At 38.0% G+C, this 72,089-nt stretch overlaps 2 protein-coding genes, 2 long non-coding RNA genes and 1 pseudogene across 5 annotated transcripts; 3 read left to right on the top strand and 2 right to left on the bottom strand.

Moving 5' to 3' along the window:
* Positions 1–11,010: 11,010 nt before the first annotated feature.
* Positions 11,011–11,550, top strand: LOC126602500 (secreted RxLR effector protein 161-like). The gene has a single exon (XM_050269400.1). The coding sequence runs from the start codon at positions 11,011–11,013 to the stop codon at positions 11,548–11,550; it is 540 nt and encodes a 179-aa protein (XP_050125357.1).
* Positions 11,551–20,217: 8,667 nt separating this feature from the next.
* LOC126603956 (uncharacterized) lies at positions 20,218–23,268 on the top strand. Its single transcript, XR_007616440.1, has 3 exons — positions 20,218–20,380; positions 20,957–21,049; positions 23,199–23,268. It is a non-coding gene; the product is annotated as an uncharacterized LOC126603956 (long non-coding RNA).
* Positions 23,269–58,393: 35,125 nt separating this feature from the next.
* Positions 58,394–60,654, bottom strand: LOC126602491 (probable LRR receptor-like serine/threonine-protein kinase At3g47570; annotated as a pseudogene).
* A 704-nt stretch (positions 60,655–61,358) lies between these two features.
* LOC126603917 (probable LRR receptor-like serine/threonine-protein kinase At3g47570) lies at positions 61,359–64,795 on the bottom strand. Of its 2 annotated transcripts, XM_050270961.1 has the most exons (3): positions 63,928–64,795; positions 62,017–63,813; positions 61,359–61,880 (listed from the first exon to the last, which is right to left on the bottom strand). In XM_050270961.1, exons 1-3 carry the CDS (start codon positions 64,718–64,720, stop codon positions 61,492–61,494), a joined length of 2,979 nt encoding a protein of 992 aa, XP_050126918.1. In that variant the 5' UTR covers positions 64,721–64,795; the 3' UTR covers positions 61,359–61,491. The 2 variants fall into 2 exon arrangements, with proteins under 2 accessions (XP_050126918.1, XP_050126912.1); XM_050270955.1 differs by having other exon boundaries at positions 62,017–64,795.
* A 4,345-nt stretch (positions 64,796–69,140) lies between these two features.
* LOC126603949 (uncharacterized) lies at positions 69,141–70,477 on the top strand. The gene is made up of 3 exons (XR_007616439.1): positions 69,141–69,271; positions 69,591–69,855; positions 70,168–70,477. It is a non-coding gene; the product is annotated as an uncharacterized LOC126603949 (long non-coding RNA).
* Positions 70,478–72,089: the final 1,612 nt, after the last annotated feature.

The following is a 72,089-nucleotide window of genomic DNA, read 5'->3' as shown; positions in this document are numbered from 1 at the left end:
CCAACAACGCCACTACTGGCGAGGTTCCCATGCAAGAACTACACACAACAGTCCCTGGTCTCTCTAATGCACAATTTCAGCAAATTCTATCCATCATGAACGACAACGGCGCTACACAGACCACTTCTCAAACCAATGCTCCTCAAGCCAATGTCGCTGGCACTTCATCAGGTTTGCCAAGTGTCCCATAACGCTTCTGTCAATGGATAATCAATAGTGTGCTACAGACCATATTACCTCTTCTCCAAATTCACTTACTCATTGCACTAAAAATATTACCCTACCACCTGTTCAACTACCTAGTGGCGAACAAGCTCCCATTACTTCCATTGGGAGTTTGTCTTTAACTCCCTCCATTCATTTACAAAATGTTTTGTGTGTGCCCACTTTCAAAGTTGATTTAATGTCTGTAAGTCGAGTAACCAGTGAAATGGCTTGTTCCATAACCTTTTACCCTACTTGGTGTATTTTGCAGAACTCGGCTACGAAGAAAACGATTGGTTTGGGTAAACGACGTGGAGGACTCTATTATTTGGTGGCCTTAGCAACACCGCAACCCTCTGTCCAACCTTCCTGCTACCTTGTCACCTCCTCCACCGAGCTATGGCACCGTCGTTTGGGTCACCTATCCCCTTCTAGATTGAAGTTTATGGCTAAACATTTGTTACATTTCCCTTTTCATTTGAATAAAGTTTGTGAGGTATGCCCTTTGGCCAAGCAACATCGTCTTTCCTTTGGCATCGGTTCGATTAATACTAAGCACCCTTTTGAGCTTATTCACTGTGACATTTGGGGTCCTTACAAAATCAAATCTTTTTCCAGAGCTAAATATTTTTTAACTGTGGTGGATGATTAGTCTAGGTTTACTTGGGTTTTCCTTATGCACCAGAAAAGTGAAACCCAATTCCACACACAAGTAAAGACCATTCGAACTGATAATGGTGGGGAGCTTCTTTCTTTCCGACTTATTTTCAGAGATCTTGGCATTGTTTTCCAACATTTATGTGTCTATACGCCTCAACAAAATGGTATTGTCGAACGCAAGCACCGCCACATAATTGAAATGGTGTGCGTCTTGCTTTTTCAAGCTCACCTTCCATTACATTTCTGGGGCGATTGTGTTCTCACCGCTATCCACCTTATCAATAGATTTCCAACCCCTCTTCTCCACTACAAAACACCTTACGAACTCCTTCATGGTCAACGTCCTTTTTTTTTCTCATATAAAGGTTTTTGGTTGTCTTGCATATGCAACAAACACACATGTTTCTCATAAATTTGATTCCTGAGCAAAGCGTTGTGTTTTTTTGGGTTACCCTGTTGGTCAAAAAGCCTACAAACTCTATGACTTGGACTTCAAACAAATCTTCACCAGTCGAGATGTTATTTTTCATGAAAATACCTATCCTTTTCAAACCTTGCCTCCTTCAAACACGGCACCTCTTCCCATTTCTAGTCAATCTCCTTCCGACTCGGGTCCTCTACCTCTCACCTTTACTCCTTCCTTACCACCTCACGACGCATCCCACTCTTCCTCACCTTCTTCGCCATCTTCTTCACCTCCTACTACATCACATAACCCTGATCTAATTCTTCTCCCCTTTCCCATGCCACCGAGCCTACTCCCAGTACTCCTAATCCTTCTCCTACCCTGTCATTGAACTAACCCCCGACCCCATTGGGCATCCTCTATGCCAACGCACCACCTCTACTTACCTCAATGATTATGTTTGCTCGCAGGTGCTGTTGCCTGCACCCAAACCGTTGCTCTCTTCATCGTCAAGTTCCACTGAAGGCACCAGGTATCCCTTGGACCATTTTCTTTCATATCATCGCTACTCACCCACACATTTTGCTTATATTAACCATGTTAGCCATGATGTGGAACCTCAAACCTATGCCAAGGCTGTTTCTCACCCTCACTGGCAGATTGCTATGCAATCTAAGTTGCAAACATTGGCCAAGAATCGCACTTGGACTCTCACTTCTCTTCCTCCTGGCAAGTCTCCCATTGGTTGCAAATGGGTTTACAAAGTCAAACGCCATTCTGATGGGACAATTGAGCGTTAAAAAGCTCGTTTAGTCGCCAAGGGTTACACTCAGCTGGAAGGTGTCGATTACCATGACATTTTCTCGCCCACCGCTAAAATGACCATTGTCCGTTGTTTATTGTCCATTGCCTCTGCCCTTAGTTGGTCCCTTCATCATCTTGATGTTAATAATGCCTTCTTACATGGCAATCTTCATAAGGAAATATATATGTCACCCCATCCTAGTCTCCTACGATAAGGGGAGCATTTGGTATGTCGCCTCCACAAGTCGTTGTATGGTTTGAAACAAGCTTATCACCAATGGTTTGCTAAGTTCTTTGCTGCCATTAAAGCTGCTGGTTTTGTACAATCAAAGGCATATTATTCCCTCTTCACTCATCATAGAGGAAGCTCTTTCACGGCTCTTTTAATTTACGTGGATGACATCGTTATCATTGGCAATAATAAGGCTGCTATTTCTTCCCTTAAAGCTTTTTTGCACAGTCGTTTTCGAATCAAGGATCTCGGAGACCTGAAGTATTTTTTGGGAATCGAAGTGTCATGTTCCCATAAAGGTATTTCCATTTCACAACGGAAATATACCTTGGAGATCTTGAAAGATGTTGGCCTCTTGGGAGCAAGGCCAGTTGACTTTCCCATGGAACAAAACTTGAAGCTTTCAGATAAAGGGGAACTACTCAAAGACCCATCACAATATAGACGGATTGTGGGGCGCTTGATTTACTTGACGATAACTCGTCCTAACATCATTTATTCAGTGCACATCTTGAGTCGCTTCATGCATGAGCCACATAAACCACATATGGAAGTAGCACTCCGTGTTCTAAGGTACCTCAAAGGCACACCAAGTCAAGGTCTTTTATTTTCCTCACAAAACAAATTAGTTTTAAGAGCTTAATGTGATTCAGACTGGGCAAGTTGCCCAATTACTCGAAGGTCCACTACAGGTTATTGCATATTCTTGGGATCCTTCTTAATTTCTTGGAGATCAAAGAGACAGAAGATAATGTCATTGTCTTCAGCTGAAGCCGAATATAGAGTTATGACAGATGCTTGTTGTGATCTGTCATGGCTTCGATATCTTCTTAGAGACCTGAATTTACCACATCTAGGGGCTGCAACCCTATATTGCGACAACCAAGCAGCATTACACATAGCTGCCAATCCAGTCTTCCATGAACGAACTCAACACATAGAGATTGATTGCCATTTTATCAGAGACAAAGTCCAAGATGGTTCAGTTGTAACAAAACATGTCTCTTCATCACAACAACTTGCAGATGTGTTCACAAAGGCGTTGGGAAAGGATGCTTTCTCAGCTATGTTATGCAAGTTGGGAGTTCTGGATATACACTCTCTAACTTGAGGGGGAGTGTTGGAACGTCAACTCTATCCCACAAAGTTAGGGATAAATTGGTTGCCAAGTATTCTCTGATTGTAATTAAACATAGTTGACATTGTATAGAATAATTTACTTGATTGTATTCCTTGATTATAGGATCACATTTGTATATATATTTCAACTTAATGAATGAAATAATCATTCTGGCAAATATCTTTTTGTCATTCTTTACAGATCATTTATCAAACTCCAATGAGTTTGCCTAATGCTTCCAGTGAAGCCTCAATTTTGCCTTATGCAGATAATCTAGTTATTCAGTGAATAACCATGACACGCAATTTTATGTAACACCTTTGGGCAAGAGACATAAAATATCAGTTATGCAATTTTAATTATGCATCATTACTTGTATAGCTATTTCACAAAAATTTCAAGTTACAACTCAAATCATGTCTTTGGACAAGGGCACAAAGTCGGCTTAAAACTTTTATAAAATACTATACACTATATCACAGTTCAAGCCATTCACTATTTCTCTCTTTTGAAAGATTGGTCTCATGTAATGAATTGTCACTCACAAAATTCAAATAAGAATCCCTTGAACAAAATTTCCTAATAATTACCACTTTGGTGAAGATTTATTTAAACATTTGTTCAAGTATAGAGATTATTAGTGTTGATATCCTGCATAAAACTTTAGCATTTCAATTTGATTGTAGAAATCATCCAAGTGTCGAAAGAAAAATCAATATTTTACACAAGTAAAATCTAATTATAGATTATTTTCACATGTATTAGGTTCAACCTTGCAACCTACCAGCCATATTCAAGTTCAACATAAATCCCAATCTCCACTCCCCTTTGCTTTAACATACATACACAACATCGAGTTCAAACTGAAATGAAAAGGTTTTGATGTGTTTACGCACTTGCTTACCAATTAAATCATGCTCACATTTCATATGCACAATAAAATATATTGCTTTACCACATCAATGCTAGAGTGAGACTCAAAATATATGTATAAAATCACTTTTAGACATATTAGAATAAGACAACAAAAACTTACTAAGCTACAATCTACACCAATGGCTATTGCCAATGCATATTTAGATATCAATATGCATTATAGTGCAGTCAAGAAGACATTACTTGTATGCAAAGAGTGCAGCTTCAAACAACACACATTTATGTTACACCTTTGGGCAAAAAACATAAACTGTCAAATATGCATTATGCATGATACAAATACCAAAACAAATTTAAAGCTCTGTTTCCAAGCTCCCACTGATTAGAGTGCTCCACCATTGTCAAGCTTTTGTTTAGCTTCAATGGAATGCTTAAAATACCAAGCTCATTCGGTCTGAATCTTTCATCAGTCCACAATATTTCAATATACTGCATGCATATATTTGTACATATACACAATAACTGAAATATAACTTCAACCATTAACATGGTAAAATTCACACATAAGTCCATTCTTTATTTAGAGCATAAGGCAAAATAAAATGAAAGACCAACCCTTAATTTTATACAGTAGCTGAGGCAAATGATTCAACCACACCCATGTTTGCAACGTGATTCTTGAATACCCCTACTACCAAACTCGTCAACCAAGCTCATCAACTTTTGGCTTCATCAACTCAGTACACTTTTTACTCCCACACAACAACACCAATTCCAAGACAGAGTTCATGGAAACAGCCCACGGGTACAAGGCAGCTGAAGAATTCACATGTTGGTAATAGCAAGCCAGCTTTGATCACCCAAAGCTCCATCCATCCATCTTGTAGCTGTATATGATTGCATACGCAAATGGAGGTGTGAAATAGTCGAGAAATACCTGGCCAGTTCAAGACAGCAACACCCTTCAACCAATGGCCTGTGCTCAATTAACCACTTTGCAAACGCAAATGTCCCAAAAAAACCGAGAACTTACAAACATTAATCGAAGAATTATAGTGCCCAAGATCAAAATATAATCAACGACAATAGTAATTAAAAGAATCGAACTTGTTTAACATTCCACCAGATACAATGTTCAAATTCATAAATCAAACCACTCAATATATTCCCTCCTAAGCTTAATAATAAATGGATTCCAAAATCCAGAGTGATCAGATCAACTTTGTAGCGTTTATCAAAAGCAGTTAAAGCCAAATGATCTCTCTAAGTAACGATTATAATCAATGCTATACTTTATATGTGTTCTCCTAGCAAAGACCATAATCAAAATCTCAAATAAACATTGATATAAGATCAACCCCCCTGAAGGAACCCTCCAGTTCAAAATTTAATGAAGATTCAAAGACAATTATTCCATATTAACGTCACACGACAAATGTAAAACTCAAAAAACATGAAATTCACTTTCGACTCGAAAAAGGTTTATCAATTATGAGAACCACAACTCCAAGATCAAAATAAAATCAACACTTGCCACCATAAACCCAGAAATCATCATAAACCCTTAAAAGGGTTTATAGAAAAGAATTGGGCAGATAGCATACATGTAGGTATGTTCTCAGCCATATATTTCGTAAATTAGCAGTGATAAATCTCAAGGTTGAGGATACGTTTGATATCACTGTATGTTGTTCAAAGAAGAGTTCTTTTCAGAGAAAAATTGAGGTCCTGTTACAAGTTTATGCATATTGGTTGCAACACGAATATCAAATAGATATCAAGAAACTGATTTCAATCAAATACCAATCATCGTTTGTGAAATTGAAGCAACCATGACTACCAATTCTAGAATGACAAAAGCGCAATGCTTACAGTGGTTTAATCTCCAAACCATATATTCCTTTTCCTGCAGTGAATAAAACTTTGGCAGCAACATATGGCATTAGAATAATTAATCATGCCATAGAAAAACTGCAGCAATCATCATACGAATTTTATAGGTGCATAAAGCATTAGGATTTCTTGTAAGAATATTTTAATATTCTAAGGTGGTCCATATGACACGGTCCATATGATATGTAGGGTTTAACTGATATTATCATTTATAAATAATCCTATTGGTCAAATTATGAGAAATGTTTTCTATCGAATTACTGTGATGAGTGGTAATTAATTATGGGCTTTAAATGGAAACGGGTCCTCTCTCTGCCTCACTTATATATATTGCATATACCCATCTAATATGCACTTGATAGAAAAAACACGATTAGGGTTTTCACGTGCAAATAGAGGCAAGAGAGAGAACACCCTTTTTTTTTTTCCTCCGCCGCTGACAGAATCAGTTTGGGATTTCTTCGCGTTCGTTGTCATGGATCAAGGTACGCTTGATTGTTTAATGTATTTTCCATAAATTATTTGTATGTGAAAATCATGAAGTTCGATGATCTTGGCTTAATTGTTTTATGATTTACATGTGGTATCAGAGCCTAGTTGAGAGCCCTCATGATTTTCCATTTACGATTATGAACTTTAACTGAATCGACTTGATTAGGGTTTTATTTCGAAATAAATTATGATCCGCTGTGTTTTTTTTTTTTTTTTTTGGAAATAACCTAATCGTTGTTTTTAATTTGTATGCCGCTGCTTTCTATAAGCATAATTTGTATGTTGCTGCTTACTGTTAGCATTTTATTTGTATGCTTGCTGGTTAATAAGGGTTCAATGTTTGATCAAGGCAGACATGATTATATTTTTTGCCGAATTGCATATTTGGGTATGGATGCAATCTGGGCGATCCTTTTAAGTTGGAATTAGTTAAAGTAATTTGAATACCTATGACCGATCATTAGGATTATAAACGTCATTCATTTAATTTGTAATTCGTCTTATGGAAATTATTTGTTAGTCACCAAAGTGGCCAAACTAGAAAGATCACATGGATTCAAATTAAATGATGATTAATCAATTACTCATGGTAGGATGATGCATATGAACGAACAAAATCTTATTATGTTTTAAAGGTTTGTACGTGAGTAATATGTTTTTCATTTGTCATAAGTTCTTAAGGGTCACCCAAAGGTAGACTAATTGCTCATATGATTGATGATATGAATGTGTTGAGAATTGTATATTTCATTTTTATTTGTTCGGATATCCAAAGATAACGAAACATGTCTTATTAGAGATGTACAATTATCAATAAGGTATTATGCATCGATTATTGTTTGTATTGTTGTAGTATCTACCCAAAGGAGAATATGATAATACACTTATTGTTATTACACGTGTTTTTTATTACTCAAAGCATTAATGTTGTGAGCACTTTTGAATTGCAGTGTCAGTGCCTGTTTCTCTTCATTCGCTTGCTCCATCTATTCCCTCACTTAATGGAACAAATTTCTCAGATTGGAGTGAGCAAGTTCAGTTTCACCTTGGTGTTCTGGATCTTGATTTAGCACTCCGAACTGATAAACCTGCTGCTCTTACGAATACAAGCAGCACTAGGAAAAATCTCTCTATAATGCCTGGGAGAGATCGAACAGATTGAGCATAATGTTTATGCGAATGACTATAGCGAGCAACATAAAGACTGGCCTTCCTCAAGCTGAAACTGCTAAGGAATACTTGAAAAATATTGAGACTCGTTTCAAGACTGCTGACAAGTCTCTTGCTGGGACATTAATGGCTGAGCTTACCACCAAGAAATTTGATGGTATGCGAAGCATGCATGAGCATGTCCTTGAAATGACTAATATAGCAGCAAAGCTAAAGACTCTTGGAATGAATGTGGATGACTCCTTTCTTGTTCAATTTATTTTGAACTCCTTGCCTCCTCAGTATGGGCCATTTCAAATCAACTATAATGCTATTAAGGACAAGTGGAATGTTGATGAATTGGCCACTAAACTTGTTCAAGATGAGGGAAGGCTTAAGCAGCAAGGAGAGCATTCCGTTCATTTAGTAAGTCAAAGAGCTGAAAGAAAATTTGGAAGAAAGCCTGGAAAGGGAAAGAAAAGAGGACCACCCAAGGTGAATGGACCTGCTAATGCTACTCAGGCTCATGATAAGGAACAGAAAAGTGATTTATGTCGCTTCTGTAGGAAGCCTGGGCATTATCAAAGGAATTGTCAGAAATTCAAAGAATGGTTCGAAAAGAAAGGTGAGCCCTTGGCTTATGTAAGTTTTGAATCATATTTAACTGAGGTTCCTTATAATACTTGGTGGGTTGACTCTGGTGCTACGGCTTATATTTCTAATTCGATGCAAGGATTCCTTACGACCCAAACTTTAAATCCAAATGAAAATTTCATTTTCATGGGGAATCGAGTCAAAGCTCCAGTTGAAGCTGTTGGAACCTTTCGTTTAATTTTGGATACTGGATATTGTTTGGATTTATTTCAGACACTTTATGTTCCTAGTTGTTCCAGAAATTTGGTTTCAGTTTCGAAGCTTGACCGTAATGGATTTTTTATAAAGTTTGGTAATGAATGTTTCAGTTTATATAAGAATACCTCTTTTGTTGATTCTGGTATTCTAATAGGTGAGCTGTATAATTTAAAGCTCAATAATCGTTTTGCTGAAACACTTTTGACCTTGCATCATAATGTTGGAACTAAGCGTAGCCTAAACAATGAAAATTCTTCATTCTTGTGGCATAAACGACTGGGTCATATATCCAGAGAAAGGTTAGAAAGATTAGTAAAGAATGAGATTCTTCCGAACCTAGATTTTACTGATCTCGGTGTATGTGTGGATTGTATTAAGGGCAAACAAACCAAATACACCAAGAAAGGAGCCACAAGAAGTTCAGAGCTTCTTGAAATAATTCATACAGACATATGTGGACCTTTTGATGCTCCATCTTTTGGTGGAGAAAAATATTTTATCACCTTTATAGACGATTTTTCACGTTACGGCTATATTTATCTATTGAAAGAAAAATCTGAAGCAGTGAATGCTCTTCAGGTATTCATTACTGAAGTTGAGAGACAATTAGATAAAAAGGTGAAGATTGTCAGGTCGGATAGAGGTGGTGAATTTTATGGAAAATATGATGAATCAGGACAATGTCCTGGTTTATTTGCAAAACTCCTTGAAATGCATGGCATATGTGCCCAATACACTATGCCAGGTACGCCACAGCAGAATGGTGTTGCTGAAAGGCGTAATCGTACTTTTATGGACATGGTTAGGAGTATGTTAAGTAATGCATCTTTGCCTATATCATTGTGGATGTATGCTCTTAGGACTGCTGTATATTTGTTAAACCGGGTTCCTAGTAAGGCAGTTCCCAAAACACCATTTGAACTGTGGACAGGAAGGAAACCTAGTTTAAGGCACCTGCATGTTTGGGGTTGCCCAGCAGAAATAAGAATTTATAATCTGCATGAAAAGAAGTTGGATTTTAAAACGATTAGTGGTTACTTTATTGGTTACCCAGAAAAATCCAAAGGATATAGGTTTTACTGTCCTAATCATAGTACGAGAATTGTTGAAACCGGCAATGCTAGATTCATTGAAAGTGGTGAAATCAGTGGGAGCGAAAAACCTAAAGAATTGGTCATTAATGAAGTTAGGGTGTAGATTCCTACACATATAATTTCTAAGCAAGTTGTTGTTCCTACACATGTTGAACCGTTAGACAATGTTGAACAACAAATTAATGACCATCCACTCCAGAATGAGATTATCACAAATGAACATGTAGTGGAAGAACCACAAGAAATAGCATTAAGGAGATCTCAAAGAGAACGGAAAAGTGCTATTTCAGATGATTATGTGGTATATCTACAAGAGTCTGACGTTGATATAGGAATAAATAAAGATCCAGTTTCGTTTTCACAAGCCGTTAACTGTATTGATTCTAGTAAATGGATTGATGCCATGAGTGATGAGTTAAAATCAATGGACAAAAATGAAGTCTGGGATCTCGTTGAATTGCCTAAAGGTTGTAAGAGAGTTGGGTGTAAGTGGGTTTTTAAGACCAAACGCGACTCTAATGGCAATATAGAACGATATAAAGCCAGATTGGTGGCCAAAGGTTTTACTCAGAAAGAAGGCGTTGATTACAAAGAGACTTTCTCACCAGTTTCAAAGAAAGACTCTTTTAGAATCATTATGGCATTAGTAGCTCATTATGATTTAGAGTTACATCAAATGGATGTGAAAACAACATTCTTGAATGGGAGTTTGGAAGAAGAAGTCTACATGGATCAACCTAAAGGCTTCGCATTAAAGGGAAAGGAACACATGGTCTGTAAACTAAAGAAGTCAATATACGGACTTAAACAAGCTTCACGACAATGGTATCTTAAGTTTGATAATATCATTGTATCCTTCGGTTTTAAAGCAAACATCGCTGATCGATGTACATATCTGAAGGTCAGTGGGAGCAAGTTTATCTTTCTAATTCTGTATGTTGATGACATTTTGCTTGCTAGTAGTGATCTTGGTCTATTACATGAGACCAAGCAGTTTCTCTCGGAGAACTTTGAAATGAAAGATATGGGTGAGGCGGCCTATGTGATAGGAATTGAAATATTCTGAGATAGATCACGTGGAGTGTTAGGCTTGTCTCATAAAGCATATATTGAGAGAGTTCTAGAGAGATTCGGTATGGAAAAATGTTCATCCAGTGTTGCTCCAATTCAGAAAGGGGATAAGTTTAGCCTTATGCAATGCCCACAAAATGAATTGGAGTGTGCACAAATGGAAAGTATTCCTTATGCATCTATTGTAGGAAGTCTAATGTATGCACAAACTTGTACTAGACCAGACATCAGTTTTGCAGTTGGGATGTTAGGCAGATACCAAAGCAACCCAAGAATGGATCATTGGAAAGCTGCAAAGAAAGTGATGCGGTATTTGCAAGGAACGAAAGACTATATGCTCACGTATAGAAAATCTAATAACCTAGAAGTTATTGGTTATTCAGATTCAGATTTTGCTGGATGTTTTGATAGCAGAAGATCAACTCTTGGTTACTTGTTTCTCTTAGCTGGAGGAGCAATTTCTTGGAAGAGTACAAAGCAAGATGCTATTGCTATATCCACCATGGAAGCTGAATTTATAGCATGCTTTGAGGCTACAAATCATGGATTATGGTTACGGAATTTTATCTCAAGGCTTGGCGTTATTGATTCCATTGCTAAGCCGTTGAGAATTTTTTGTGACAATGCTGCCGCTGTCTTCTTCTCCAAGAATGACAAGTATTCTAATGGTGCTAAACACATGGATATAAAATATTGACTCTTAAGGAGGAGGTTCAGAAACAAAGAGTGTCTATTGAGCACATAAGCACAATGCTTATGATCGCAGATCCCTTGACAAAGGGACTGGGGCCGAAGGCATTTAATGATCATGTTGAAAGAATGGGTCTTGGTCGTAGTCCATGATGATTGTCATTTTTTATTTTGTTTATGAGAATTTGTTTAATGACAATATTGTGCTTGACACTCTGAGTTTGATAATTGAACATGTTTCTGGTATTTCCTGTTTTCCATTATATGTATACATTTATGAGATTGGATGAATGATAACAGGAATGTCTCTGACAAAGACATTATCGGACCTATATATGTATTTCTCACTAACAGACTGTTTTAGGTAATTGCTAGTGCTGTGGTGCATGGAAGGGACTATGTCGCTCGTTGATGTACAACCGCCATGACTCACACTAGTGAATTACTTAAGATCAGTAATTATGTTAACCAATTGATAGTAAGGATTATTTCGAACTTTACTGCGCGCTCAATGTTTATTTGTTAAACCTGAAAAGGAACATGTGTCACTATGGACCAAGTGGGAGAATGTAAGAATATTTTAATATTCTAAGGTGGTCCATATGACACGGTCCATATGATATGTAGGGTTTAACTGATATTATCATTTATAAATAATCCTATTGGTCAAATTATGAGAAATGTTTTCTATCGAATTACTGTGATGGGTGGTAATTAATTATGGGCTTTAAATGGAAACGGGTCCTCTCTCTGCCTCACTTATATATATTGCATATACCCATCTAATATGCACTTGATAGAAAAAACACGATTAGGGTTTTCACGTGCAAATAGAGGCAAGAGAGAGAACACCCTTTTTTTTTTTCCTCCGCCGCTGACAGAATCAGTTTGGGATTTCTTCGCATTCGTTGTCATGGATCAAGGTACGCTTGATTGTTTAATGTATTTTCCATAAATTATTTGTATGTGAAAATCATGAAGTTCGATGATCTTGGCTTAATTGTTTTATGATTTACATTTCTTAGCATGCTTTGCTAGGTCACGATCAAATGTAATGAGAAAAGCTTACCTGGTGCAGCCATGGTGGTTGTTAATCATACACGAGCTCTGAAGAAGACATGGTTAGTTGCACAAGGAATCCTTCTACTCAATCAAGACCTTTATATTCTTATGGTGATAGAACCCTATGCCAAAGAATGTTTTTTCTTGGTGAGCAGGGAACTCCTATAAAGAAACAACGGCTGCCAACTCCCATCTATTGTGGGTGAGTTGGTTATTGTCCCGTTGTATCAAGTTCAGTGAAAACAAGGGTTAGTGGAAGGCAGTTGCATCCCAAACATTTCGAATGTGTTTCCTGAATTATAGGACATTAGTTTTCCACGTATCAAACTCTTATTGAAGTTGTATTATCAACATGTAATTCCACTTTTATCACAAGTAGTTAAGTCCACATAGGATTCTTACAGAGGTGATATGGTCTGTGGCACCGCTGTCAATGATCCATTGACCATGACACGAAGCAACGGGTAACAAACCTTGAGTAAAATCATTGCGAGAAAACTGCATGGGCCTGAGCCGGAGCGGCAGAAGAGAAGGTAGAGGCAGGTTCATCCAAGGAAGCAAGTAGACGAGTGCACTGATCATCGGACAAGTTTGGCATGGCAGTGCGTAAGTCTTGGAGGGTAGAGGAGCCCTGCATGTGATGTGCAGAAGGTGAGGGTCGGTTCTGATAATTGAGTCGTGGGTTGGGTGCTGACCGAGAGGAGCCTGCAGAAGAGCTACGAGCAGCTTGAACAGGAGTGTGGCTGCGGGAAGAACCAGCAGACGACAGCGGACGACGGGATACCCATGTAATTTTTGGAGTTTAAGATAAAGTTTTAGGTTTTTTTAAGTTAAGGCTGTAAATGGGCTTACAGTATAGTTAACTTCCTACAATATGGAGATGAAAATTAACAAAGTGATCAAGGAAGACGGCTATGGCGTTCAATTTTAAAAGCTGTATAGTTCATTTAGAGGGATCAAGAATTACAATTTTTTTATTGGTGGAATTGTGATGATTATCTCTAATTGCTATGACTTAGGAAAGTGTTGTAGTTGAGTATATCCACCCTAATACAAAATATCATGTCTATTTGGTATGTATATTTTGTTCTTATTAAGTATATTTTGTTTAGTTGTAGACAAAGAGTTTTCACTTGGTTAGACATATTAATGTTATCTATGCTTGATCTAACTCGACAACTTCTTTAAATTTTGATGGTATTCAAGGAACTATGTGAAGAGAAAGAAAAAAAAGCGAAGAAAGTGGGGATCAAGAATTACAATTTTTTTATTGGTGGAATTGTGATGATTATCTCTAATTGCTATGACTTAGGAAAGTGTTGTAGTTGAGTATAACCACCCTAATACAAAATATCATGTCTATTTGGTATGCATATTTTAAGTATATTTTGTTTAGTTGTAGACAAAGGGTTTTCACTTGGTTAGACATATTAATGTTATCTATGCTTGATCTAACTCGACAACTTCTTTAAATTTTGATGGTATTCAAGGAACTATGTGAAGAGAAAGAAAGAAAAAGCGAAGAAAGTGGACAGTCACATTCAAATCCTTCCAGGTGAAAGGTCATTTCGTTAATATCAAACTGTTTTCCAAAATAGAGGGAGAAATGGACATGAAGCATTTTTTTTATATCATTGAAAACCAAGAGCCTCAAAGAGACTTTTTTGATAGTATCTTTATGTTTTTTTCCCCTTCAAAACATTGATATATTCGAACAATTATATAAAAGAATGTATAAAAGCCTAGTTGCTTGACTAATAATTCTTAAATTGCTTAATTTGGTTTTTCGGCTTCTTTTCGATTTCTGGTATTTGGGTGTCACATCCCGACCCGGGTCCCCATCGCATCCCGGGCTCGACTCCACCGTAGCACGATATTATCAGCTTTGGGCCCCAACCACGCCCTCACGGTTTTGTTTTTGGGAACTCACAAGAGAACTTCCCAGTGGGTCACCCATCCTGGGATTGCTCTCACGCAAACTCGCTTAACTTCAGAGTTCCGATGGAACTTGAAGCTAGTGAGCTCCCAAAATGCCTCGTACTAGGTAGATATGAGAATACATATTAGGCTTAGAGGATCCACTCGCCTAAGTGACGTGGGATATTACAATCCACCCCCCTTAAGGGCCCGACGTCCTCGTCGGCACACATCCGGCCAGAGATTGGCTCTGATACCAAATTGTCACATCCCTGGCCGGATGTGTGCCGACAAGGACGCCGGGCCCCTAAGGGGGGTGGATTTTAACATTCCACATCGCCCAGGGGAGGGGATCCTCTAAGCCTTATATGTAGATTCTCATCTCTACCTAACACGAGGCATTTTGGGAGCTCACTGGGTTCGGGTTCTGTCGGAACTCTGAAGTTAAGCGAGTTCGAGTGAGAGCAATCCCGGGATGGGTGACCCACTAGGAAGTTCTCATGTGAGTTCCCAAAAACAAAACCGTGAAGGAATGGTCGGGGCCCAAAGCGGACAATATCGTGCTACTGTCCTAATTTTCTTACCCAATCAGGATCTAAATAAATTGATAGATTTAATAATATTTTGGGGATAATTACATAATTATATTTTTCTAAGTGGGGGTGGGTGTAACATTGGGGGCTTTGACCTTTGTTTGGGGCTTCTGAGTTGGTTTGTTGGTATAGTTATTACATGAGTTTTTGCAAAGATTGTACCTTTATTATTGTCTATAGGGAAACTGTTATAAGGGTGTTGAATTTTACTATAATGTGTCTTTTGGTGTGTGTTTTAATTTCATAACATCTTTTGGTCAGTTTGTGTATTTGTAGTTCTACATTCCTCACCGTTTAATTATGTTCTTGAATTTGAATAATGTGTAGTTTTTTGTCTGCTGGTGCAGTGTTACTGTACTCATAAAATTCCACTTCTCTGTCCTTCCCCTCTACTTGCATCAATTGTGATTGATTTTCCTTTTTTGTTCAATCTTAGGAGTTTGTCAAGGAGAAAGTTCGTGGACGAAAGAAATCTAATCAAGAGGCATTTTCTTTTTGGAAGATATTGTTACAACCACCCCCATATTTTAAGTATATTTCTATTTTTCCTGGGACATATTTTAAATTTATCAATTTAATCCCTTATTCTCTTTTAGTCCTAAACCTTGATCTAGATTCTCTATTGTTCCTAAACTGCCATGTGGCAACTCTCTGACTCTCTTATCTTCCCTCTCTTCCCGAAACACTTTCCAATCTCAGACATCTTTCTCTCTCTCATGGGATCTCTTTTCTCTCCCTTCGCTCCCTGCACTGTGACCTGCCAAGCATCCTGTATGCAGCTCTAGTGTAGATCATTTTCATCATTTTCCTGGCAACATCTCTCTCTCTCTCTCCCCATCGTAGCAAAGTCGGGGAACCCAGAGAAGGCACCTCCGACGGATTTCTCCATTTCTTCCAACTAGGTAAGTTCAATTATGTTTTTAATTTACCGTTTTGGTTTATGGAAGTTGTGTGATGAAAACCATGTTGTTCTTCCAAGGGTTTGAGGATGGGAACGACACGGGGGAAACTCACCCATATATTTCGGCGAACCCGTGACCTTCAAGGGTTTTTCAGACCACTCACAGCCATTTCATGGCGAAGAAAGGGTATGGAAATACTCTACTCTCTTCCCTCTTCATTTTGGTGTATAGTTTGAACCCTAGTTTGTTAGAAAACCACCAGCCGGAGCTGTAGTAGCTCCGGCTTTTTCCTCCGATCAGCACACAGGCCTTTTAGGCCGCTTAGGACACCCACGGGCTTTAGGTTCGTAGACAAAACCCAACCCATTTTTATTATTTTTTTTAAAGGCCACAAAGTCTTGGGCCTTTATTATTTACTGAGGGTTTGAGGCCCGGCCCTGTGTGTGAGGCCTTTAGGCTGTGCAGTGTGTGAGTGAGTGTGTATGTGTATGTGGGCTACGTGTGTGTGTGTGTGTACCATGTGTGTGCGTGTGTTGTGTACGTGTGGGTGTGTATGTATATGTTGTGCAGGTGTGTGTATGTGGGCTACGTGTGTGTGTGTGTACCGTGTGTGTGTGTGTGTGTGCATGTCGTGCATGCGTATGCATGTTGTGCATGTGTGTATGTTTGTGTAGTGTGGGTGTGTGTGTGTGGGAGTTTGGTCTTAAGCCCAAACCACCCTTCTTCACCCTAAACCCTTTTAACCCATTAGACCCTAACCCATCCAACCCAAATCCTTTATTTTATTTAGTTCAAGCCCAAATCCTTTAGAAAATCCTTTTATTTATTTATTACATTTTTGTTCTTAGGTGATGTTGCTAGTGAGGGAATTCGTAATCCTTATCCGCACAACTCTACTGCTAAGGAGTATCTGTGAGTGGACCTTTTCTAAAATTTGCATAATTTCATAGTTCAACTGCATAAATTACATGCTTGCCTTACAAATTTATGAACTGAGTTTTATGTTAAGCAAGTTTATGAAATATGTTGTTTATCGTCTCATTTTTGGTGAGGAATTAATTGTTGGCCTATATTGAGCTACATTTTAATATATTGTATTTTCTATAAAAACCTTGAACTGGTAGACTATCTGATGGATGACATTAGGATGCTAGAACATGTTTTAGAAACCCCTCTTTATAGTATAGACGATTGATGACTTTATACTATGAAGTGGTTATTTATGAGAGGCGTAACTATTTGTGCGTACCTAGTAGACACTATGCTGCCTGGGGCGAGGATCTAGTGTTGGCAGATAGGCCGAGATAAATAATCCCTAGCTACGGGCTAAGGGACACGGAGCAGGCATTGGGCCGGGAGTTGGTAATCTCTAGCTACGGGCACAAAGACCACGGTGCTGGCATAGGACCAGGAGATATATTTATTCAGTGATCTTACTAGTAGTACATTGCACTACGAGACGATTTATGAGACGTTTGATATTTCGTGTTCCACGATATGTCTCTTGAGATATTTTTTGGCATGCTAGGATTTTTATTAAACCTATCACCTATTATGCTAGTAGTTTTCTTTATATAAACTGTAGGGGTTAGTATCTTGATAACTGTTTTATTATTATTGCATATATAAACTTGGTTTACTCACCTTTGTTTTGCGCCCCCATTCAGGTCTTAGAAACGAGGACTATGACACGGCATACAAGGCATTCCCCTACCAGTAGCAATCTATCACCCACTTGTGTGATATCTGTAATGATCTTTCCTTTTTGTGAATCTTGAATTAGATCGTGTTATGTGCACTCTAGACATTTCCTTAAACTTTTTTTGTTACTCTTAAATTCTAATGACTATTCATGCTTATGTTCTTCCTAATCATTACTCTTGTAATCAATAAATGGCTTTCGTCACCCTCAGGTGTCGGTCAGCACGTGCCTATCCGGGTATTCAGAGAATATCGGGGTTGGGACGTGTCAGATATCATAAATTAAATTTGGGTATTTGAATCATATTTATCTAAAAGTATACTCTGTATTTTAGTGGTAGAACTTTAATATTTCTCTTTCCTATTCAGTATTTTATATGCCAGGAAAGCCCGGAGAAAAGTCATTGAAGAAATGAATGAAAGAGCTAAAGCATCATTTGAAACTAAGGTTTTACAAGTTCTACCATGTACATACACCAGATACTTCTAACATTTCACATAAGGTAACTTCACAAACACTGATATTTTGGTTTTCTATTGGCATATGTGAAACCAGCTTGATTCAGGTTACAAGGTTGATGGTGATTGTTTTCACATGTAAAGTGGGTGTTCAAAATATGTTCAATAGTCCATCGTTTACATCTTGATTATCTTCGTTATTGATTCTGGTTCATTGGAAAATTTAGTTGAATTAGGAGATCATGTTGCTTTACTTAGAAGACGTCTGGTTTTCCAAATGTAATGGTTGTAGCACTATGTGTCTCTAGGATAAAGTTTATGCCTGGTTATACGGGATTGAATTTGTGTCATTAATGTCAAATATTTTGAGTTTAATACGGTTATATTCGTTGGCTTAAGCTTTAGTATTTCTTCCTTCATTTTCTAAAAGAGGTTAATCCTTGCATTTTGTGCACTTTTTGTAGTTGGGTTTAAAGTAGAGGTGGTCTACTGATGTTCTCTGCCGCTGATAAGTGTATTTATTTTTAACTATTCTGAAGTTTTCACCAATGGTCATCTATTGGTCCCATTCAATGTTGCTCGAATTTACAAGGGATGATTCAACACTTATATGATACTTTTCTTATTGGTTGTATGTGAATCATCAATATCTTATGGATTAATATGCTTACCATTTCGAATACATATGTTTTGATTCATGTTAAACTTTTTGTATTATTTTTGTGTTTGTCATTGGCAGTTGAATTTGAAAACATTCATAGTTATCCATAGGACCTTGAGGGAGTATGCAATTAGTATTCATATAGATGGTTATTTGTGTTAATGATGAAAGCATCTGGTTTAGATTTGTCCTCAAAATTTATGCTTAGTTGTAATAATACTTTTGCTTAGTTGTTCATGTAAAAATGGAACATTTTTTTCGTACATATATCATTTTATATTCGTTTAATGTTTGAACTTATGCTTATTAACTTGGTTATTGGTAAGGCTCTTCTAGAGGTAGTGTTGGCGTGTAGATGATGAGGAATTAGGCGATGAGGAGGACCAAAAGGTGTTATAGAAGAAGAAGAAGCTCAGAAGTGTGATACCCCTTTAAACTCTTCGATTATGGTGTTCTTTAGTCGATTGCAAGACTAGAACTTGAAAAACTAACACATGCATATAATTTTTTTGTGAAGGAACTACGGTCCAGTGGCTGTATAGAAGAAAGGGACAACGCATGCTCTCTCTCTCTCTCTCTCTCTCACAATAGCTCTGTGTTCCTCTCCCCCTAAACCTAATGGCATCGGCCCAATTCGAAGCCTGCTTGGATTGGGACCTCTTGGAGATTCAAAGCTCCAGGTGACATAATGTTTCCCCAAATTGTATTCAATCTATGTTGCTTCATTTCATTTTCCATTTTAATTTGGAATTGTTGATATTTTAGGCGAGTATTGCATGTATAACCATAACAATTTTTGTGTTGGATTAGGGTCAAATTGTCCTAGCTATTTGGTCGCCTGTGTATTTGTAATCTGAATAATATGAATTAGGGTTTTTTCTGTTAGTGTCTGATTGGTTAAGAAAGGATGCCTCTTTTTTGTTATCATGCATATTTAAGTTGTAAACATCTGAAAAACTGCTTAATTGAAGTTAGATTTCCAAGAGCTCAATTTCAGGTCTTGAGCTTTGAATTTGTTTACATGTATCCCAGCTGAAGCTATCTACATCGTAGTTTAGGGGGATTTTGCTCAAAATCTGGAGAGCTCTCTCGCTTTGCTCTCTATGTAAACCCGAGAGAAATTTCATGGAAACATCACGCCTGCAAACGAAGTTGCAGGCCCACACACAAGAACTCCTTCCGATAGCATCCAAAGGTAAATCCCTTCGAACTCTTCGATTATGGTGTTCTTAAGTCGATTGCAAAACTAGAACTTTAAAAACTAACACATACATATAATTTTTGTGATGGAACTGCGATCCAGTGGCTGGATAGAAGAAAAGGACAACACATGCTCTTTCTTTCTTTCTCTTTCTTTCTCTCTCTCTCTCTCTCTCTCTCTCTCTCTCTTGCAGTAGCTCTGTGTTCTTTTCCCTCCAAACCTAATGGCTTAGCCTTTGATCTGATCAAACCCACCTCCAAAACCATTCCTTGATCACCATCTTCAACAACCCAATTCGGAGGCTACTCGGATCGGGAACTCTTGGAGATTTGGAGCTCTAGGTGAGATAATTTTCCCCAAATTGTATTCAATTTATGTTGCTTCATTTCATTTTCCATTTCAATTTGGAATTGGTTGATATGTTAGGTGGGTATCGCATGTATAACCAGAACAATATTTGTGTTTGATTGGGGTCAAGTTTTCCAGGTTTCTTAGCTATTTGGTCTCGTGTATTTGTAATCTGAATAAAGGATGCTTCTTTTTGTTATCATGCATATGTAAGCTGTAAACATCTGAAAAGCTGTTTCAATGAGATTTCAAGTTTTTGAGCTCAATCTTATTGACAATTTTTTTCAAGATTTTTGGGTTTCTTTTTGCTTATTCTCTGTTAAATTACTCATCTAGAAATTAATTTTGTTCAAATACTAAGTATTGTTCTTCATTAAAGATTTCTGGGTTCTTTTATTGCTTCTTTTCTGTTAAATTACTCATCTAGAAGTTAATTTTGTTCAAACACTTACTGTTCTTCAATTAATCTTACAAGAAAGCATATGAGAATGTGGCACATTAGGTTTTCGATGAAATGTGTCTTAGAATCTGTCAGTATGATATATTATAATTATGAATCTCCTCTTCAGCTCTACCCACGGGTGCGCGAAGGCGACATGGTCCTAGTCGACGGTTTGGAAGCTCTGGCGATTCTGACTGAGAAAGAGGTCAATAACAACAAGGTAATGGAATTCAATGTTTTGTGTGTTATAGAGGCATATTTGCAATAGTATATCAGATAATAATTCTATATAGTCTGTCCAGATAGCTTAGATTGTGTTTCATGATGCATATGGCTGAAGCGATTTTGGCTACTTTTTGGATTGCTCATTAATTTTTTTGCTGGCCTTGGCTAGTACAAATATATATAAGAAGTACCATCCTTTTATCAACTTTTACTCAGGTCAAATTTAGGATGCATTTGTACTCATGCGGCATTGGGGTAAAGTGCTTGTGCTTTGTTTTCTATTGTATTTTTTCATCTAGGGGATAATGTTTTGTTGTTTGTTGGAAGGAATATTAAAACATATCCACACCCTATTTTGTCAAATTGTTCTGAAGTATCTCATGCTGGTTTTAGAATTCTCCTGACTTTCCAACTCAAATTTGTGCCAAGAGAACCCAACTAAAGTGGTTCGCCACTCCATGTATGAAGTATCAGTGAATTATTTGTAATTTTACGAAACGAAACGAAAATTTTTGCGTTGTAAGCATACAAATTGAAATTTATGTTATAAATTTTTTGATAAGAAACAGATGTAAATTAGAATCATACTAATATAGGTATGCTATATACATAACTTTGATAGTACCATAAGTTCAGAATTAATCTTTAGTGTCATTAAAAATATACGTAAATTTATATACATAAATTTGATAGCACCATAAATTTGGGGTACTGTTATATTTAGTACAACCAATATGATGTCGTTCAGGTGTTTTTAACTAATATATGCAGTTTTTCATTTCATTTGGGGTATTTGTGATTTTTAACGACACTAAAAAAATTAATGGGTTATAGGAACCACGGGTTAAGAAAATGGGTCCAAATTCAGAGCTGCATTCGTCTTCCCTCAAAATAAGAAGAAAACGCTTCCTCAACTCCATATTTTGGAACCTCAGGTATATTTGTGTTCTAAAGCCTTTTACTTCTTCCGGTTTCTTCAGAGCTATTATTTTACCATATGTGATTTGTAAAGTGGAAGATTGGATTTCATATGTCTGAGTATTAAGGGTTTTGCACAATGCAAACTTGAGCTTATAGATCCAAATGGCTAGAACAATGTACTCGACCAATTTCATATCATCTTGGGCTAAGGAGAGTATATTACTTGCCACTGAGGAATATACTTCATATAATAGCAATGTGATGATGTGTGGCATGCTTTAACTAAGAGATATTTTTGTGTAGTAAGAAAGCCATAGAGAGAGAGTCACATTTTTTTTTCTTTTTTGGATTTGGTTAATGCAATGATTATGCAATGAAAGCTGAGGTCACATAAATGACACATGTAGTTCGGAATTTGTGAGTTACATGCAAAGCTCATGGAAAGTAAGCTTTTGTACTGTGTCTAATGACTTAGTCAAAGAGTTGTCCACCTAATGTCGACTCTACAACAATCGTCAACGAATATTGTAGTCACATACCGTGAGAGGAATTTCAAAGTAAGTTGTTAATGTCTGAACTAAGTCTATGTTGAAATTTCAAAGTAAAACATTTATTTCATTGCTTCGTTTTTGGTATAAAAAAAAATATATTGTTGAATAAGGATCCCTTTTTATGGATTGTTGACATATGTAGAAATTGGTTCTGTCCTAACATATTAATTTTGCTCAATACTAATGCCATAACTGAAATTTTATAGAAATGGTGTAATTGGTCAATCTGAAATTTCAAATTTTAGCCGATGAATGAACTCTCACATGATTGCTACTGCATATACACATTTTTTGGTTGTTAGATTTTGTTTTTATTTCATTTTTTGGTATATGCAATTGTTGGTTTTGCAAAGGACTGACCTTTAACTTATGTAGTTTTACCTTTTTTGGTGTCAGAGTATGGGTCGGTTTTATTTAATAGATTGACAGGTATTTGTGCGTTATTTGTTTTCAATAATTAGTTTTCATTATTGGTTTCTTGGTAATTAAAGTTTCATCCTTTGAAATTTTATTATGGATAAGTGAACACAGTTATGAGTATCAACCATTTATCCTCATGCATATTCAAATATAATATGGATAAGTGAACACAGTTATGAGTATCAACACATGCCTGAATGGCGACCATAATGGCTGCCTTTGTTACATTATGATTTATGTTTTTTGCTATAGTGTCGAAGATGTTCGGTCTTAGAAAAAGTGAATAGCCACGCTCTCCGTCATCGAATGATGCACACCATGCCATGCTTGACGACTTACCTATTCAAACACCATTTTTTCTGTGTTTTGCTAACTGCTAAGTGAGGTATGTAGGCTACAGGGCATATATTTTGCCATCTTAACTGCAGGGGCAAAATATGTGTAAACTGCAGCTTGCTTCTGTTTCTTCAGTTTCGTATGGAAACAGACCACCTACTTATTTTTGGCGTTTGAACAGATGAGGTTACAAAATTAGCTACTAGAACGAGTCCTCAACACTTTCTGTTTTTAATTACCTGTTGAAATGGCTGCCTACACTGCAAGACACATATTATATGTGTGAACTACATGTTTGTTCTGTTTCTTAAGGAAACAGAACTTTCTGGGTAACCATCTCTTTCAAATCAAAGACGTTCAGTTTCTTCCCACTCATTGTACAGTGTGTTTATATGCCAGCTCACATGAATGTATATAAAAGCAAAACTGCTTATCTTATTGACCTCATTCACTCATTTATCTCTTTGTTTGTTCATAATTGTATTGAATTTATTCAACTTAAATGTGTTTTATTCATCCAATTACGTTTGAAATAGTTGGTTCCCACAACAACACGCAGACGTATTTTCTAGTTAATACTATTACTGCTACATAGTAACAATTTCGCTTCTATTTGCATATTCCATTTGCTCGAAGTCTATTTCTGATCTGACACATCTGTGTCATAGCTAAAGAAACCAAAAGAAACAAAAGAATGGTTTTACTGAATAATCCTCTTCTCATTACTTGATAATTACACTTACATTTGGGGTATATATATAGTAAAGGCCATGTACAAAAACTTCCTCTAACAACCTCTTCTCATTACTTGATAATTACACTTACATTTGGGGTATATATATAGTTAAGGCCATGTACAAAAACTTCCTCTAACAACCTGTAACAAATATAACAATCTAACCAAAACTATACAGGTGTAACAAGAATAATTGGCTACCTAAACTATATGAACTGTCATGACTTGGCATCTTTATCTTTACACCCCCTCAAGTTGAGCTTGGAAAGACTGGGAGTTCCAAGAGAAAGCTTGGATTGAAGAAAGAGAAACCGATTCTTAGACAAGGATTTGGTGTGAATATCAGCTATCTGGTCCTGACTGCAAACATACTGAACTATAACTAGATTTGCAAGAACTAGCTCACTTATATAGTGGTAATCAATTTCCACATGTTTAGTTCTCGCATGAAAAATGGGATTTGATGCAAGGGAGATAGCATAAATGTTATCACACCATATGGTAGGTTTAACAAAGAAGGAGAAACCAAAATCTAGGAAAACTTTACAGATTCATGTAACTTCAAGGGCAGTGTGAGCCAGGGATCGATATTCAGCCTCAGTAGAAGAACAAGCTACTGTAGGCTGCTTTTTAGCACTCCAGTTGACTACGTTTGAACCAAGAAACACACAAAATCCTCTCGTGGATCTCCTATCAAAATGCAGCCAGCCCAGTCTGCATCAAAGTTGGTTGATAGAGTGAGAGGGCCTTTATGAAACCATATACCATGTGAAGATGTACCTTTGAGAAATATGAGTATTCTCTTGGTTGCCTGCAGATGTAATTCAGTAGGAGTATGCATGAATTGGTACACTTGATTAACTGCAAATGAGATATCAGGCTGAGTCCAAGTTAAATAATGTAGGCCTCCCACAATAGATCTATACTTTGTTGGGTTTTGCAAATGTGTACCACTATGATCTAGTTTGGCAGTGCCAAGAGGAGTAGAACAAGGCTTAGCACCCTCCATTTTTGTCTTTTGTAACAAGTCCATCAGATATTTGCCTTGATGTAGAAATAGTCCCTCTTTGGTTCGTTGAACCTTAAGACCCAAGAAATAATGTAAGGGACTTAAGTCCTTTACAGGGAACAAAGAGCTTAATTTCTTAATGAAAAGATTTCAAACTGATGAATTTGGACCACTGACCAATATGTTATCCACATATACAAGGACAATAACAAGAACTGGAACTTTGAGAACAAATAGGGATGCATCAGATGATGATTGAGTGAAACCAAGGGACTTAAGAGCTTGAAATAGTTTATCAAACCATGCATTTGGAGCCTATTTGAAACCATACAAGGACTTTTTGAGTTAACACACATGATTTGGAAAGTTTGGATAACTGAAACCAGGTGGCTGATGTATGAATACTTCTTCTTTTAAATCACCATGAAGGAAGGCATTACTAATATCAAGTTGATGCAGAAACCAATTGAATTGCACAGCAAAAGTTAACAAAATTTTGATAGTTACAAGCTTTGCCACAAGACTAAAAGTTTCTTGATAGTCCAAACCCTTTTTTTGATGAAAACCCTTGGCAACAAGCCGGGCTTTATAACTGTCAATGGTTCAATCGGGCTTCTTCTTGATTCTAAATACCCATTTACAACTGACAACATTCTGGGATGAAAAAGAAGGAATCAAAATCCATGTTCCTGTTGATTGAAGGGTGTTTATACCATATTTAGGGCATCGTATTTAGATCTCGTATAAATACTCGGGGGACTTAAATGTAATTATGTGATAAAGAAAGGGGAAAATATGTAATAAGTGAGGAGTCCTTATTCTATAAAATGACCCTTCACCCTCACAATTAGAGGAGGCCAATTCTGAAGCCTTCTCACCCCTCTCAAAGCTCTCACTCTCATAGCTCTCTCTCCCTCAAATAAATACATAATCAGTGTGGACCTAGCCCAAACCTTGGGGTGAACCACAATACTTCTTGTGTTATTTACATTACTTACAGATTCACGGTCGGATTTACATTGTTCCAAGACCTCCGGTTTTATGCATCAACATTTGGTGGCGTATGTGGGAAACGATACAAAAAGTTGTGCAATTTTCTTTCACTTTTTCACATCCGCCGTGAATTTGCAGAAACCCAACACCCACATTCAGAGACACACCCATTCAATCTACAGAGAAAAATAGAAACTCAGGTGAAACTCAGGTGCATTTCTCTTGAATCCGCTGACCAATAGCCTCCAATTCCACAAGCAAATCACAGAGACAGACAACACAACCAATTGGGCATTGACCTCCAACTGATCTCAGCCATCCATCAGATCTATACTGTCAAGGCGATGGCTTTGGGGCCTACAGTAGGAAAAGGTTAAAGAGCACGCATCATTAGATGGTATCTGCACCGCACTCAATTCCTCCTTCCAAATCCGAAACCCAAAACACCCCACACAAACAGCAAGCGCTCATTCCTTTCGGTTCTTCTTCACTATCAGATTGGGGACCTCGGGTTAAGGTTTTGCGCGCTCAGGGTTCAAGTCCTAGCTGCAACAATGGCCAGGTACAGAAGCCGAAGCAAAAGCTACAGCCTTCGTCGGCGCAGTCGGACTCCGCCTCGCAGACGCAAGCAACACTCTACCATTCTCTCAGTGCCGGTCACTCTCACGTTCACCGAAAAGTACGATCTCACGGTCACTCTCTCGAAGCTCGCCGAATACGCCAGAGCAAGCTCTATCATCATCTCCTCAACCACGCCCACAACGAGAACTTGTCGGATTTGTTGGAGGACGACTAGGGCCCGCCGCAAGAGGCCATCTTGAAAGCAATTTCAGAGGTTTTCAAAGACTGATGGATCTGGTGTGACGAGACAACGGAGGTCGGACTTTTGATGGACGGTGGTTACAATTATTTGAAATATTGTTTGGGAAAAAGAGAGACCGCCGGAAAATGCCTACCATGATTTCTTTCCTCGAAGACCTGCGTATTAATTAAGATATGAGATTTGGGCAGACGATGAATGTGGTTATTGGAGGCATGATGGAGCGGCAAGAGGAAGATAAGATGAAGAAGGAGGAGGAATGGCTCTGCCACTGCCTCCTGCGCTCTCTCCATGTTGTAACAGCACTCCTCATCCTTTCCTTATGTGAAGATAACAAAGGAAGTATCATATCCTCTGGAGCAGTTCCTGGTATTGTTCATGTTCTTAAGAATGGAGGGATGGAAGCACGGGAAAATGCAGCTACGACCCTTTTCAGCCTTTCTATTGTGGATAATAATAAAGTTATGATTGGCACTTCAGGAGCCATTCCGCCACTTGTTACATTGCTGACCCTTTTTCAGCCTTTCTCATGATTTGATCATCGCAGCTGATACCAATGCATCAGATTTGATCTGGCAAAAGCAGATGTCTTTTCCCGTGAGCTGTAACGATTCCTTTCTTTCACGAAACCCAAGGTGGTGAAAGGGGACCCTGCCAGGAAGTCAGATGGGCAGAAGACGCACGTTGAACATCATTTTTACGACGCTTCTCTCTTTGGCATCAGTGATAATGCCCTCAAGCCTACTTATATCCTTTACAATCTCTCTCCTGCTGTTACTTTTGCTTTTGTCGACCACCAAGAAGATGCCCACTTTAAAAAGATAAGGTTCCTATTATTATTTATATCGTGATTCCTTTTGTCTGCCAGGTGAAGAGATGGAGAGAATGCGATGGAAAAGCAGAAATAAAAGCAAAGAGAAAAAGCAAAAAAGGAAATGGCATTATTCTATCATCTGCCAAAAGAAAGAAAAATAAAGAGAAGGGAAAGATCTGCAACAACCTAGTACGCAGTAAGTGTAGTACGCACCAACGATCTGCAACTGTCAAAGCTTTTGTGTCGAAACTTTTTGAATGATGTAATTTATTTTCCTTATCTTTCAGAGACATCTGTATAAACCCCATCAGAGGGTAAAAAAAAATTAAATAAAAAAAATAATAAAAAAGGCAAAGCCCAAAATAAATGGGCTGGCATGTTGTGGAGGGCGAAGGCCCATAAGCCCAAAAAAAAAAAAACCAACCAGGTGACCAAAAGTACACCCAGTACTCCAAAATTATTCGGCAACCTGCCGCTATTACCACCAACCAGGTGATGAAATGTACAACCCGTACTCCAATATCATTTGGCAACTAGCCATTCTTGCCACCAACCAAGCAATGAAATGTACAACCCGACTCTAATATCATTTGGCAACTAGCCATTCATGCCACCAACCAGGTGATGAAATGTACAACCCATACTCTCCTTCATGCCACCAACCAGGTGATCAAAAGTACGCCCAGTACTCCAAATTATACATGAGCATTACTCATGTCATTCATACATAAACATTCATGAGCATCACTCATGACAATCATACATAAACATTCATAACCATCATTCATGTCAACATTCATAAGCATCACTCATGTTAACATTCATGAGCATCACTCATGACAACATCCATGAGCATCACTCATGTCAATCAACATAAATATTCATGAGCATCACTCATGTCAAGCAGCTTCAAAAGCATCATTTACAAAAGCTCCAGCTTCGAAAACTTCATTTATAGAGCTCTAGCTTCAAAGCTTCACTTGCAAAGCTTCACCTACAAAGCTTCAGTGCAGGGTATACAAATACCGCCTCCGAACAACTGCCACTTCGGCCCATACACAGATTCAATTTGAAGTATCCAGCCAATAGACTCTATGACCAAAGACTTGGGGGACTACATTATGTACCATATATAGGGCCTCAACTGGGCCTCATGAAATATACTTGGGGGACTTAGCCCATCACTTATGTATTGAGGAGCGAGCCCTTATTTTATAAAAGGGACTCCCTCACCACTGAACATGTTTTCACAAAATGTCTTAATAATGTACTTGAAGGATGATTTTGTGAAAACATGTTCATTTAAGCAACATCTATAAGCATGCAATTAACAATTAAAGGCGGAATCATGCTTGCATGCACTTAAAAACAAAACATTAACCATGAAATTCAAAGCCTAGTAGATTGGTGAACCAAGACTCAACTCAAATCAAAGTGAGTTGAGAAATTATACCTTTGTAAATTCCTCTTTGCATAAGCAAAGGCTAATCACCCAAAGAGAGGGCCTTCATTCCTTGCATCTTAGATCTATGGATTTGGATGGATGAAATGGTTCTCCAAGTTCCCAAAATTGAGAACCTCTAAGTCTCCACACCAAGGTAAGATTGATGAAGAAATGAGTGACCTTGGAGGAGAAAGATTACAAGCTAATCCTTCCAAGGGGGCCGGCCTCTTTAGAGAGAAAGGGAGAGACATGTTCTCTCCAATTTTCTCCAAAAGAAACCCTTAATGAATTTTGGCTATAAAGTTCTTTATATAGTCACTTCTTTAAGTGACCTAAAGAACCAAAAACCCTAATTCATATCAAATGGCCGGCCACAAAAGGGATTTGGGCTTTTGGGCCCTTGTGAATCTTTATTCATTAAATTGTCATACAACTTAAGTCAATGGGCTTGACGTTCGAAGCCCATTGGGCCTTATGGTCCAAAACTATCCCGAGGTCTTTAATGAACTTGTTCGTTTGATTAATTAACATATTAATTAATCCTTGCCATAAACAATTAAACCATTTAATTATTCTTACTCATCTCCATTGTTTCTTCAATCTCCACCTTACACGATGTACGATCCATTAGGTTCCTTTTAGCGAGGCAGTGGGCGATTAAAACCATTTCAAATCGATTGTGAATTGAAACTTACTTTCAATTCTCCCTTTAGTGATTATACACGTTTAGGGCTTCCACAAACCATGAGTGACACCTAGCAGCATATCATGGTTACCCAAGCTAATCAGAAGAGGTAGATAACCTATTCAGTTTAGGATTACAAATGCAATACGGTCTTTCTCTAATACAATACTCTTGACCACATTGTTTGGTTTGATAGTTTATTCATGTCTACTATCCAATGTGATTCGTGTGCTTATATGATTACCTTGAATGTGATTGGGAATGACTTCCTAAATCTCATTCATACTCTGGCCAGAGATTCTTAATCATATCATAGAGTATTCTCCCTCAAACAGTTTGAAGGTTAGAGATCCCTTGTTGCGCATTCACTTGCCTCTATGGCTAAGTGGCTTAACCCCAACTATGCCGTGGACACCCTCATTTTGGAGTGACTTTTGACATAATCAAAGATCAAGGACTTAACCACAAGACAACTATGATGCCTCAGGTCGAAGGACTATTTTGCATTATCCTAACCATGAGTTTTCATGTGACATGAATATGAGAACTCTTCGTTGATCGTGTTTAGTGAACTCATTCTCTATTGAGCACCTACGTACTTGTCTTGATGTCACACACACCAATGACTCGAGACTAGTCACTCTCCCTAAGAGAAGACACCGCACGTACTGATCTTAACGGACTGTCAATGCCCAATTGGCAATCCTATGATCAGGAACGTTTAGGATATGTATACGAAAGAATGGTCTCATGAATCTAACTTCTTTAGATTGCATTCTCCCAATCACATATTCCTTGGACTTATCGTTTAAGCATATAACATTTATATGAGACGGCTTAAAACAATAATCTTTGCCCTTTATATTTAAACTACATTAGTTTAACTTGTGAAATGTCCGTAAAGTATCATCATATGATTGGTTTTAGGGCACATTTCCAACTATCTCCCACTTGCACTAGAGCCAATCAGCTTGGTCATCAGTGATGATACCTCTTCTGTAGTCATTTCATAAATGGCTGAATATTAGGCGTAGACAATGGATATCTATATGTTATCCATAGAATCAACCTTGAGAATAACGACGTCACCATTATACATGATTCTTAATCATGTGGTTCAGTCTCTCATTTGAGTTCGGACCTTGATGAGACCTTGATTCCCTGGCTTGAGCTATCGCCCCATTAGTGTCGTAGTGTCGGTACACTAGAGACACTTTCTGGTTGGAACCAAATAGAGAGTTCATAAATGAACTTTCCCATCCAAACAACAATGTTGTAAGCTTCTATATGGCAATATATATTTTGCATTCATAATGGAACATACTAAAGTCATTACTTTTAATGTTTCCATCCAAATATCTCTTTAGTCATAATAAAGAGATATCTGATTATCTCTTCATTCATAATGAAGAAACATCCAATGATGGATTAGATTCATAATCTAATACATTTACGCTTCCTTTACGTTACTCTAATTCTTCCTCATTCTTTGAGGAATCTATCCTTTAGTATTTCTTAAATACTTAAGGACTCACTTGACAGTTGCCATGGTTCTGATCCTGGGCTTGCACTGATATCGTCTTGTACCGTTCTAGGTACAACTCATATCAATGTTTTTCATACAATATGAAATACATAAATCACCTTTATGCGTATGCATAAAGGATTCTATTTACGCATTATTTCTTTGGGAGTCAAAGAGTACGTTCTCTTTGAGAATAGCAACTTCTTAGTCTCACTAGAGTTGTCCTTCTAATTGAAGTTTATCATCATATGAGAAACTTCCTAGCATCTATTGTCTATTATTAGGGATTGATATAATCCAATTATATCATGAAATATATCATTATAGATTTCCATCCCATGTATATAGACTATATCTCCCATATACATTCTATCTTCATATAATGTTTTAAAGTCATAACTTTAACGAAGAAGAATTCTTTTCATTTCCAAAATTAATATATCAAATATATATTTAAATTTTAGGAACATGATTAACTCCCACTAATCTTTTGTAAACCTAGTAAACAAAAGATTCATTTACATCTTTATGAGAAATCAAACGATTTGATCCTTTTCTCATAAGATGCTCATAGCTCCCACTAGCTTGCTTGGATTCATGATGGATGGATCTCTACAACTTACATGTCTTGTGATTCATAGTTTTAGACATATATTATTAAGACCATCTTAATAATGGTTTCGGAAACCCATATTATGTCCAAACATTGAATCACCATTTAGTTGTAGCTAGCTATCTTCGAATTAATTGAAACCAAGACTACGTCAAAGATGGTTTCTTCAAAGTCAACCATTCTTTTTTATTGTAGTTACCTTAAGCTACCAATTAGCTTATGAAGGTTTCATTATTTCGGGTCAAATGGTACTTTACCATTTCCTTGAGTATATATCATATATACACTCAATGTAGTCATAAGGATTTTCATTCTTATTTCTTCGAATTAAGAGGTGCAACTCTATGACATAGTCATAAAGTTCAAACTATTCAACTGAGACGGTTTATAAATCCTTCTTGACTACCTTGTAGCTTGTGGTATAGGAACTAGGTTGTTATATTTGTTGATTATCATCTTGTCTCTCAAAGAACCCATTCTTTGAGTTCTATCTCTCGTTCATTTGCTCTTAGGCAAATCACATTGTAGGATTACAATGAACTACCCAACAAAACAACATTTGTTAGTTGGTTTATAGAAGCGATATCCAAAAGTTAATTTAAGGATATCCCACAAGATTGTTATCAAACAAATATTGCTTATTAGCACACAACCTCAAATCTTAATCTTTCATTCCAACTACATCCTATGGAGTCATGAAACTTTTTTTTTTTTTTTTTTTTTGAAAGATCTTCTAATTGACAATCATATTGTCTTAGAAGTATATATCCTATATATGGGTAATTGATAATATCCAATGAACTAAATCTTATTCAAGTTCGTTCTTCTCCTTATGGAGAAATCCATTATCATATGATGCTTCTTTCCTTGATATCTTTCAAGAAAACTATTCTAAAGTGTTACCATTCCTTGGATCAAATCTAAGGATGTAAATACTTTAGACGTCTTACTCATACTCATCAACTTACATTTCTTGAATTCTTTGAAATCTTTTGCAAAGTATTTGGACTTGTGTTTATTCAAAATAAACTATAGTCCAACCGAGAGTGATCTTCAGTGAATGTCATACAACATGAGTAGTATTATGTTTGTGGACAAGTGCCACTAACATCTAAGTGAATTAACCTCAACAACTTTGTGATCCTTTCTTCTTTCCAAAAGAATAAAGATTCGAACATTTCGCCTCTATACAATTTTAACAAGAAGGTATTGGATCCGGATCTAACGATCCAAAGCATCCATCTATGACCAACTCGTAATTTATGTTTTAGAGGTATCACAACTCAGTTGGGATTAGTCATTACCTTGCAACCTTTTGGGTTTTAAGCATCGCTATATTCTAAACAGTTAACACTACCATATCATCTCTACTATAGAGACAATCAATTAGATTACTATAATCCAATCATTGATTTAATAAAGAACAATATTTTGTCAAACAAAACATTCATCCATCTCTACTAAAGTGACGGAATTAAGTTCCTTAAAATTGGAATGTAAAGACAATCTTTGATTTTTCCAATTTCTTTGGTAGTTCATATGAGGAAGTAAGTACTATCTGCTTTCGCAGAGATCTATATTTTATTCACGTTCCGAATGTGAAGCACATTTTTTCTTCTCTCATATATCTTCTACTTCTTATTAGTCACACTTTTACAACGATTGTAAAACATAGTTACTAATACGGAATCAAGCATTCAAGTAGAAGAATCAACTGTTTTGAACTATTCAAGAACAATTTACAACACCTTCGAAAGGTGTGTTCTTGACACTTGCAAGACATTTCTTGCAAATACCCCTTCCAATGTCCATCCTTTCATAAAGAAAGATTGTTCCCTTGGAGTTAATTTTATCTTCTTTATTTGACTTCTCCTTTGACTACAATAGTCATGGTCCCTAAACTCCCACTATCTCTCTTGAAACTTATTTCAATTGTGTTATACACATCAAACGATATGGAGAGCGTGTGGTTATTGTTCACTATATAGTTTACAATAAACTTAGTGAACCATTTGGATAGGGACTCAAAGGTGAAGTCCTTGCCTAGTTTCCGTTTCTAGAAGTGGTTTAACACTTCAACACTCAATGATTCAAAATCATCATAAGTCCATGTTGATGGACTATTTTTGTCAACCAACCATTATGTTCTAAACATAATTACAAACTTTCAAGAGTTGTTCAAGACAACTCTCATTTCTTCATACAACAATTTGTAAGTGAAGAATCATGGCACATAAAGTGTCCATGCCCTCGTGCTTACTTCTAAAGTTCCTTGTTCATTTAACAAAGAAACAGGCACTAATGTTTGCATTGACTAAGGGTTGTTCAAAGCAACTCTTATTTCTTCATACAACGATTTGTAAGTGAAGAATTATGACATTAAAAGTGTTGTCCTCCTTATGATAGACTTATCTAACATTTTCTTCCAATGGTACATTATCAATAGGAAGATTGTGAGGATGAGACTACTTAGGTACATATGCAATCCATTTAAGACAATCTTTGGGATTGTTGTACCAAGTCCGGAAACTAAAGCATTCGGCTTTTATTTGTCAAGTTTTGGATAGCGTTTGCAAATATATTGGTAAATAAATACATAACGAATATAAATTGATTGATTTTAAGCCATTTGATCCGGGTCTTTAAAGCAAATAGCACCACCCACTATTTTTGGCAAATTCCATATCCCTCATTGGAATTCGAGAGTTTTGGAGGAAACTCTTAGTAGGGTATGGGAGACTCACTACTACCAAGCCCACCTCACAATGATATGATGTTGGCTAGCATTAATAATAATGAGAGAGTACACTTACTCATTCACAACAACCTCTTGTGATTACCCATCTTTTTGGCCTCTAGAAAACAATGCCTCACGATGATACGATGTTGGCACCATTTCTCTTAGTTAAGTTCTTTCCCACCATGCCGGTTTAGATAGGGGTTCAAGTATGACCTCACGATGATACGATGTTGGCCACACTCGTTGCCTACCTTAACCTCATCAAATGTTTTAAATAAACTCCTCCTGAGTATAAGCATGCACTTTGCACTCCCCCATGATAGGGTGAAGGCGGTGTACAAGTCATAAACGATTGGAGCCTACCACGGTGGAAGGCCACGAAAGAGTGTTCAAAGCACTCTCACGCTTATCAACTTAATAATGGTTTGGTTGAGGGTTTTAGGTCTCATCACATATAAACATACATTTTAATCTAATTAAAACAATTTTGGTCCTATTACAACTATTGGTCCATTTGATTGTTTTAGTTTTATATAATACTCCCACTATGCTTATAAAACGGTTTTTAAAGCAAGAGTATATGATACTACTAACATAAGGTTTGCATTCATTGATGGACTATATAGTTGCCTTAGGGCCTTAGGATGACTATGAACCTTTTAATTAGATCCAACACGAGCCTTGTGTTGAATATCGGTCTAGGGATGGTGATTGATTTTAGTTACGCGTTTAATCACATTAAGGCGTGTTGTTCCTAGGGGCGTTGGACCCAACTACTCCAATTTCATGCATATCAAATAAAGTAAGAAAGAAGTACTTCAAAGTAAATATGAGCTTATGCTCTTTACAACATTTGAATGATTCAAATTACTTTAAAGTAAAGAAGAGCTTAAGCTCTTTTACAACATTTGATCAAATCAAATTACAACCAAAATCTAATCTACACATTCCCATGGTTCAAACAAATTTGAAACGGCCTTTCACATAGCTGAATTATCGTAGGCTTAAGTTCATAATCACCCTTTAATTAATTAACGCTTTAACTAATTAAATTGAATGCAACATTTTCATTTGGTTTTTGTATCCATAAAATTGATTTAAATGGAGCTAAATGAAATGAAAATCCAATTCTCATTTAAAGAGACAAAACCATTTTGTTCTCAACCTAATTTGGGCCAAAATGCAACAACCTCAACCTTTGGGCTATGTTGCAAAACTTAAACTTTTGAGCTCACTTTGTAAAAACACAAAAGTTCACTACTTCACGTAATTACAACTAGAACCCAAAAATTTCAACAAATTCAAAAACTTCATTAAAGGAACAAAACAATTTGTCCTTTAATGATTTTGGGTCTTTACGTAAATACGTAAACTTTTGGGTCAAAGTGCAAAAACACAAAAGTATCAAAACTTTATGTAATTGCATAAAAGCCCCAAAATTACCCTATTTTAATAGGGTGGCCGGTTTTAGGAGAGAGGGAGGGAAAAAATTGAAGCCACAAAATTTGGAAATTTTTTTAACTAAGTCATAAAGCCTTGCAAGTGGTTTGTGACATAAATTCTTGCAAGTGATGTGTGTGTAAGAGAAGAACTTCTTACACACCCATCACCATTTCTATCACCTTACACAATTTCATTCACATTAAAACATTTGATAAAGCACAAAACAAAGACTTTATGAAATAAATCAAAACTTTGAATCAAAACACCAAACTTTTTGTTCTTGGCTAAAATGTCAAGAACAATGAAGAACATTCATGAAAAACCCATAAGAGCTCCATGAACATTTTTCATCCAAAGAAATCCCAAAACCACTCAAACTTTAGGGAAATAACATATAACCAAACTAGGGTACATAGGGGTTCCAAAAGTTACTTGAAAACACTTTTAACAAGTCAAACAAGAACCCAAAAAATCACCCTTTGGATTTGGCCGAAAATCCCCAAAAACATGGCACCAAATTTTAGCTCCAATATTCATGCTCATAAGAACTACATCTACAACATTTGAGATGGCAAATTTTCTAACAAAATTTACATTCAAAGAAACAAGAATAAAGCTTGTAACATATTACAACTTTTAAATCACAAACTATGAACTACAAAACCCAAAAGGATTCACCAACTACTAGACCTAGGCTCTGATACCACTTGAAGGATGATTTTGTGAAAACATGTTCATTTAAGCAACATCTATAAGCATGCAATTAACAATTAAAGGCGGAATCATGCTTGCATGCACTTAAAAACAAAACATTAACCATGAAATTCAAAGCCTAGTAGATTGGTGAACCAAGACTCAACTCAAATCAAAGTGAGTTGAGAAATTATATCTTTGTAGATTCCTCTTTGCATAAGCAAAGGCTAATCACCCAAAGAGAGGGCCTTCATTCCTTGCATCTTAGATCTATGGATTTGGATGGATGAAATGGTTCTCCAAGTTCCCAAAATTGAGAACCTCTAAGTCTCCACACCAAGGTAAGATTGATGAAGAAATGAGTGACCTTGGAGGAGAAAGATTACTAGCTAATCCCTCCAAGGGGGCCGGCCTCTTTAGAGAGAAAGGGAGAGACATGTTCTCTCCAATTTTCTCCAAAAGAAACCCTTAATGAATTTTGGCTATAAAGTTCTTTATATAGTCACTTCTTTAAGTGACCTAAAGAACCAAAAACCCTAATTCATATCAAATGGCCGGCCACAAAAGGGATTTGGGCTTTTGGGCCCTTGTGAATCTTTATTCATTAAATTGTCATACAACTTAAGTCAATGGGCTTGACGTTCGAAGCCCATTGGGCCTTAAGGTCCAAAATTATCCCGAGGTCTTTAACGAACTTGTTCGTTTGATTAATTAACATATTAATTAATCCTTGCCATAAACAATTAAACCATTTAATTATTCTTACTCATCTCCATTGTTTCTTCAATCTCCACCTTACACGATGTACGATCCATTAGGTTCCTTTTAGCGAGGCAGTGGGCGATTAAAACCATTTCAAATCGATTGTGAATTGAAACTTACTTTCAATTCTCCCTTTAGTGATTATACACGTTTAGGGCTTCCACAAACCATGAGTGACACCTAGCAGCATATCATGGTTACCCAAGCTAATCAGAAGAGGTGGAGAACCTATTCAGTTTAGGATTACAAATGCAATACGGTATTTCTCTAATACAATACTCTTGACCACATTGTTTGGTTTGATAGTTTTTTCTAGTCTACTATCCAATGTGATTCGTGTGCTTATATGATTACCTTGAATGTGATTTGGAATGACTTCCTAAATCTCATTCATACTCTGGCCAGAGATTCTTAATCATATCATAGAGTATTCTCCCTCAAACAGTTTGAAGGTTAGAGATCCCTTGTTGCGCATTCACTTGCCTCCATGGCTAAGTGGCTTAACCCCAACTATGCCGTGGACACCCTCATTTTGGAGTGACTTTTGACATAATCAAAGATCAAGGACTTAACCACAAGACAACTATGATGCCTCAGGTCAAAGGACTATTTTGCATTATCCCAACCATGAGTTCTCATGTGACATGAATATGAGAACTCTTCGTTGATCGTGTTTAGTGAACTCATTCTCTATTGAGCACCTACGTACTTGTCTTGATGTCACACACACCAATGACTCGAGACTAGTCACTCTCCCTAAGAGAAGACACAGCACGTACTGATCTTAACGGACTGTCAATGCCCAATTGGCAATCCTATGATCAGGAACGTTTAGGATATGTATACGAAAGAATGGTCTCATGAATCTAACTTCTTTAGATTGCATTCTCCCAATCACATATTCATTGGACTTATCGTTTAAGCATATAACATTTATATGAGACGGCTTAAAACAATAATCTTTGCCCTTTATATTTAAACTACATTAGTTTAACTTGTGAAATGTCCGTAAAGTATCATCATATGATTGGTTTTAGGGCACATTTCCAACAACCACCATTAGAGAGCATCAACTCTAACCCATCATTTATGTATTGAGGAGCGAGCCCTTATTTTATAAAAGGGACTCCCTCACCATCATTAGAGAGCATCGCCGCCAGCTGAGCAACCGCCTCGCCGCGAGCATCAACTCTGGCACATTATTCATGTATTGAGGAGCGAGCCCTTATTTTATAAAAGGGACTCCCTCACCATCATTAAAAGAGCATCACTGCTAGCTGAGTAACAGCCTCGCCACAAGCATCAACTCTTAGCCTATCACTTATGTATTGAAGAGCGAGCCCTCATTTCATAAAAGGGACTCCCTCACCTTCAACGCCACAAGCCGAGCCAACCAAGGCAACATAAACCACGAGCCTCGCAGCCTCGCAGCATGTGCTACTTCTAGTTGAGCATCATTTCAGATTGAGCACCATCTCATATCGAGCATCAATTCAAGACAACATCTAGTTACTTCGGCCCACACATCGACTGAACTTCAAGTCTCCAGCCAAAAGACTCTCTTGACTGAAGACTTAGGGGACTACTGTTTATACCATATTTAGGGCCTCGTATTTAAATCTCGTACAAATACTCGGGGGACTTAAATGTAATTATGTGATAAAGGAAGGGGTAAATATGTAATAAGTGATGAGTTCTTATTCTATAAAAGGACCCTTCACCCTCACAATTAGGGGAGGCCAATTCCTAGGCCCTCTCACCCCCTCTCAAAGCTCTCACTCTCAGAGCTCTCTCTCTCCCTCAAATAAATACATAATCAGTGTGGACGTAGCCTAAACCTTGGGGTGAACCACGATACTTCTTGTGTTATTTACTTTTCTTACATATTCACGGTCGGATTTATATTGTTCCAAGACTTCCCGTTTTGTGCATAAACTGTTTATACCATATTTAAGGCCTCGTATTTAGATCTCGTACAAATACTCGGGGGACTTAAATGTAATTATGTTATAAAGGAAAGGTCAAATATGTAATAAGTGAGGAGTCCTTATTCTATAAAAGGACCCATCACTCTCACAATTAGGGGAGGCCAATTCCTAGGCCCTCTCACCCCCTCTCAAAGCTCTCTCTCCTTCAAATAAATACATAATCAGTGTGGACGTAGCCCAAACCTTGGGGTGAACCACGATACATCTTGTGTTATTTACATTTCTTGCAGATTCACGGTCGGATTTATGTTGTTCCAAGACCTTCGGTTTTGTGCATCAACATTTGGCGCCGTCTGTGGGAATCGATACAAAAAGTTGTGTCGGTTCTCTTTCATTTTTTTTCACCTCCACTGTGAATCTACAAAATCACAAAAAATCAAGAACACCATTCTCTCTCTCCCCATGGTTTCTTCAACTTCAGTTCTGACTGTGAATTTGGCATTTGAGCCACTTGGGACATCCTAAATAAATAAAATAAAATATAAAAAAAAAAACCTGAAATTTGGTATTTGCAGTGTTTGCAGTGTGAACATCTCTCTGGGATGGAAGTCTTCGAGCTTATTCGTGCAGTCAAGAGCAGTTTCTACTTCTACTTCTCTCACTGGATTCTCGGTTTCTTCCAGAAGAAAATGCCCTCACAGAAAGGTTTCTGTAACATGCTCTTCTTCCACCTCTTCATCTTCTGATCCACTCTTGGTTAAGGCTGTGAGAGAGGGAGAGAGAAGGCGAAGAACAGTTACAGATTCAAAGAGCAAGACGAAAGAAGAAGGACGGCGACGCAGGAAAACTCGCGAGGGTTTCTGTGAGTTGACTCGGACGATTCCCCTCCTTTCCGCCCCCGAGCCTTTCGCCTCTCGCGCCGTCCGTTAAGCCTCCATGATTCTCAGTCAAATTTTAAGGAGGCGCGCGCGCTAAGAATTTCGACTCGTTGTTTTGATGGTCATGCTCGCTTCGGTTGATGGCTCTTCCAGATCTCGTATTCTGAGTTTTTACTTTCCAGATCTTAACAGCTAAACAAACCACTGTAAGCGGCGTTCTTCCTCCGCCAGATAATAAACTTACCCGCAGGTGACACAACATGCTAACTATTGATAGGAGCACATTTATGCGACTTAGTTGGCTTGTTCTTGTGCATTTATGTCGTGTGTCCTTAGTTATTTTAATGTTTAAAGTCATTTTCGTGTGTTTTCAGATTTTATGGACAAAGTATGCAAGAAGATGCATTTTGGAGGCCTTTGGAGCATGTTTCGGGCTTGGAATGGATAGCAAATGCATGGGCCAAGTGGATGGACGAATTTGAGAACTAAAGAGGCCAAGAATATGAAGAATTATGGTCCAAAAGATGAAGAAAACAGCCCAAAAATCTGTCACCCCAACTTGCATTCCTTGCCATGCAAACCACATAGAATTCCCTTTGGATTCCATGCCATGCTTGATCACTCTTGTCCCCTACATAATTTCTAATTTCATGCTTCAATTCATTTAATTATTACACTCAATTGCTTGATACCTCTTGTTCCCTTCACTCATTAGATTTTAGACAACATTTACATCCATTAGATGCACCAATTGATGCTCCATCATTCACATTTGGAATCCAATGCCATGTGCAACACATGTTGTTGCACCTTTGACCCATTTGTTGACACATTTCACCTCCCTTTCCATCTCTATGCAATGTACACAATCATTCATGCTCCCTAGCTACAACACCACTCCATTTTACCCTTCACACTTTGCATCATTACTTCATTTTCACCCTTGGACCATTGCACACCACACACACAAATTGCCATGCATTTCATCCTTAACCTAACCTGATTTTCTAAGGTTTTTGGGGCCTATAAATACATGTTTACACCCCTTGGCAAAGGGTTCACACTCTCATATTCACCATTCATCACAGAAATTCGTCCATACTCACCCTAGGTAGCAAAACACCCCAAAAACACCATTCTAGTGCCTAGAAAACATAACAGCCACTCCACCTTCTTCCACCCTCTTTGCCTAGCTCTCCACCACCCTCCAACCCTCAAACACTCCTCCACACTTACCCTAAACCTTTCCATACCATTCCCCATCCATTCTACATCATAAAACTACCCAAAAATCCGTCCACAAAGCAATATGCCGCAAGCAAGCAAAGGAGAATTCTTGGATGCACTTGCTACCCAAGTTGGAGCATTTTAGGTGTTTTCTTTCCTTTGATTTTAATGTCTAATTTTATGTATCTTTGCTTTGTGAGTATGAGGAACTAAATCCCTCTTAGTTAGGGGGTGATTCGAAACCATGTTCATACTTGCAATATGATTTGATTACATCCAGTTGTGATTCATAAGTTGTGAATTCAATTTACTTATCCGATCGTATAAAAAATTATTTGTGTATGTTGGTTGAGAGTGCACGCTTAATTTTCATGCATGAATTTAACGCTAGAATATAAGGGAGTTTCACCTAATCGTTATGAACTTATATTCACAAGTAGTGAAGGTTGCTAGTCACAATCACGTTAAGTAAATTCTTGGCATAAGTTTCATGCAAATCATAGTAACGAGTGCCTCGTCAATGCTTATGTTTTTCATAGAACTTAATGATTCTTGCTTGTATCTCTATTATGCAATTCATGTAGGGAACTTGTAGGGAATGTTTTGGGTTGTCGTATGCAATCATCCAATCCAATAACTTGTGGAAAAACTGAGGGTTAATTAGTGTAATTCACGGTTAATTTGGGGCGTTGAGTATTCATAGCTTATCGAAAAGCAACTGGAAATCGTTTTGTATGCAAGTGTGACATGTGTGGAGAAGAACCTCCTAGCTAGCCTTCCATCCATAAGTTTCATTCAAATTCATTTTACAATCTGTTTTGATTCACTTAAATTTGTCTAAGAATTTGTTTACTTTGTTCTTGTCTTAATTTAATTATTTTCGTCCAAAATCAACCCCATCTTATTTCTTTGAGTCATATTAATTAGAACTTGTCTTAGATTATGTTTTTAAGTGTTTTAGTTCATTAGAAAACCAAAATTCGTCCAAGTTTGTGTTAGAGTCCCAAAACTGCCCAGATTGTGTGTTTAAGGTAGTTTTGAGTGTTTAGGGGCTGTTTTGAGTCTTTTGGTTTGTTTTAGTGTTTTAAAGTATAGTTTTGCATTCTTTGAGTCTAGTTAGTGTTTTAAACTTTGTTTTTACGTTTTCAAGTCGGTTTCCAAGTGATTTAGCAATCCCTCCTAATCCCCGGCCTAGAACGATCCCTACTTACATACTTTACTACAATTGATAAAAAGAGGGTTTAATTTGTGTGCTTATATATCTCACATCAAATTTTGGCGCCGTTGCCGGGGATTAGCAACTTTGCTAATCCCCCGTTGTTTCTTTTTCATGTCTTTTGTTTTACTTTTGATATTTAATTTAGTTTTCTTTCTTTGATTTTAGGTACTGGAGAAGTAAGACATGAATTTTGCTAGCATTCAAACTCAATTGGCAAATCTTACTTCTCAATTGTCACAGTATGCCGAAAGGACCACAATGCAAAGTGTCCCTACATTTGGTGCATCTTATAGGCAAGGATATCAAGCCAATCAATGCCCACAAAGAGATTGGAGTGATCATTCAAACTCTATGTGGTGGGAAGCTCAACAAGTTCAACATGAAGGATATTGGCAGCCATATGAGGAGTTCTATTCAGGACCTATGCAGCCACCACAACCTCATATACAATATGCCCAATCAAACTCAGACTCATCAATAGATTACAATCAAATTCTTAATGAATTAAACTCTATGGTGTAGGGCTCACAACAAGAAGAATATCTGCCACCATCGGAGGAGTTCTATCACTGGCCATATCAACCGTCACAGTCACCACAACAATTTGCCCAATTCAATTCAGGTACGTCTTTGGATGATGATATGTTTAATAAGTTACTCACCTCTTTGAACCAGAAAGTAGAAAATCAAAACAAAGAGATACAAAATCAAGCCAAGAAGGCGAGTGAATTGGAGAAGCAAGCTGGGCAGATTATTGAGTTCATGGCACAAATTCAAGAGCAGAGTGAACTCCCCAACTCAACTATTGAAAATTCGAAGGAAGATTTTGAAATCCATGATGCTATCACTTTAAGAAGTGCTATGGAGGTAGAAGCTAACCTAAAAACATCCAAACATAGCCTAGAAGTGGATGAGGAGCTGCTGATTGAGGAGGAGGAAGAAGGCATACACACGGAAAGGGTAGAACAACCCTTGCCGCAGCCCCTTAAGCCCTCTAAACCACCCACCACAAGTAAGGACGTCCCAATTTCATTTCATTCTAATGTTATTCCTCTGAACGTCCCTTTTCCTCGTAGGTTTTTTATTCCCAAGAAAGAAGAGAGTGAAAAAGACATCGTGGAAGCCTTCCCAAAGGTGCAAAATGATATTCCAATTCTTAGTGCAACAAATCAAGTTCCAGATTGTGTTGAAATGTTCAAAGGACTTTGTACACCAAGAAGAATGATTCAAGAGAAAGTAGTGGCTGGAGAAGATGTAGAATGCATCAAAGAGGATGTGCTTGAGACAACCATTCCTAAAGAAGTTGAATTTTATGACATGGGACAAGTCCCAACCATCACATTCAATTTGGCCAAGTCCAATATCCCTGAAACTTTCAAAAATGTGGTGTTTGTCATTAAGTTCTTGTCGGACAAAAGCAAGTAAGTCATCTTCTCCAATTTTACATACGTTTTCCACTAACTTGCTGATTTTGATGATTCAGGCACCCATACTAGAATTTACACCATTGCCGGATCACTTCAAGTATCACCTTCCATTCGAAGATCACTTCCATGGAACCTAGGGGAATGTGACGGGAGGTATCGTCCGGCTGCAAGACGTTAAAGAAAGCGCTTTTTGGGAGGCAACCCATGTATTCAAAAAAGGAAGATCTATGAATCGCTCTACAATCAGTTTTGCGTTTCTAAAAACCTTCACTTTTTTGCATTTCTATTTTGCCATGATTGTCATTTTTTTTATTTTTGTTGTTTATTTAATTATTTTTGGTTGTGATTTTCTATTTTGAAACATTAACAAATATGCAAAGGATTTTAACATTAAACTTCGTGGAAATGATCAGCAAACTGGGAAATAAAGAAACATAGCATAATACAAGAGAGAGCCTTCATAAAGGCTGCTTGGGAGAGGTCGTAGTAGTCGGCGGAGTTGCAGTATTCGGCGGAGTTGCAGTAGTCGACGGAGTCTCAGCAGTCGGTGGGGCCACGGAAGGAAGAGGTATCAGAGGTTGATCAGTTGGAGCTTCACTACGCGGTGCCGCCCCAGAAGACGAAGGCGGATGCAGTTGGAACAAACCCACAAACCTCCGGTGATCAAGTAAAATCTGACCATCAGTTTCCTGCAGCTGGTCAATTTTCCTCTTCATGTTTGTGGCATAATTGTGTGCAAGCTTGTGCAATTGTTTATTTTCATGCTTGAGTCCTCTAATCTCCTCTTTGAGACTCTGTATTTCAGCCACCAACGATTCAACGTGACGGGTTCGAGCAAATAGGCGTTGGGCCATGTTGGACACAGAACCCGCACACTGACTGCACGCTAAGAGCCAGAGACTCCTTAATCGCCAATTCATCAGACCGTCTAGTGAGCAGTCTGTTATCTCTGGGGGTGACAAGGTTCCGGGCCACCACCGCAGCGGTCATGTCATTTTTCATCACCGAATCCCCAACGGTAAGAGGACCAGTAGGGGATATGAGGGACGGGCACCATATGTTGTCTGGAGAAGGAGGGGCTGCTCCTTCACTAAGGTTCAAGTCAAAACGACGGTCGGAAGGGCTAGACATTTTTCAGAGGTGTTAAAGAAAGAGGAGATCGGACAAGTCAAGATCGTAGAAGTGCAAAACGGGAGTTTTTACAGGCAGAAATTCAAGAGTGCTTTGAACGTCCTGCATACCTCTATAAAAATCAGCACGCGATGAGATTTCAGAGATCGAAGAGGTGAGCTCAGAAATCGAAGAAGCCATTCGGAGATTGAAGAGGCGCCAGCTTTCTCAAAATCTGGGCTTGCTCACAAACCACCAATTCCAGATACCGAAGAGTGTAAACTGTCTGAGCCTCGTCAGCACCCATCACACGCAACTCAGCTTTGCGAAAATCACGGGCAGTCTGTCGAAGCACCGATTCCAACCATATGTCTCTCTCAGCCTCGTCAGCACTTGTCACATGCAATCTCTGCCCTCAACGAAGCTCAGAACTCGAAGCGTAAATTCCGGATATTAAAGAGACCTCTGCTTTATCGAGACGTGTCAGCATCTGTCAATTTGCACATTTGCGTTGCGTAAATCACGCGCAATCTGTCGAATTTTTTTGAAGAAGCGGAATGCACGTGAAAACTACTGTTAAATTATCCCAGGCTTGCCGACACGAGTAATGGAACAATGCCTTCCCAGCCATTAAGAAAATTCTATAAATGTTGAACTTCAAAGTGAAGCAGTCTCACCCAACTTTCAGCCTCACTTAACCCTTCATCCTCTCTGAAATGGCTTTCCAACAAACCCTCTCGAGTCACTTTGTATTTTTCATCCCCTGGGATACCCCTGCAAACAACCCATCCAGAGCACAAGTATTTCATATCATAAGGGTTGAGAGCAAGAGTATCTCATATCATGCTTTCTCCCTGTCCTTTCTCCAGCCAGCTCTTGCTCTCGAGTACTCATCATCTTATGCTTTCTCTTTGTCTCTCACTTATAAGGGAAGTGAAGATGATACCTCGAAGCATGTGGAGACAACGTGCTGATTCATCCTCAACTAGGGACAAGGAGAAAGAAAGCAAGAGGTGGGCACTTGGAAAGATTGAAGAAAGAAACAGACCAACACCTCTCCCTCGTGCCTGCCCGTCGTGCAGAAGAAACAAGCAGAGAAGAATGCAGCTTGCACAATCATCCCAGCGGAAGGAGTCTGAGATGAAGAACTAGAGAAGCTGCCACATCTGCTTGGAGAACAAATAAGGAATTGCAACATCGCCAAAGAGAAAAGCTTCGCCGTACAATTCCAATCCAGCTCAAGATCAAAGCTGTGGAAAGTCAACAAGATCAACTATCTCCAAAACCAGATTTGCGTTCTTAAATTCTACTCTGTCTGGTTTTTACTTTGCCATATTTGTCATGTTTATTTGTCGTTTATTATTTGCTTGTTTTTGGTGTGAGTATATGCTTGAAACATTGAGGACAATGTTTGATTTAAGTGTGGGGGGGGTAACCATTGTTTTGCATGAAATTCGTAGAAATTTATCACCCATTACTTCTAGTGTTGTTCCTTGTTGTTTTAAGTATTTTTTTAAGCTGTTTTGGAGTGTTCAGTGTGTTTTGACATAAAAATCCGAAAATTCATAAAAATTTGAAAAATTGTTTTTGAAAATCCAAAAAAAGAGTTGTTTTTGTGCGCTTATTTGTGTCTTAGGGTACCTTCCAACAAAATGATGAGGATTCGGTTTGTAATTGCATGACTGTTAAAGAGAGTTATAAACATGGATGAAAGTTTGATTTACTCTTTATTTATGCGTGGTTGTGGTTATAACTTATGAAATCACATGTAATTATAAAAGAAAAAAATTAGTTTTTGTAACATGCTTGAAGGAAAGAACTCAAACTAACGCTACAACCTTGTGAGACTTGAGCCTAAACGTTATTTGGAGAGTTGATAATCTGTGCATTATTGTTTTCTAAAGTCATTGCATGATCTCATTTTTCTTTGCTTGGTTACTACTTAGAAGGCGTTTCATCATTTAGTTCCAAATGCTAGAACTCATGCCCATTTCATTCAAAGCATGATATTGATTTGCATAACACATATTCAAGATGAAGTTGTGTAGTTACCACCACCAAAGCCAAACTGCCATGTATCCCATATCGTTATATGTTTAAGTTAACCCCATTGAGCCTTGATAGCCTACATTCTTTGTTAAACCACATTATCCTTACCTAGCCTAGTTTAGGACCATCCATACCCTTGTTCTTGAAGCATAGTAAAGCATGATTCAAATTGAATTTCTTTTGATTAATGTATGGCAGAAAACAAGTGTGGGGGAAGTGTGAGTTATTATGCTTGTTGAAAAGAAAAGAAGAGTTGAAAAAAAAAAATGCGAAAAAGAGTTTTAAAGTGCTGCTTGTTGAAGAAATGGTCCAAAACATAGAATTCGGCCCTAAATATTGCTTGAATTTTCCCTTCGTGTCTAAAAGCTGATTTCTGCAATCTAAGTGAATTGTAAGTTTCAATTTCATTACTTTACTTGCTATTGCTTTAAGAACGATTGTTATCCTTATCCTTCATTTGTTAGCCATCACCCCAAGCCCCGTTACAACCCTTAACTTCATCTTGAGTGTCATGCGTTTCAATATGTGGAGTTTGAAATTGATATGAGCATATGGTGTCACTGGTTCTCGCATCTAAGTAGTAGCATTCCATTCATGAGATCATGCTTATTAACTCCAGAAATTGCTTTCTTTGTGATACATATATGTGAGCGTTCGTTTTCATATCTACATCAATCTTCTCACATATAACTAGTATAGGGTGTGTAGTTAGAAAATCTGAGTGAAAATTGAGTGCATATCTTGTAAGGAATTGAGTGATTTCTCTAAGGCATGTTACTACATCAAAAACATTATTTTAATCGATTAATTGTGAACAAGTAAGTAGTGACTATGATTAAGTACGTGCTTAAGTGTGAAGATGACTCAAATCTGTGGGGATAATGATTTTTAACATGTCATGTGCATTGGAAATCCCTGAGGCAAATGTTGGAAGGTTTAGGTTGTGTTTTATTTACTTTGTTTCGTTTTATCTCTTTGTTTTGCTCGAGGACTAGCAAAAGCTAAGTGTGGGGGAATTTGATAGGAGCACATTTATGCGACTTAGTTGGCTTGTTCTTGTGCATTTATGTCGTGTGTCCTTAGTTATTTTAATGTTTAAAGTCATTTTCGTGTGTTTTCAGATTTTATGGACAAAGTATGCAAGAAGATGCATTTTGGAGGCCTTTGGAGCATGTTTCGGGCTTGGAATGGATAGCAAATGCATGGGCCAAGTGGATGGACGAATTTGAGAACTAAAGAGGCCAAGAATATGAAGAATTATGGTCCAAAAGATGAAGAAAACAGCCCAAAAATCTGTCACCCCAACTTGCATTCCTTGCCATGCAAACCACATAGAATTCCCTTTGGATTCCATGCCATGCTTGATCACTCTTGTCCCCTACATAATTTCTAATTTCATGCTTCAATTCATTTAATTATTACACTCAATTGCTTGATACCTCTTGTTCCCTTCACTCATTAGATTTTAGACAACATTTACATCCATTAGATGCACCAATTGATGCTCCATCATTCACATTTGGAATCCAATGCCATGTGCAACACATGTTGTTGCACCTTTGACCCATTTGTTGACACATTTCACCTCCCTTTCCATCTCTATGCAATGTACACAATCATTCATGCTCCCTAGCTACAACACCACTCCATTTTACCCTTCACACTTTGCATCATTACTTCATTTTCACCCTTGGACCATTGCACACCACACACACAAATTGCCATGCATTTCATCCTTAACCTAACCTGATTTTCTAAGGTTTTTGGGGCCTATAAATACATGTTTACACCCCTTGGCAAAGGGTTCACACTCTCATATTCACCATTCATCACAGAAATTCGTCCATACTCACCCTAGGTAGCAAAACACCCCAAAAACACCATTCTAGTGCCTAGAAAACATAACAGCCACTCCACCTTCTTCCACCCTCTTTGCCTAGCTCTCCACCACCCTCCAACCCTCAAACACTCCTCCACACTTACCCTAAACCTTTCCATACCATTCCCCATCCATTCTACATCATAAAACTACCCAAAAATCCGTCCACAAAGCAATATGCCGCAAGCAAGCAAAGGAGAATTCTTGGATGCACTTGCTACCCAAGTTGGAGCATTTTAGGTGTTTTCTTTCCTTTGATTTTAATGTCTAATTTTATGTATCTTTGCTTTGTGAGTATGAGGAACTAAATCCCTCTTAGTTAGGGGGTGATTCGAAACCATGTTCATACTTGCAATATGATTTGATTACATCCAGTTGTGATTCATAAGTTGTGAATTCAATTTACTTATCCGATCGTATAAAAAATTATTTGTGTATGTTGGTTGAGAGTGCACGCTTAATTTTCATGCATGAATTTAACGCTAGAATATAAGGGAGTTTCACCTAATCGTTATGAACTTATATTCACAAGTAGTGAAGGTTGCTAGTCACAATCACGTTAAGTAAATTCTTGGCATAAGTTTCATGCAAATCATAGTAACGAGTGCCTCGTCAATGCTTATGTTTTTCATAGAACTTAATGATTCTTGCTTGTATCTCTATTATGCAATTCATGTAGGGAACTTGTAGGGAATGTTTTGGGTTGTCGTATGCAATCATCCAATCCAATAACTTGTGGAAAAACTGAGGGTTAATTAGTGCAATTCACGGTTAATTTGGGGCGTTGAGTATTCATAGCTTATCGAAAAGCAACTGGAAATCGTTTTGTATGCAAGTGTGACATGTGTGGAGAAGAACCTCCTAGCTAGCCTTCCATCCATAAGTTTCATTCAAATTCATTTTACAATCTGTTTTGATTCACTTAAATTTGTCTAAGAATTTGTTTACTTTGTTCTTGTCTTAATTTAATTATTTTCGTCCAAAATCAACCCCATCTTATTTCTTTGAGTCATATTAATTAGAACTTGTCTTAGATTATGTTTTTAAGTGTTTTAGTTCATTAGAAAACCAAAATTCGTCCAAGTTTGTGTTAGAGTCCCAAAACTGCCCAGATTGTGTGTTTAAGGTAGTTTTGAGTGTTTAGGGGCTGTTTTGAGTCTTTTGGTTTGTTTTAGTGTTTTAAAGTATAGTTTTGCATTCTTTGAGTCTAGTTAGTGTTTTAAACTTTGTTTTTACGTTTTCAAGTCAGTTTCCAAGTGATTTAGCAATCCCTCCTAATCCCCGGCCTAGAACGATCCCTACTTACATACTTTACTACAATTGATAAAAAGAGGGTTTAATTTGTGTGCTTATATATTTCACATCAACTATCTTGAAGATCCCCCGCTGGAAAACTGATGGTCCCCGAGGGCCACGTCCCAGTCTACATCGGTGACGAGATGGAGTAGACAAGCAACCAACGGTAGAAGGTGTACGAGATCACTCAGTGGGGACTACTAGTACCACTGAAAACCCTTCCACACAGAATTATTCCTCAATATCTTTTTCATCTAATGAAGCTGTTGGTGCTGCTAGTGATGATCAAGTTTTAGATGAAAATTCAGATCATAAGAGAAAGAAAGATACACAGCCAAAATTAGGGTCTGATGGAGATCATGAAGACAAGGCAAAGAAAGGCTTTAGCTCTCTCTCACTGTAATGGTGTCCGAGGGATTCTGTTGGGGAGGGGCAGCCCACTTCTCGACATCTCCGCCGTCGTTGACGAGGAATCCATACAAAAGGTTTGGAGCAGCACAGGGCCTAAAAAGGCGAGGTTTCTCAGCATTCATCAAGATCGAGATCACTATCTCTCTTTCTTCACACCACCGTCCCTTACCTCTCGCCCTTCACCTCCTCGAGGTTGTCTACTCCCACATCGCCGCTACAGGCTGCACCAACAATGAGCTTCATGGTTGGATTTTTCAACAGTGGCATTTGTTTACAGTCAACAGTGGCGTTTGTTCTGCACTAATTCAAAGTTCAGTGTGCGTACCCTTGGAGTTTTTCAATCATTTGTTCTACACTGGCTAAAGGGAGACTTTACTTTTGAAGACCCTGAGAGTCACGAGGATGCTAAAGTTGGCGAATCCAATGCCACTTTAGAAAAAGAAGTCACATATTCAACCTCAACAGCAGTAACCAGTCAAATCCAACTCAGAGGGGGTGGGCATCAAAAGCAAAAGCAATCAAGTGAGCTGTGGTACGAAAGCAAAAGAGAGGTGCAATGAGCATAAAAAAAACAAAAGCAGAAAGTAAAAGAGAAAGCAAAAGAGAAGGCAAAAGTAAGGAATAAACACCCCACCAGAATGATGTGATTTACTTTTCTGGTTTTTTGTATGATGTAATTTATTTTTCTTATCTTTCGGAGACAACTGTATAAACTCCATCAGAGGGTACTAAAAAATAAAAAATAAAATAAAAAATTCAAAGCCCAAAATAAATGGGCTGGCATGTTGTGGAGGGCGAAGGCCCATAAGCCCATAAGCCCAAAATAGCACTAACCAGGTGATCAAAAATACGTCCACCACTACAAAACATTATTCAGCACCCCACCGCTATTACCACCAACCAGATAACCAAAAGTACGCCCAGTACTCCAAAATTATTCGGCAACCTGCCTCTATTATCACCAACCAGATGACCAAAAGTACACCCAGTACTCCAAAATTATTCTGCAACCTGCCGCCATTACCACCAACCAAGTGATGAAATGTACAACCCGTACTCCAATATCATTTGGCAACTAGCCATTCATGCCACCAACCCGTACCCTCCTTCATGCCACTAACCAGGTGATCAAAAGTACGCCCAGTACTCCAAATTATACATAAGCATTACTCATGTCATTCATACATAAAAATTCATGAGCATCACTCATGACAATCATACATAAACATTCATCACCATCATTCATGTTAACATTCATGAGCATCACTCTTGTTAACATTCATCAGCATCACTCATGACAACATCCATGAGCATCACTCATGTCAATCAACATAAACATTCATGAGCATCACTCATGTCAATCAGCTTCAAAAGCTTCATTTACAAAGCTCCAGCTTCAAAAGCTTCATTTACAGAGCTCTAGCTTCAAAAGCTTCATTTACAAAGCTACAGCTTCAAAAGCTTTATTTACAGAGCTCTAGCTTCAAAAGCTTCATTTACAAAAGCTCCAGCTTCGAAAGCTTCATTTACAGAGCTCTAGCTTCAAAGCTTCACTTACAAAGCTTTAGTACAGGGTATACAAATACCACCTCCGAATAACCGCCACGTCGGCCCATACATGGATTCAATTTGAAGTCTCCAGCCAACAGACTTTATTGACCGAAGACTTGGGGGACTACACTATACACCATATATTGGGCCTCAACTGGGCCTCATGAAAATACTTGGGGGACTTAGCCCATATTTATAAAAAGGACTCCCTCACTTAGAGAGCACTTATGAAAAATACTTGGGGGACTTAGCTCATCATTTATGTACTGATGAGCGAGCCCTTATTTTATAAAAGAGACTCCCTCACCATCATTAGAGAGCATCAACTATAGCCCATCATTCAAGTATTGAGGAGCGAGCCTTTATTCTATAAAAGGGACTCCCTCACCTTCAACGCCATAAGCCGAGTCAACCAAGGCAACATAAGCCACGAGCCGAGCAACCTCGCAACGTGTGCTACTTCTAGTTGAGCATCATTTCAGATTGAGCACCGCCTCATATCGAACATCAGTTCAAGACAACATCTAGTTACTTCGGTCCACACATGGACTGAATTTCAAGTCTCCAGCCAAAAGACTCTCTTAATTGAAGACTTGGGGGGACTACTGTTTATACCATATTTAGGGCATCGTATTTAGATCTTGTACAAATACTCGGGGGACTTAAATGTAATTATATGATAAAGGAAGGGGCAAATATGTAATAAGTGATGAGTCCTTATTCTATAAAATGACCCCTCACCCTTACAATTAGAGGAGGCCAATTCTGAAGCCTTTTCACCCCTCTCAAAGCTCTCACTCTCAGAGCTCTCTCTCCCTCAAATAAATACATAATCAGTGTGGACGTAGCCCAAACCTTAGGGTGAACCACGATACTTCTTGTGTTATTTACATTACTTGCAGATTCACAGTCGGATTTACATTGTTCTAAGACCTCCGGTTTTGTGCATCAACAAAGGGCATTGAATTCAGCCTGCATGGCTGATCCCCATTCAGCAAATTTAGAGACCTGATTATAAGTTGTGGGCACATAATCAAGAAAGGATGATAAAGGTGTTTGGTAGCAATGTAAACTTTAGGCTTGAAAATGCCATTCTTTGATCTAGCAACCATAGGCTGAATGTTTTGAACTGGTAAAGATGGAGAAGATAAGGGATGGCTGAAATTGGGTGGTGATACAACTTCACTAGAGGTAGGAGAATTTAAAGTAGGATTGATGGAGTGAAGACTTGGTAAGACAGATTGTGAGTTGGAAATGGGAAATTGCAGGTCAAAACCAGGAGAAGTAATAAGGGTAGAATCAGAAGTTGAGACTAACTTGGCAGTAAAGGGAAAAGGTTTCTCATCAAATAAAACATGTCGAGAGATGTAGACTCTGTCAGTGGCCATGTCTAAACACCTATAACCCTTATGTTGTAGACTGTACCCAAGGAAAACACACTGCTTGCTTTTGCCATCAAGTTTAGAGGTGACGTAAGGTTTTAATCATGGTTAACAACTACACCCAAAGACCTTGAGCCTAGTATAATTTGGTAATGTATGACATAATAACTCCCATGGAGATTTTGCAAGACCAGAAATGGGCAACCTAAAAATCAAGTAAGTAGCAGTGGATAGAGCTTCAACCCAATATACTTTAGGAACATTAGTGGCTACTAACAATGTTCTGGCTGTTTCGACAAGATGCCTATATTTTCGTTCTACACATCCATTATGTTCAGGCGTATAGGGGAAACTGAACTGATGAGAAATGCCATGCAACTTGAGATAAGACTAAAAAGAAGCACTAGTAAATTCACCCCCTGAGTCAGAACGTATAGCCTTTATTTGATTACCAACAGATTTTTCCACATAGTTCTTGAAAATTACAAAGGTAGAATACACCTTAGATTTTCTTCTCAAAAGAAAGAACCAGCTATATCTGGTGTAATCATCTACTAACAATAAGTAATACTAAAAACCACTCACAGAGGTCATAGGGGTAGGTCCCCATACATCACAATGAAGTAAAGCTAGACTATGGGAAGTAGATGAACTAGCAGAGTAAAAAGGCAGTTTATGGTTTTTAGCGATAACACAATTCGAACAGTAGAAGTCAACTGAGGATTTACCTTACAGTCCAAGCTTATTACCATAAATCACTTTCCGAAAGATATTAGAGGAGGGATGACCCAATCTACTGTGCCAAACCTTCACTGGAGCTTTAATGCTGACAAATGCAGATGAAGAAATTGAAAAAAGGGTACCATTTGAAGTAAAGCTTTGCAAAGGATAAGAGCCATCTCTAACTGGTCCCCGTAAAAGCATCTTCCCCGTAGAACGATCCTTGACAAGGGATCCATCAAAATCAAGTGTCAATGAACATGAATTGTCTTTGACAAATTGAAAAGCAGACAACAAGTTGTGCTTCATTTGAGGAACATGAAGTACATTGTTCAATGTAAAAGAAGTACTGGGAGTATGTAATAAAGAGGAACCAATATGGTTGATGGACAGACCTTTACCATCACCAATATAGACTTAAACTTTACCGGTGTAAGGAAATAAAGAAGAGATGTTAGAGATGTCATTAATAATGTGAGAAGTTGCGCCCAAGTCAATAAGCCAAAAATGAGGATAGGGCTTTGATATATAATGCGCACACTGTTGGAAATGTGCCCTAAAACCAATCATATGATGATACTTTACGGACATTTCACATGTTAAACTAATCTAGTTTAATATCAAGGGCATAGATTATTGTTTTAAGCCGTCTCATATAAATGTTATATGCTTAAACGATGAGTCCAAGGAATATGTAATTAGGAGAATGTAATTTAAAGAAGTTAGATTCATGAGACCATTCTCTTTCGTATACATATCCTAAACGTTTCTGATCATAGGATTGCCAATTGGGCATTGACAGTCCGTTAAGATCAGTATGTGCTATGTCTTCTCTTAGTGAGAGTGACTGGTCTCGAGTCATTGGTGTGACTGACACCAAGACAAGTACGTAGGTGCTCAATAAGGAATGAATTCACTGAACACGATCAACGAAGAGTTCTCATACTCATGTCACATGAGAACTCATGGTTGGGATAATGCAAAGTAGTCATTTGACATGAGGCATCATAGTTGTCTTGTGGTTAGGTCCTTGATCTTTGATTATGTCAAAGTCACTCCATTCGCGGGTGTCCACGACATAGTTGGGGTTAAGCCACTTAGCCATGGAGGCAAGTGAATGCGCAACAAGGGATCTCTAACCTTCAAACCGTTTGAGGGAGAATACTCTATGATATGATTAAGAATCTCTGGCCAGAGTATGAATGAGATTTAGGAAGTCGTTCCAAATCACATTCAAAGTAATCATATAAGTAAATGAATCACATTGGATAGTAGACATGAATAAACTATCAAACCAAACAATGTGATCAAGAGTATTATATTAGAGAAAGACCTTATTGCATTGTAATCCTAAACTGAATAGGTTCTCCACCTCTTCTGATTAGCTTGGGTAGCCATGACATACTGCTAGGTGTCACTCATGGTTTGTGGTAGCCCTAAAGGCGAGTAATCACTAAAGGGAGAATTGAAAGTAAGTTTCAATTCACAATCGATCGTTAAGAGTAACAATCGCCCACTACCTCGCTAAAAGGAACCTAATGGATCGTACACCGTGTAAGGTAGAGATTGAAGAAACAACGGAGATGAGTAAGAATAATTAAATAGTTTAATTATTTATGGCAAGGATTAATTAATATGTTAATTAATCAAACGAATAAGTTCGTTAAAGACCTCGGGATAGTATTGGACCTTAAGGCCCAATGGGCTTTGAACGTCAAGTCCATTGACTTAAGTTGTATGACAACTTAATGAATAATGATTCACAAAGGCACAAATGGCCCAATAATACCCTAAGGCCGGCCATTTAGAGGAAGGGTAGTGAACTTGCTTTAATTACAAGTTTGCCACTCCAATGAATAAAGGTATAAATATGACTTTATAGCCAAAATTCATTTAGGGTTTTTAGAGGAAATTGGAGAGAACACAAAACTCTCCTTTCTCTCTAAAGAGGCCAGCCACCCTTGGAGGGATTAGCTAGTAATCTATCTCCTCCAAGGTCACTCATCTCTTCTTCACATCTTACCTTGGTGTGGAGACTTAGAGGTTCTCAACTTTGAGAACTTAGAGAAACCAATTCTTCCATCCAAATCCATGGATCTAAGAAGCAAGGAATGAAGGCCCTATCTCTTGGGTGATTATCCTTTGCTTTTGCAAAGAGGAATCTACAAAGGTATACATTTCTCAACTCACTTAATTTTGAGTTGAGTCTTGGTTCACCTAACTACTAGGCTTTGAATTTCATGGTTAATGTTTTGTTTTTAAGTGCATACGAGCATGATTCCGCCTTTAATTTGTTAATTGCATGCTATAGATGTTGCTTAAATGAACATGTTTTTCACAAGATTTCCTTCACACACATCGCAGCAAACTTTGCTGAAGGCATTTTACCAGAAATATATGGATTCATGTGATCAAAGCAATCTATGGCCTCATGACTTGTATTTCCACAGATCTGGCAAAGACTACAAACACCAGAAGAAAATGAACCACGAGAGTTGTAATTATGACCACAATTGGAACCATAATTGAAACCAAAATTGTAGTTGCCCTGATTATTGCCATTATTTCCCCGATTGCTGGAAAATCAATTGTTCCTGCCATGATTGGAATTATATCGAAAAGAGTTGTGAAGTGGTGTATGTTGAGCAGCAAAGGCCTGAGGTGGTGCTAGAAGAAGAGGTGGTAAAGTTTGAACCGAGAGAGCATGAAACGGTTCAGTGGTTGCAAATGAGGCAATTTTCTGATTCATAGAAAGCTCCTTTGTGAGTAACAATCCATGTAATTCATCAAGAGATGTTGAGAAGAGACGAAGCATGATAGAATCAATGAATGATTCGAATTCATCAAGAAGACCAGCGAGTGTAGCAGTAATAAGATCACGGTCTTAAACTGAAGCTCCGACGGTAGTGAGAGAATCAGAAATATCCTTGATCTGTTATAGATAATCAGCCATTGATTGGGAGCCTTTCTGAATACACTGAAGACAAGAACGAAGCTGATGAATGTGAGCATCAGAAACACCACCAAAACGTGCTCAAGTTTAAGCCACAAATCTCTAGACGAAGAAACACCAACAGTAAACGGAATGACTTCTTCAGAGAGTGTTGAATTGAACCAGATGAGAAGATTCTGATCCTTCTCATACCAGCTCTCAAAATCAGGATTGATCGATCAGTCTGGTAAAAATGGTGCCGGACAAGGCTAAGTTCCATCAATGAGTCCAAGAAGCTTGTAGCGACGAAAAATTAGGGCAAAAAGAGCACACCATGGCAAATAATTCAAACGCTTGAACTTGATCGGCACCATGCTACCGATGTTTTGAATCGTAAGAGAAGTGTAAGATTGGGACGAATTGGGGTTTGGAGTTGGAATCGGAGAAGAGGATTCAGTCGGTGACGCCATTAGAGATCAAGATTAAGAAGACAAAATTCAAGATCGGAGAACAACACAGTGAATTTCTTACAGATCAGAGATCACATGAGAGATCGGAGAAGAAAGTATGACAGAAGAGACTAGCATCGAAGAGTGTCGTGAGGTGGTGGCGATGGATACCATAAAGAAACCAAAAGAAACAGAAGAATGGTTTTACTGAATAATCCTCTTCTCATTACTTGATAATTACAATTACATTTGGGGTATATATATAGTTAAGGCCATGTACAAAAACTTCCTCTATCAACCTGTAGCAAATATAACAATCTAACCAAAACTATACAATTGTAACAAGAATAATTGGCTGCCTAAACTATATGAACTGTCATGACTTGGCATCTTTATCTTTAATAGCATCGCTGATGTCCAATCTTTCTCTAGGCAACTCTGATAATCAAGCAACACCAATTTCTAAAAGTGAAATTAAACTTTCTTCAATTTTGACGCGATTCCTTGCGCTATCCTCGTCAGGATGATTACTCTCTTGAACAAGAACGGGATCCAAAACCTCTTCCACTTTTTTAGGTAGAGTTGCCTTCACAAAGCTATATATAAAGGTTTGAAGCTCCCTGAAACAAGTTATCGATTGATCATTTCCCTGTAAATATTTACAATAGGAGGATGCCAAAGCTGTACACATCACCTTGCGTCCACACTTCATGTCCCATGCCATACTATGCATTTCCACAATTCAGAATATTATATACTAATTTTCTGGTTAAGTGAAATGTTTGAAAATTTTAAAATAAATACTGCACAATTTTCAACTACTAGCTAGGGAAAAAAAAACAACCAAGTGTATTTACCTGGAGGAGCGTAACCAATAGTTCCTTTGATCCCTAAAGAACTTGATTGATTTCCCAAAGAACTTTCAGCACCTTTTGGTAGGAATCTCAGTGACCAGAAATCACTACATGTGCAATCATGTCGTCATTGAGAAGAATATTGATGGGTTTGAGGTAATGAACTATTGGTGTCTCACAATGATGATGGAGATAATCCAATGCCATGGCAACATCAATAACAATATTCAACCTCCAAGAAAGTGTTAAGCTTCTTGGCCTCTCATTTGGCTTACCAATTGTATGAGTTGGATGCATCCATTCCTCAAAAGCTCCCATTAACCATGAACTCATAAATTAAGGCCTTGAAATCATGACCGTGATAATCAAAACTAGAACAGGCTGATAGTACCTTGAAAAGATTACAGTGTTTAATATTCCTCAAAACCTCACACTCAGAAATAAAACTTTTGTAAGCTCCGCGACGGATGAGGTTGAATACTTGACAGCAATTGTTGTTTCACCTTGCCCAAGAACTCCTTTATAAACAGATTCAAAACTGCCCATACCAATCAAGTTGACAGAGGAAAATCCATCAGTAGCTTTGAGAAGACTTTTGGGAAGTAAACCAGTCAAATGTTTTTTAGAAAAATCCAAAGCAACAAATGAAAACGACTCACCAATCACTTGTGGGGTAATTTACCACTCAAATTGTTATCAGCAAGTGTTAAACATCCCTATGTTCCGCGGCTACTTGAGGGAATATTGCCTTAAGTTTGTTGGCTTGTAAACTTAATATAAATAGTTCACTTAAATTCCCAAAAGAGGGTGGGATATAGGCAGAGAGATTGCTAAAACCCAAATCTAATTCATATAACCTCCGAAGCTTTCCAACATCGGGTGGGATGCTTTCTGAAAATTGGTTCTTGGCAAAACAAACGCTCTCCAGGTTAGCCAGATTTCCAATCCCATGGGGGATTCTTCCTGATACTTTATTGTATTCTGCATGCAAGTATACAAGAGAAGAAGACAAGTTTGCTATGCATTGAGGTAGAATACCCCCAAAATTGTTTGTATCGATTAGCAGTCGCAATAACTGGGTGGCATTAGTCAAATCGCATAGAAAGCTCAAGTCACCATTTCCCCCACTTCCAAGGCTATTGTAAGAAAGGTTTATAGTTTCTAGCTTACATAGATTTTTCAAAGAGGGGACTTTTCCATGAATATTGTTGTTTACCACCGAAAAGGTATCTAGATTTGAGGCATTAGATAATGTAACAGGTATAGTTCCACTAAATTGGTTGCTGCCGATGCCAAAATACTTGAGATTTGGAAAGAGAATACCTAAGTCTGGAAGCAAAGTGCCTTGGATTTTACTTCCTTGAACATCAATGACACTAATGGAAGAGAGATCATAGAGTGAGGGAGGGATCACACCCGACAACCTATTAGCACCCAAACCTAGTTCTTTAAAATTGGCCAGTTGGCCAAAGATATCTGGAATACTCCCATAAAATTCATTACCGGTTGCTGAAAGCAACTCAAAAGATGATAAATTGGCAAAAGAGTTGGGGATACTTCCTGTGAGTTTGTTGGAGAGTACTGAAATTATTCTGGTATTGGTTTCATTCCATGAAGTCAAGTCTTCAACAAGGTCATTGGTTATCCTCGCCTTGATTTCAAGCAACGTCAATAGATCTGTCTCATTTCCACTCAGTCTCAAGGCAAGGCATGAGTGACAAATAAGGACATGAAAGCAAAAATATGAGGAAAGCAAAATTGAAATGAACTTGTTCATCCCCATATACAGTATCAGTCTTGTAAAACTTAATTTGGCTACAAGTGAATGCTACTTGATAAAGCTGCTTGGAGAAAAATACGTCTAATAAGCACCATAAGTTAAGGCAAATTATTTTGTATCTATTTTCTCGTTCAGATTACAAGTTTAAGTTAGAGAAAGTATATGCTCCTAGACTTTGCCTTGGTCAAGCATTAGTGTTGGATTTTTCTTCTTGCCTTGTTCAAGGAAAAACTCAGAGGCTGCTAAGTATATTGAAATTGAAAGGGACAAGCTACAACGCCATTTTCAAGTAAAGGAAGCAACAAAAGCATGCTGCTAAAGCATTAGGTAATCTTTCAACCAAAAAGCATTAAATAATCAACCTATGTATAAGTTATTTATTTGAATCTTTCTAGGGGTATTTAATTTTTGTTCACTTCGTAATGTCTTGTTACTGTTTATCGGGCTGGGCTTGTTTGAGACTGATTCCGTCGTAAGCACTTCTTAGGTGGAAAAGGCAGCTAAATTTTATTTCAAATTATGCAGGACAGACCAATCTTGAACATCTGATGACATTTCATAATGCTCTCTAAAATATGGGAGGAAAGTAGCGGCTAGAAAAATCATTGAACTCATAGGTTAGTAGAAGTGCAACATTGTGAACAAGCGTAACCAACTGAAGTCCTCTTGCTATACAATCATCAACCATACTAGAATGATTTCAGTGGTAGCGGAAACGTTTGCAGCTTTTTATTGATCAAACGAATATGAAAACCTCTTTCGTTATTGATACAACACAACAATTTGCATTACATGCTATGGAGACCAGAGCACAAAACAGTAGGATTTTATTCACATATTCTACTTACGAGCTTGAAGTTTGTTTCTTATCTGACACATCTTCGCCAAAGCATCACTAATGTTCAACCTTTCTCTTGGCAACTCTGCAGAACAAGCAACACCGACTTCTAAAACTGAAATCAAGCTATCCCGAATATTTATGCAAGCCCTTGTATCCTCATTAAGACTATCGTCATTGCACATGTCCCCTTCCCCTTTTTCTTGAACAATAACAGGATCTGCAACATGTTCCATCTTATTAGGCAGAGCAGCCTTGACAAACTTATGAAGGTTTACACTTCCCTGAAACATCTCATCTGTCGGTCTTTTCCCTGTGAACAATTCCAGTAGCAGAATGCCGTAACTATACACATCACCTTGTGTCCAGACTTCATTTCCCATGCCATACTCTGCATTTGCACAATACAAAACACCAGATTATTGTATTTCATAGTAAGTTCTCTCAAAGCGAAATTCTCATGCGTCAAACTATTAAATTAATTAACGACTTAGAGATTTAGGACATCTTGTATAAAGAGTATTCACCTGGAGGAGTATAACCGATTGTTCCTTTTACTCCACAGGTGCTCGATTGATTTGCAGAACAACTATCTTGGGATTTGAGAAGGAATCTTACCAACCCAAAGTCGCCTACATGTCCAATCATATCATCATTCAGAAGAACATTGCTTGGCTTGAGATCGCAGTGAACTATTGGCGTTTCACATTGATGATGGAGATAATCCAATGCCATAGCAATATCAATCGAAATGTTCAACCTTTGTGAAAAATTTAGAGTCCTTGGTCTCTCATTTGTCTCACCAACTGTGGGAGCCAGATGTAACCAGTCATCTAAGGTCCCATTAACCATGAACTCATAAACTAGGGCCTTGAAATCATTACCATTATAATCAATACTAGAACATGCGGACAGTACCTTCACAAGATTACGGTGTCTGATGTTTCTCAAGGCCTCACACTCAGCAATGAAGCTTTTGGAAGCTCCAGGATTAACAAGGTTCAGTACCTTGACAGCAACTGTTGTTTCGCCTTCGTCAAGTACTCCTTTGTACACAGAACCAAAACTTCCCGCACCAATCAAATTGGAAGAGGAGAATCCATTAGTAGCTTTTAGAAGACTTTGGTAAGACACCCTAAGAAAGTTTTCTTTATCACTGGAAGTACGATCCTTTCTTTCCCTATGCACGCAACAATGGTACATAAAAGCAAATGCAAATGTGACTCCAAGAAGGGCAGAAACGATGGAGATTATCAGTTTCAAGGTCAGGCTCAATCCTACCTTTTTGAGTTGTTCACGCTTGCATTTTGGCAATTGAAATTCAAGTACGCCCCCGCAAAGTTCTCTATTGCCTTTAACGGATGTTGCTGTTGCATTCTTAAAAACTCCTTCAATTGGCACCATCCCCTCCAACATATTATAAGATAGATTCAAAGATTGCAGAAGTACAAAGCTCTCTAGGAATTTCGGAATCTTGCCAGACAAGTTGTTGTGAGAAAGATTTAATTCTCGAACCCCCCTCAGAGAAGCCAAAGACAATGGAATTGTTTCTTGAAAAAGATTTCCTTGCAGGTATATATATTCTAATTTTATACAGCTACCAAGACCTGATGGTATCTGACCAGAAAACATATTTTCGGAAACATCTAAGTACTCCAGATTTATCAGTTTTCCTACTTCTTGTGGAAATGGACTGGTGAAACGATTTTGAGATAAATCTAATGAAATATATGATGACGACAGACCAATGACTCTCGGTGAAATGTTACCGCTGAGATTGTTGTTTGTAACGAACAAGACTTGCAAATTGTGACACTCTGCTAAACTTAAAGGTAAATTTCCTTGAAGCTTATTTTGGTCAAAATATAATTTAGTTAAACGACTTAAATTTCCGAAAGAGGAAGGAATTTCCCCTGACAGAGAATTTATAGCTAAATCTAATAAATATAAATTTTGAAGCTTTCCTAGATCAGAAGGGATTTCACCCGAAAATTGGTTCATAGACAGATACAAGCTCTCCAAGTTAACAAGATTTCCAATTCCATTTGGGATGCTTCCTACTAATTTATTGTCACTTGCATAGAAAACTTGAAGAGAAGCAGACAAGTTGGCTATGCATTGGGGTAATATACCCCCAAAATTGTTCATATTTAGGTTCAATCTTTTTAGTTTCGTGGCGTTAGACAAATCACAGATAAAGCTCAAGTCATTAGTTCCGCCACTTCCAAGATCGTTCGCGGTTAGAACAAATCTCTCAAGCCTATGTAAACTTTCCAAAGAAGGTACATTTCCGTGTAGGTTGTTTCCTAGCATTGACAGATGACCTAGATTTGAGGCATTGGACAGTGAAACAGGGATTGATCCACTAAATTGGTTATAAGAAATATCAAAATATTGGAGACGTGGAGAAAAAATACCTAAGTTGGAGGGAAAAGTACCTTCGATTTCATTCAGTTGTATTGAAAACCTTATGAGAGAAGGTAGATTGAAGATGGAGGGTGGGATCATGCCAGAAAGCGAATTGTCTGCCAACCCAATTTCTGTTAACTTTGTCACTTGGCCAAAAATATCCGTAATACTCCCGCTCAAAGTATTAGAAGATGCAGAAAGCACTTCGAGAGATGATAAGTTGCTGAAAGAGTAAGGGACGCTTCCTCTAAGCTTGTTGTAGCGAAGTACAAGTACTCGTAGTTTTGACAAAGTGCCCAGCTCTTCTGGAATTCCTCCTACCAGCAAATTGTGGCCGAGATCGATTTCGAGGAGTTGCGAGCAAGCTGATAAGTTGGAGGGAATATCCCCCCCAAGTGAATTATTGTTCAATCGTAACACTTGCAATCTGCGGAGACGGCCAATCTCTGTTGGGATTTCTTGGCCAAAGCTATTGTTTTGGAGATTAATGACTCTCAGAAAGCTCAAATTCCCAACATGTGGTGGTATGGATCCTGCAAGTTTCAAGGACTCAAGGTTCAATCCGGTGGCCCTCCGGTGACGATTACTACATGTGACACCACGCCATTGGCAAAAGTGGATGGTTTCATTCCATGAACTCATGACTGCAAAAGGGTCCTCGGTTATCCTAGCCTTGATTTCAAGCAAGGCCAGACTATCCGTCTCATTGTTTTCGGCGCCAAAGGAAAAACCAAGACATGAGTTAAGAACAAAAGCATGCATGCACAACAATGAGAAAAACGCAAGCACTGACAGTGATGGGAAGAACTTGTCGATCCCCATCAACGAAATTTTGGCTAAGCAGTGTTGTTTGCCTCTGTCTAGCTAACAGATTGAGAAGAATGTATGTAGTTTATAAGCATCGGCAACTCAGTTAAATAATTCATTCAATGCTGTACAGCCAAGCATGCTCACATGCAAACTGATCGTCACCTAACCATCCACATTTAAATATATGGGCTCGAGCAAGTTGCAGTGTATCAAGCTTGACCAGATATTGCGTGTGGGGGAAACTTTTTTGTCTTATGAGCAAGTTGCACCGTAGCAAGTTGCAGTGTCCCATAATAAAAAATAGATGAGGATATGATATTGAATGACTCGCTCATGAGTCATGACTCATGAGATGAATCACACACAAAAGCGTTCAAAGTCTATCTCGATATATGCTCATGTCATGCATCGGGGATATAAAAATGTCAATACCAACATGTGAGGTACGTACCATTCGTCACTCCTCGACCTTCATTCCGCTCACATGACTGATACCATGTTCAACTATTCCTCGATGCATGACATGAGCATATATCGAGGAATCACAAATACTGTTAATTTAAGAATGAATCACAAATACTGTTAACCCAAAAATACTCCTCGACCTTCATTCCGCTCACATGACTGATACCATGTTCAACTACTCCTCGACCTTCATTCCGCTCACATGACTGATACCATGTTCAACTATTCCTCTCTCCCTATCTTGCCATTCGATAAGATATGCGGGTGCCTGGCTTTTCCATTTTATTTTTGGGTTATCAATTTGTATGTACGGTAGAATTCTCTCCCTTAAAAAAAAATCACAAAATGGTTTTAATTTTGTTGTTTAGCTAACCATTTTTGTTAATTTAAGAATGAATCACAAATACTATTTTAAAAATTCCCGCTTAGATGCTAGGGGCTGGCTACCCCGATTAGTCCGTATGCATTTGAAAATTAAGAAAATGTGCCTAAACCCGCTTAGGCGCACGCCTAAACTGTCTAAACCCACTTAGGTCACAGCTATCACTTAGAGAAAAAATAAATAATTTTCATTTTGCATTTTAATCTTTCAATAAAATGTAAGAGACTTGTTGAATACTTGGATGAACACTTATTATATGCTTGTTCTCCATGTTTTCAATATGTTCTAATACTTTATCATTTATATATCATTTTATTTTCTAATTTATGTATCCTAATGTAATTATGTGTGTTTTTAAAGTATAAATAGACACTTATTTATACAATATATAACACATTTACTTAAATTCACCCAGTTCGCCTGAGCGCTAGGCCCTAGCCCACCGCCTGATTAGCACATTATTACTTTAGTCTAAGAAAGGCTTTTCAATTGCACTGTACAAATGAACAGTGTTTGGAGCCGAATTTCACTTTATTTACAAAATTGCCACCGCCGCTAATCGTGATGTACAGGTGTTGATGATCATGGGAAGGGAAGGAGAATGGTAAAACTGCCCTTTTCCATTTCCTTCTCAAACCATCCTTGCCTCTTCCGCCTTGCAGACCCCGCGAGAACGACGCAGACGGTCTTGCCTCTGTCCTATCCTCCTCTCGCCGCCATCTCCCTTCTCTTGCCTGTGTCATCTTACTCCACCTTTTGCGTCAGGAAAGCCCGTGCGTGGTTTTTTGGGGTGGGGATTTCGAATTTTAAGGGGCGAGAGAGGTTGTGCTTCGTTTCGGTCGGGCCGAGCCTTTATGATTCGATCGGATCGAGGTGATGGGGACAACGCGAGGGGTTGAGGTGGCGTCGGGAAGGTGTGTCATTTTTTTCTTCCTCTTGCTGATGCATAAACCCATCAGTTCCTCTGTAATTCGTTTAGGTTTTCATTATTCTTTTTCGATCATATTTAGGTTTTGTGCAATGAAGGGGACATATAAATCCTGCTCTTGATGATTCAATATGCCATCAAACATTACTTAGGCTTCTAATTTCATTCATAAATCGAAAACCCATTTGGTGAGCCCTTGAGTCAGGGGCTACGCTAGAACATTTGGAATGAGAGTGGTCAAAGCCAATCATGTTTTTGTATTATTTTCGAGTTGAAAATTTAGGTTTTTCTTCATAAGAAGTTGAAATTACACTCTATTGGGTCTGAGACTTGGAAACTCAATATCTTTGTGATATTAGAATAACGTAGTTTAACTATATTTTCTTTTGGTGGGCATGTCTAAATTTCTGTATTTGCACTGTAGGGATGTCTTATCTAGTGAAGTGTTCGAAATCCTTCTGCTAACTGATTTAATAGGTTGAATTTGTATCCAAGGTTTCCTTCCAATATGGTCTGAACTATTTTGTTTAATTAATGAAAACAGGTCACTTCTCTCTATGGTGGTCCCTTAGAGTTTATGTTTATCGTGGAAAGCACAGAAGACCCTACTTATCGGGCTGTATATATGCTACTATCACAGCTTAAGGTGTACGCAACAATAATGATGGTTTCTTTAATATAAGAAGAACATCCAGGACAAGTCATCTATAATATATGCTTGGAAGCACAAGTTTAATGCATAACATTTTTTAGGTTACATGTGCTCCCAGAATGATCTGTTTTAAGTTTAACTTCATTTCCTTGCAGGACGAGGTTGATGCTAAGATTGTTGTGGCTGGTATTTCAATAACCTGCAGTCAGAAAATTCACAACCAATTGGTATGTACCTGATTAAAATAATTTACGCTTTGCCACCATGCTGGTGCAATAGCAAGGTCTTGCACAGTTTAAGTCTTATCTTATCAAATCATTATGTACCTATAATTGTTCTATATGACGAGTTTCTTTTCTTTATGGAATACATGAATATAAATTTATTACTAAGTCTTAATGATGTAGGGTATATGTAAATGAATTCAATTAAAAGTTTGACGGACTTCATCAACGAGATCAAAGCTAATCAGAATGTTCTCCTTGATCTGTCTTGGTGAGTATCGTGATCCCAACTCTTTGTTATTATTAGTTCAATTTTTTTGTGCGTATACCCCTTTCAAGGTACGGTCTTCACCAATTTGAAATTTTAGTTTGTTTGTGATTTTTTTTTTCTTTTGGATTTGCAATTTATCCTCTTGTACCCGACAATTTGTGATCCAAATATTTTTTCGCGCGTTTTGATTTTCCTGTGAATTTATATGGGTTTAGATTTTTATTGTTAATTTACTGATGTTGGGGGATCATTTTGGCTTCTAGATTGGTTTGAACATTTTTCTGTCTTTGTTTTTTCCTTTTTGTAGTTTTAGTCAGATTGAAGTGTTCTTATCAATTTGAGATTTAATTGAAGTGTTTAGGATTATCTACATATATATAATCAATTTTGAAAATTTAAACTAAATCACTATGCTGCAATCAAACCCACAGATTGTTAGGTCCAAAACAAGGAGTGAACAACACGAAATTGGCTTTGGGTAAGCTTCCACTCTCTTCTGTGTATAATCTCTTTGAGAAATTATTTTGGTCGGAAAAAGAAGATGGCAAAGCACCTTTTCCGTTTCCTTATCAAACCCTCCTTGCCTTCTCCATCTCGCAGACCCACGACTCTCACCTTTGTCCTATCCTCCTCTCGCCACCGTCTCCCTTCTCTCGCCTCCACCTCACTCCCACCACCATCTCCACTCCCTCACCTTCCTCGCTTTCCTTCTCCTCCAACAACCTCACTGGTATCTCTCTCTCTCCTCACTCCCTCTCTCTCTGTCTCACTCCTCACTCTCTTTTTAAGTCCAAAATTGACAGGAAACTGATGGCGTGTTTATGAATGCAGGAAAGAGGAATTCCTGGAAAATAGTTTTGTGCGGGCAAAGTTTGATCTTTGAGAGTGAGCCGAAACTGGCAAGCAATTCGAAGGAATCGGAGAAGGAATTTCCGGAGTTGAAACGAAATCTGTATCCAGATATCGAGCCAGACAGTTCTGGGTTTTTAAAGGTTTTGGACATCCACACAATCTATTGGGAGCAGTCTGGAAATCCCGACGGCCATGTGAGTTGCAATTCTTCATCCTAATAAATGACGTAGTTTTTGCATTTGTTGTTCGAATTTAGAGTTTTTATTAGATACAATTTGATTTTTTTTTATTTTCACTTTTCCAAACCATGATATGATTGATCAACTGAAATTTATTCTTCCAGTAATGGTGCAACAGTTTTGGGCATGATCTATTTGTTTCATTCAGCTTAATTAACACGTTTTGCACTAAATCTGAATAGATATGTCAATAAACTGGCCTGGATATACAAACAAAAGATGATTCAACATCACACTTTTATTTTGGTAAACCAACAAAATGCATTTAGGGCACGTATAATGGAGATGTTAAGAAATGTTTAGCTTAGGAAACATGTTTTCAGGTGCCTAACACAACCTCTCACTACTCACTCCCATCAGTTGGTTTTTGTAATTTGAACTTTTCTGTCTGATAAATTTGTATGCTTTCTGGATTTTTTTATGGCAGTTTTGGACCTTTTCTTTTTTGAATTTGTGTGCTTCTCTGGGGTTTTTTATGGCAGTTCTGAGGAAGAGCAAGAAAAAGGAAGAACCAGTATTAGAAGGTCTTCCCAAAGAGTACTATGATGATGTGAGTGCCTTTATCCTTTAACTTGGCCAAATGGGTGCTCAAATTTCATGTTTTTATGTGATTATATGAGTAAATTTTTGTATTTTGTTTTTGGGTTTTGCCAAATTCAATGGTGTTATTTATGGGTTTGGTATCGATTTTCAGTTAACAACTTTGGGGGAATTGATTGAGTCTGCATTCAATGTAACTTTTCATGCAGTTACATATTGATGAAATAGAATTCAATTTGTTCATTCCCTTCTGTTTTTTTAAATGCAATTACATTTATATGATGATTTACAACATATATTCATCTTTTAGTTTCTAATTCTTCATGCAGTCTAAGCCATGAAGGATTTGATAAACCCACAATTGATAACAATGTATGGCGGCACCAACGGTTTTGGACAAGGAACAAGTAAGTACCATTTTGCTTCATTGTTCCCAAGTATTATGTAGAGATTGCTTTAATATCTTGGCTTCTTCGCTGTATGTGGGGTGTCCGAGATAGGATTTAGGAGATTTGGTTTAGGATTTGCAGAGAGAGAGATAGAGGGTGTCCAAGAGAAATGTGGGAAGATTTAGGCGAGGGATTTCAGGGATTTGTTTGGGGTTTCTTTTCTGCGATTTGCAGACAGAGAGATGGGACAAGGGTGTGAGAGAGAGATGGGAGGATTTTCTACGAGGGTAAAGGGAATGGGTAAGGGAGGTATGGGTAATGTGTGGCGGCACCAACGGTTTTGGACAAGGAACAAGTAAGTACCATTTTGCTTCATTGTTCCAAAGTATTATGTAGAGATTGCTTTAATATCTTGGCTTCTTTGCTCTATGTGGGGTGTCCGAGATAGGATTTAGGAGATTTGGTTTAGGGTTTGCAGAGAGAGAGAGATAGGGGGTGTCCAAGAGAAATGTGGGAGGATTTAGGCGAGGGATTTCATGGATTTGTTTAGGGTTTCTTTTCTGCGATTTGCAGATAGAGAGATGGGACAAGGGTGAGAGAGAGAGATGGGAGGATTTTCTGCGAGGGTAAAGGGAATGGGTAAGGAAGGTACGGGTAAGGGATGGAAAAGCATTTTGTTTTCCATTTGCGTCCTGAAACTCGAGGGATTTCTGGGATTGCAGAAAGAGAGATGGGGGTGTCCGTTAGGTGCCTTTTAATTGTCACTTTTGTGATTTCTCCACCCTTGATTGTTGTGTGATTCATTCTCACGAGCGTTCTATGCACAAGGTTTCATATTATTCCTTCCTTTTAATTTTGATATTGTTGTGCTTAATTTCTGTTTTATTTTATTGGGTGATTAGATTACAATTTACAATCCCTAATTTTTTTTTATGTTTACTTTTTATGCCTCAGTGCTATATCATATAGAACAAAGACTTTTTTTAATGTTATTACTGTTGTGGTTTCTATGTATTCGATACTGATATTGGTCTTTCCCACATGCGCTTTTTCACATGGTTTCATATTTTTCACAAGACGCGCTTACCCTATAGGCACCGGTGCCCGTGGGCTCGGCCCTTCCATCTCCTCCAACCGCAGGTGCCTTATATATATATATATATATATATATATATATATATATATCTGTGTGTCGTATCTACTTACTTGCATGTGTTTTTGTGTAGGGTTTGTTCCTGATCAGTTTTCCATCACTTTTAACAATCTATGCAATTATATTGCTTTGAATTAGGATTTCAAATTGAGGTTTTTAATACGTTTGTTTTGGAATTTTTGAGAATGTTGGAAATTTTAGGGTTTGATGATTTTTATTTCAAATATTCAGTTTTAAGAAGCATAATAACAATGCACAAGGAGGAGCCAAGGCAAGTGTAGCCATTGTAAACACTAAGGATTCCAGTATTGCTTCTGCGCAACACGACGGTGTACAAAATGGAGCCCGTGTACATCCCCAGTTACATGGTCAAGATTTCCAAGTATCAGTTCTCTTTTAGTCTAGAAAATGTATGTGTTTGGAAGAGTTTGGGAATATTAGATAATTGTGTTCTTTTTTAACATCTGAGTTGTCCATTTTGTTTGATTTTCATTTCTTGGCAATGATTTTCCTTCGACTGATTTAATGTAGGAGGTTCTGATACTCCCGTTGCAAGCACGCTTCCTGGACAGCTGAAGCTTCAACCTCTCAGAGAAGCTCCCGAACTTTTCCAAAGGCTCCGACTTCTCTCTCAGAGAAGCTCCAGAACTTTTCCAAAGGCTCCGACTTCTCAGAGAAGCTCCCGAACTGTTCCAAAGGTTCCAAGGGCTCTGACTTCTCAAGAACACCCACTACGCTAGCGAAGGGTGTTGCACTCAATGGTGGGGAATGTAGGCATATTTTCACGGTTATATAGCGATCGTATGATGTCAATGCTAGATTCTCTTGGCAATGTTCTCCCAAATTGGCGACTTAGTAATGAGTTTAACGTGCTGATATATGATATACAAATAAATGCAAATAATCAGGTATTAACTTTTTCTGTTGGTTTTAGCCCCAGGAGATGTGTTGAAGGGGCTTTGCGTTTTAGTTTGAGTCTATAAGCCCTGGTTTCATGAATGGGATGCAGGTAATGTTATATGCTTGCGAACACTTGATTAAAATTCTCTAATTTTCTATATTTCTAAGTGCTGGACAAATTTATAGCATGTTTTTAAAAGCAGAAAGGTTGTGTCTCACCCACCTTTTCATCTCAATTTATGATTATCCTAATTAGGGGTTTCTTAATTAATTATGCTTAAATATTGATCAGTGCTCAATTCCTATATTTCCAACCCCACCTCTCTTTCATCAACAAAGCTTTGATAATTTGTTTTATTTTTTTTTTGGAAAAATTTCTGATTTTG

The sequence above is a fragment of the Malus sylvestris genome, chromosome 2 (genome assembly GCF_916048215.2).
Source record: "Malus sylvestris chromosome 2, drMalSylv7.2, whole genome shotgun sequence".
NCBI lineage: Eukaryota > Viridiplantae > Streptophyta > Magnoliopsida > Rosales > Rosaceae > Malus > Malus sylvestris.
Note: the sequence above shows the minus strand (reverse complement) of the source record. Positions and strands in the feature narration are given on the sequence as shown.

Bases quoted from the DNA above. Each gene is read 5' to 3' on its own strand.
- LOC126602500 (XM_050269400.1), top strand. From the start codon at position 11,011: ATGGAAAGTATTCCTTATGCATCTATTGTAGGAAGTCTAATGTATGCA.
- LOC126603917 (XM_050270955.1), bottom strand. From the start codon at position 64,720: ATGGGGATCGACAAGTTCTTCCCATCACTGTCAGTGCTTGCGTTTTTC. The intron at 61,881-62,016 runs GTGAATACTCTT...GTGCAAATGCAG, and splicing joins AATCGGTTATACTCCTCCAG to AGTATGGCATGGGAAATGAA.